Source organism: Nomascus leucogenys, chromosome 7b (genome assembly GCF_006542625.1).
Source record: "Nomascus leucogenys isolate Asia chromosome 7b, Asia_NLE_v1, whole genome shotgun sequence".
NCBI lineage: Eukaryota > Metazoa > Chordata > Mammalia > Primates > Hylobatidae > Nomascus > Nomascus leucogenys.
The window spans coordinates 21,538,235-21,610,323 of NC_044387.1; positions in this window are offsets into that span (position 1 = coordinate 21,538,235).

A 72,089-nucleotide genomic window follows, 5' to 3' on the forward strand; every position below is an offset into this window, starting at 1 on the left:
ACAGGCAAGAGCAAGGTTTCATATGAATTATTAATGAGAGTTGAGTGTCTAAATTACTGATTCTTAAAAATCAAAATCTTATAGTCTTTATTACACTCTAACATTACGTTTTGCTGAATATCTCTTTTGTGCAAAATTTTTGAGGAGAAAAAGGATGACATCTAACATAGTATATATGAAAAATGCACACCTAATAATAATAACATATATCATTAATTCTGAATGACATTTTTATTTAAACATGATTTTTCAGTATGCACATATTTCTCCACAGGGAAATGATGTATAGGCAATCCCCAAATTTTTAATGATTATTTTCAAATAATTTTAAAATCAATTACTGACAATGACAACATATTTAAGCCCTTTAGCTGTAATACAGCAACATGCCATGTAGTATCAAAGCTTTAAAATTTCAATACAAAGCAATTGAAAGCAACATTATTACATTTGGACCAATCATTAAAGTGCATTGTAAAATATCTAGTACAGGGTAAAGAAAATACCACCCCCTAGTCTTGAAAGACAAGTGCCTCCTAGAAATATCCTCCACTCCATTACAACAGATGTGTATGTTAGTCATCTTTCAACATGGGTCAAGGGTGAGCTTCACATACCATATGGCTCTAAAACATGCCGAGTCTCTTCCAAGAATAGGTTCATGTGACATCCTGATCTCATTATACTCTTTATCCCTGCTTTTATCAAGGTCCAAAAGTCCCAGGTCACTCTTCATCTTGGAGACTTAAATTGCCATAAGGTTCTGCATATTCTCTATTCTAATCCTACTTTCATGTCTCTCCAACTTCTGAAATCATCTCATTGGTCCTACAGTCCCTCATCATTAAAATCCCCTCCGTCTCTTCTCTCTTCTCTAACTTTGACCTATTGGAGGGCAATGTTTAACAAGAGAACACAGCTTCTTCTGTAGCTCTCTAAATTGGTAATATTATTTTCTCCAACAAGCTTTACATCAGTAGGCAAGGAAGTTAAGTATTTCTTTGTCTTGTTCCTCATTGTAGCTTCCAGAACTTTCTCTTTCCTTCCTTCCTAAAACTTTCAGCAATGTGTCTCATGGTATTAGTTTAAATATCTACAACACCCCTGCTGTTGTCATCTGATTCATGTGCAAGTCCCCCTTCATTTCAGTTATCCCACCAAGTATATTTTTAGTCTCTTCAAAACCTCCCTTGTCTTATTTTTGGGAATTTCAATCTATAGTTAGATGATACTTTGGAAATTCCAGTATCTCAGTGTCTTTAATTCTTCTCTTCTAACATTTTCTCTATGTACCGCAGCTTCTCTCTGCTATGGTCATTCGCTAGACGTCATCATTATCACAAACTACAGCCCCTCTTTAATTTAAATGTAATGGATCCTTTTGTCTAACCAGCATCTTCTTTCATTTCAGTTTATTTCAGTTCGTTCTCTGTAGTATCCCAAGTACATTTATTCTTCATTTTCACGAATACCTCCAATCCATGGATTCTACTAGGTTTTCATTGTCCTTCATTCCATATTTATCCTACCTTCCTTCTTTACTTGGTTTAAATTTTATTGTCAGTCATCATAATTACTCCTTTGTATACATCATCAATTTTCTTGCCCTTGTCATGTCTTTTTTATGTGTTAAAGTCAAATGTTTGTCCACTCCATGCTTCTACTTATGCCATCTAATGTATCTAGAAGAACACACTCCAAAATACTGGGTAACATTCCTTTAAATTTATGCTTACTAGTCTCATTAATGCTGCGTTAAAATGACTCAATATTTCTCTTGTCCAAATCTCTTCACTTCTCCCACTAACAACCCCTTCTTCTTCATTCCCACTTCTAGCTGATGAACTTATTTCTTGCTTAGCTGGACAAAGTCAACAAAGAATTTCTACAGACTCCCATCATCACAATATCTAACTGCTAATAACACTGCATTTAACCACTCCATAGGTCACAATTCTTGTTTCATTTTATGTGAATGGTACTCACCAGTGTAAAACTCTAAAGAATATACTCTTGCTGTTTCTAACTCCCTTCCTCCAATTCTTTCATAAATCTATGTCAGTGGGCTTTTTGCTCCCACTGCTCAACCCAAAGCTGTTCTTGTTAACCTTCATGTTGCTAAATCAAATGGTAACTTCTCAATCTTTATATTACCTTACCTATAGGTAGAACTTTACAAATATGAACTCTTACTTCCTTCTTAAAATACATTATTGACTTGGATTCCAAGTCATCATATCCTATTGATTCTCCTACTACCTTATTGATTACCTCTCTTCAGTCTCTGACTGGTTTTCCCCTTTGCTTTATTGTTTCTTAATTTTGAAAGACCTTAGGGCTCAGCTCCTGATCCACTCCTGACTTCTGTTCATATTCACTCATTTGGTTATCTTATTCAGGTTCTTGCCTTTAAATGCCATCTGCATGTATGTAAATGACTACATTTGTGCCTACAACCCAGAGTCCTACACTATGTTCAAATTATATATATAACCTCATATTCAATTTTCTGTTTCAGAAATATGTTTAAAATTTTTGTATCTGAACAAGAGCAAGAAGTCTATATTTCTCATTTTATCATACATAAAATTATAAATTACCAATTTCTGATTAAAGAAACTCTTAAAAATGTCGAATATGCTCAATTTGGTAAAAATTATTTCAAATTGACAGCTATTAGCATAGATAACATATGCTATTTTCACTACCAGGCATTTCATATTTAATGTGTCATGAACTCATGCCCAAAATGTCCTATTCCTGCAGTTTTGGCCACCTCAGGGAACTCTGTCTTTGCAGATGTTTAAGGCAATAAATGTGAAAACATACTTGATTTATCTCCTTTTCTCACAGCATACCTAGAATCTGTCAATAAATCCTGTTAACTCTACCTTCAAAATATATTCAGAAACTAATTATTTTAATTATTTCTACTCAATTCTATTCACTTTCACCTGCTCAAAGATACGATCTGTCCCCAAAATTACTGCATTAGCATCCTAACTTGTCACCCTAACTCCACATTTTCTCCTCCTACATTTTATTCTCAAGCTTACAGCCACAGTCATTATGTCACTCCTCTGCCTTAAAACCCTTCATTTGCTTTCTACATTACATAGAATAAAATTCAAAATCCTTAAAATAACTAACAGATTTATACAGGAGTTGACTTTTAGCTAGAAAATTATACAAAGCCACTCAGTTAATTTTAAAATGTATACATAAATCTTAACATAGAGCAAACAAGTAAAACAAAACATAAAATCTAGTTATAAAATTATAGGTATAAAATAATATAACAGCATTAAATTCAAGGTATGTATTATGGACACTTAAAAGCAGTAGTAACCTGGTTTAGCTGACAGTTGCAATGATCAAGTTTCAGGGTGTTCACGGAAGAACTTTATGATAAATTCTGTATTACCTCAGGTTGCCTTATAATTAGGCTGCATTACCTCAGGTTGCTTAAAATAGGAAGTTAGTATACAGATTACATTTCAATGACTAACACTTAGGGAAATCAATAACATTGATACCAGTATAACAAATTAAATGCCAACACATAAAATTCTTAATTATAAGACTGCATACTATAACAAAATAGGATTTATCCCATAATACAAAACTACTTACATATGATGCCTCCTAACTAAATATCAAATAGACGTAGACGTAGCGAAGATGTTTGCATATATGAATTACTCATTCAACTAAAACATTTGAAAAGGCAATCAAAATCTTTTTTTACAAAGTTAAAGATTATTTTTAAAAGACAGCCAATATCATACTTAATGGGAAGTTGAAAATTAAAAGTTAAGTTAAATCACTCATATCATCTACAATAACAAGAAAGATCTGTATTTATAATGTAAAATATGATATGAATTCAAACCTTCACAGAATATGAATGTATCATGTTAAGAACTGAAACAACATGGTCATTGTCATAGTCCTGATATAAAGGAATACTTGAGGTTGGGTGATTTATAGAGAAAAGAAATTTATTTGGCCCAGTTTTGCAGTCTCTACCAGAAGCATGGTGCCAGCTTCTGTTTAAGGTGAGAGTCTCAGGCTGCTTCCACTCATGGTCAAGGTGAAGGGGCACAAGAGAGAAAGGAAGAGAGATGGGAGAGGTGCCAGGCTCTTTTTACCAACCAGTTCTCATGGAAACTACCTGAGATTGAATTCTTCTCCCCTCCACCCCCAGGGAAAACATTAATCTATTTATGAGAAATCTGCTCATCACTCAAACACCTCCTATGAGGCCCCGGCTTCCAAAATTGGTATCAAATTTCAATATGAGTTATGGGGATACAACGTCCAAATTATAGTAGTCATCAAAAGAAATAAATGAATGATTGAATAAATACATACATATGTAGATAAAAGGATTGGAAAGGAGTATACTAGATTGTTATCTGTTGTTGACATTGGTTGATACAAAATTGGGTAGTTTTTAAAATACAATTTTCTGTTTCTTTCTGTTTATTAATTAAAATTATATATGCTTTATATTTACAATGATAAATACTCAAAAAATAATGGATACGTAGAAATACTATTGATCTTTGTATGTTTATTTTGTCTTGTAGCTTTACCGAAGTTGTTCATAATTTTAAAGGTTTCTTTCTAAAGTCTTCAGAGTTTTCTATATATTAGATGATGTTGACTGCAAAGAGGGACAATTAGTTTTTCTCTTTTCCAATCTGAATGCCCTTTATTTCTTTCTCTTGCCTGATTGCTCTGACTAGAACTCCCAAGACTATGTTAAATGAGAATAGTGAAAGTGGGCACCCTTGTGTTGTTTCACTTCTTAGAGAAAACGTTTTCAGCTTTTCCACATTCAGTATGATGTTAGCTAGCTGAAACATAAATTAAGAATGGAATCCCACTTACAATAGCTACAAGAATAAAATAAAATAAGATATCAATAAATAAATTTAACCTGGACAGTGAAAGACCTCTACTAGAAAAATTGCAAAACACTGATGAAATAAATTGAAGAAGGCACAAACAAATGAAAAGATGCCTCATGCTCATGGATTGGAAACATTAGTATTGTTAAAATTACCATACTACCCAAAGCAATCTACAGATTCAATGTAATCCTTATCCAAAGACCTTATTTACAGAAAGAAAAAAATTTCTAAAATTGTTGTGACTACAAAAGACCCCAAATAACCAAAGTAATACTAAGCAAAAAGAACAAAGCTAGAGGTGTTACATTACTTGACTTCAAAATATACTATAAAGCTATAGTAAACAGCGTGATATTGGTATAAAACAGACATATAGACCAAAGAAACAGAATAAAGAACCCAGAAATAAATCCATGCACTCACAACCAAGTCATTTTAAACAAACCTGCTAACAACATACACTGGGGAAAGGGCACCCTCATCAATAAATGGAACTGGGAAAACTGGGTACCTCTATGCAGAAGAATGAAACTAGACCCCTATCTCTCACCATATACAAATCTCAATTTAAAATGGATTAAAGACTTAAGTGTAAACCTGAAACTATAAAACTACTAGAAGAAAACAGGGAAATGATTAGGACATTGGTCTAGGCAGCAATTTTATGGTTAAGACCAAAAAATCACAGGTAACAAAAGCAAAAATAGACAAAAGGCACTATATTAAACTAAAAAGCTTCTTTGTTGTTGTTTTTTGTTTTCTTTTCTTTTATATATATATTTTTTTTATTATACTTTAAGTTCTATGGTACATGTGCACAACATGCAGGTTTGTTGCATATGATACATGTGCCATGTTGGTGTGCTGCAACCATTAACTTGTCATTTACATTAGGTCTAATGCTATCCCTCCCCACTCCCTCCACCCCACAACAGGCCCCGGTGTGTGATGTTCCCCTTCCTGTGTCCAAGTGTTCTCACTGTTTAATTCCCACCTATGAGTGAGAACATGCGGTGTTTGATTTTGTGTCCTTGCGATAGTTTGCTGAGAATGATGGTTTCCAGCTTCATCCATGTCCCTACAAAGGACATGAACTCATCATTTTTTATGGCTGCATAGTATTCCATGGCGTATATGTGCCAGGGTCAGGGACCCACTTGAGGAGGCAGTCTGTCTGTTCTCAGATCTCAAACTCCATGCTGGGAGAACCACTACTCTCTTCAGTGCTGTCAGACAGGAACATTTAAGTCTGCAGAGGTTTCTGCTGCCTTTTGTTTGGCTATGCCCTGCCCCCCGAGGTGGAGTCTACAGAGGCAGGCAGGACTGCTTGAGCTGCAGTGGGCTCCACCCAGTTCCAGCTTCCTGGCTGCTGTTTACCTACTCAAGCCTCAGCAATGGCGGGCCCCCCTCCCCCAGCCTCGCTGCCACCTTGCAGTTCGATCTCAGACTGCTGTGCTAGCAATGAGCGAGGCTCTGTGGGCGTGGGACCCTTTGAGCCAGGCACGGGATATAATCTGGTGTGCCGTTTGCTAAGACCATTGGAAAAATGCAGTATTAGGGTGGGAGTGACCCGATTTTCCAGGTGCCGTCTGTCACAGCTTTGCTTGGCTATGAAAGGGAATTCCCTGACCCCTTGCACTTCCTGGGTGAGGTGATGCCTCACCTGCTTTGGCTCACTCTCGGTTCTCTGCACCCACTGTCTGACAAGCCCCAGTGAGATGAACCCACTACCTCAGTTGGAAATGCAGAAATCACCCATCTTCTGCATCGCTCGCACTGGGAGCTGTAGACTGGAGCTGTTCCTATTTGGCCACCTTGGAACCGCCCCTCCAAACTAAAAAGCTTTACACAGCAAAGAAGACAATTAAAGGAGTGAAGAAACAACCAATAAGATGGTAGAAAATATTTATAACTATTCATCCAAAAAGGAACTGATTTCCAGAATACACAAGAAACTCAAACAACTCAACAGCATACACACACACACACACACACACATAAACACACATAAATGTGTTAAACACTGGGTGAAATATCTGAATAGATATGTCTTCATAAGACATACAAATACCATTTTCACATCAACAGGTATATGAAAAATGCTCAGCATCAAAATCATCAGAGGAATGCAAATTAAAACCACAGTGAGGTATTATCTTGCCCCCGTCAGAATGGCTATTATAAAAAAGACAAAAAAATAACAAACGCTGGTAAGAATACAGAGAAAAGAGAACTCATATACATTGTTGACAGGAATGTAAATTGTTACATATATTATAAAAGGTATTATAGTATGGAGGTGTTCTCCAAAAACTAAAAATAGAACTACCATCCCATCCAGAAATCCCAGTACTTGGTATTTATCCAAAGGAAAGGAAATCAGTGTATCAAAGGGATATCTGTACCCCTATGTTTACTGCAGCACTTTGCAAGAGGAAAGATAGGGAATTACCTAAGTGTCGATCAACAGAAAAATGGATAAAGAAAATGAGGTACATCTACTCCATTAAATACTATTCCATCATTTAAAATAAAATGAAATTCTGTAATTCGCAGCAACATGGGTGAACCTGGGTGACATTATGTTAAGTAAAATAAACCAGGCACATAAATACATATATTGCATGTTCTCACTCACATATGGGAGTTAAAACGTTGATCACATGGAGGTAGAGAGTGGAATAAAAGTTACTAGATGTGGAGAATGGTGGGGTGGGGAAAATGAAGAATGCAGTTAGCTAGAATAATTTCTACTGTTCAATACCATAGCAGGGTGATTGTAATTAACAACAATTAATAGTATATTTCAAAATAGCTAGCAGTGAAGATTTGAAATGTTGGCAACATAAAAATAAAATTTTCAAATGATGAATATGAAAAATACCCTGATTTGATCATTATAATTTGTATATATGTATCAAAATATCACACATAATCCATAAATATGCAATTGTTATATATCAGCTTTTTAAATTGATAATGAAACTAAAGATGTTTTCAAAGATATTTTCCCCTCAAAGTTTCTGTGATCTTTCTTTTTTCACCTAAACTAGATTTTCTTTTTCTGGACATACAGAGTTAAGAATGTATAATCCTATTTAAATACATATTTTATTGTTTCAAGTCGTGACATCATTGCACATGTCAAAGTTTTTAAATAATATCCTTTTAACAGTATGTTAAAGAAATTTAATAGACATCAAATTCTAAATTTGCTACTGATGCACAGTAGGAATACAATAGACATGACACAAACAAATTTAATTGTATCGTCCATTGTACCTTGAGTTTTGGATGTTCCATACATTTTAAGATACATTACAGGAATAAATGGTGAAAACTTATCTAAAATGAAATCCTACTCAGTTACTGAATTATATATTTTTTTCTTTTTAAAACGGAGTCTCACTCTGTCACCCAGGCTGGAGTGCTGTGTCACGATTTTCGCTCACTGCAACCTCTGCCTCCAGGGTTCAAGAGATTCTCCTGCCTCAGCCTCCTGAGTAGCTAGTACTACAGGTGCATGCCACGACACCCAGCTAATTTTTGTATTTTTAGTAGAGACAGGATTTCATCATGTTGGTCAGGCTGGTCTTGAACCCCTGACCTCATGTGATCCACTTACCTTGGCCTCCCAGAATTCTGGGATTACAGGTGTGAGTCACCACCCGCCCTGCCCTGAATTATATTCTGAAAACAAATAGATAAATTTTAATAACACATATTTATAAGGACTCAGAAGAATATCTTAAAAGGATATTTAGGTTCTTAAAAATAAGTTTCTATAAGCAAGACTTTGGATTATACATTTACTCATTACACATACAGAAAATGCTTTTATACATACAGAAAATATTTTTTTAAATTTTTATGCTACTGGCATTTTACAATAAAATATACTTCTTATTGCACTTCTGTATCCATGGTAGTATCAAACTGTTAATTCATCGTTACATGGATTTTTTTATTTTTTCTATTAATTTTAAATAACGAAAGCTATGGTAATTTCATGTCAAATAATAGGTACTTCAAGGATGATATCACTTGACAATAGCTTTTTGTTTGTTACTTTTTCCTTAAAAGGTTAAATATAATTTAAGAGGGACGCAATATTCCTGACAGGTTCATAGACCCATAACACCACAGCTATGTGTAGACTCAACTACTTTATTAGGCTTTAGAAAAATTCCCTGTCTCACTGTATATCGAATGTTCAAAGTCCTGGTAGCCTCCAGTAACCTGAATGCTGTGCCACTCAGGGCTCACAAGTTGTAATGTGGGACATTAAACAGTGAAATAAGATAGTCTGATAAAAATTCACGAAGAAAGGTGAATTTTGATGGTTAATTCTTATTATTTGATTTAGAAATTTAAAAAATAACTAGAATAAATTATAGGAATAGGAAAAATATCCTTAGGAAGTCCAGATTTATTTTTAAAGGTAAAATGATTTTAAATATAAAATATGCTATTTTTAAGTATTTTTGAAACACCCGCCTTTATCACTGTACAATACTATAAAATGTTAAAACCATTAGCAGAATAAAATGCTATGTATTTGTATTTTTTCTGTCACTCTGTTCATATTCCACTTTACCACTCTAATCTCTCATCTGTCTAATTAGTCTGCTTGTCTCAAAACTTATATCCCTTTGAATCATCTTCTCATTTTAACATTTAAGTTGGATAATGCTATTTCATTCTTTCCAACACTTCAAAAACACCTTAATGCGGAAGGTCTAAATTTCTTAACATGTCATGGAGTAGTGTGCCGGAAAAGCTTTAACACCTGGCAGTGAGGGGAAAACGTCTAATTTATAGTGTTTGTCTATTTTCAGTGTGAAACTAATCTCATCATATCCCATTTCAAGTTACCAACGGTGACATAAATGAACTAAGCTAGTGAATAGATTCTGTATAGCAGCACTTGAAACCAAATCCAGCCCACCCCTTAATGCAATACTCTGTTTCCTATCTCTGTTCTTGTCTCATATCCTACCTCGTATTGCATTGTCACTTAAAACTTACCGAAGCCATGAGACACAGAAGGCTTCAATGTGACAAATGTCGTCATGACTCTGTTGCATCTTTTTAAATTCAACTCCTTATGCCTTCAATTGCTCCTCCCTATACCAACTTCATTTACCCATACGTTCACACAACTATTCATTTACTTTCATTCATTCATTATGTAATAATTATTTATTGAAGCCATCCTAGGAAGCACTTAACTGTTTTGTGTTGGATATAGATACACTTAACAAAACTCCATAACATGAAAACAAAAACTGCCATGAGAGTAAAGAAAGCTAAAAAAAAAAAAAAAAAAAAAAGTTGATAAGACAGAAGGATTTAACTAAATTGAAAAGTCAAATGAATCATGAGAAATAATTATATTAATAACCCAATAACTATTATTAATATAAATTCTAAACTAAATGCACACTGAGTAATATGGTATCTTGAAATTTTGGCAATTATGTGTTATAATTTTAAGTTTGAAATATTTTTTCTTACTACTAAAGATACATTGACAATTTTACATAAATGACAATTTGTACAGATTTGGTTAACGTGCTTAGGCTAATAGGTAACAACTGAAGAAAACAGAATTGTGTCTACGACACAATTATAGATCACTATACAAAAAGTTGGAAGTTGTGGGTATTTCTGACACTTCCATTGACTGCTTGATGCTAAAAGCTCACGTCTTTTTATCTATAAATTGGGATTCTGTCTTGCTATAACAAAATACCTTAGACTGGGTAACTTATAAACAACAAAAATTTATTGTTAATGGTTCTGTAGGCTAGGAAGTTCAAGACTAAGATACGAGGAGATTCAGAGTCTAGTGAGGGCTGGCTTGCTTCTACAAAGATGGAGCTTTCGATGTGTTCTCACATGGCAAAAGGGACAAAAACTTCCTTGGGCTCTTTTATAAGGGAACTAATCCCATCCACAAGGGCTCCACCTTCATGACCTAGTCACCTCACAAAGGCCACTCCTCTTATACCAACACATTGGGGATTATATTTCAATAAAAGAACTTTGGAGGGACACAAACATTCAGACCATAGCAAATTAGAACATTTGTCTTTTGAAACCAATACGGGACCAGATAAAATAATAAATATAAACAAAAATACTATTGAATTTGGGGGAAAATGGCATCCAAATAGTATCAACACCTTTATACTTCAAATAAATGTGGATTTTAAAAATTTCTGATAATAAAGCATAGCACAATGCAGTGATATAATAAATAGTGTAGTCTTGGAATATGGATTGCTATTAGCTATAGCCAATAATAAATACTTAATAAAGTATGAGTTCTCTTATTATTTTTAGATGATGTAATATATTTGTTGAATTCCTTTCAGATAACATTTGCCAAAGTTAATTGTGTTCTTCAAGTCATTTAATGCTAGTTGATATTTTGCCTTGCAGTGCTGGAAAATTGAACGTACAATTAATTTTTTTTTCACAGACATGGAACTAGCAAGAAATAATTCAATGCTTTCTATAATACATTCAAAGTTTGGTATGGGATATAACTTCGCATTTTAGGATATGCTGCTGGAGGCTTTACCACTCAATTCATTGAACGCAAATCAAGGCAATTCTAGCTTAGGCTAGAAAGATATGTATATTCCAATACAGGCCAGTGCTGTGTTTATGCAAAAGAAATTGAAAATAAAATCAGCAGAAATCTGAATATTATGTCTATATGGTAGTTACGAGGGTATTTAGAAATTGCATGTTTTATGAATTGTTACATTTCCAATTAAAACCTTTTAATCATGTAGATACAATCTAAAATCTTTGTCATTTGTGCTTCTTTAAGGAGTAGTGCGAAATTGTCTGATATAGATTTTTAGAAGATAAACAGAAAATATTTGATTTTTCTCTACTTTGTTTTTATAATCATACAAAGTCAGGAGATAGAAAACATGGAATTGTGTTGGTTTGGCAAACCCTATCTGTACAATTATTAATAGTAGTTATTATCTCCCTCATTATAACCATCATTTTCAAGGCACAGTCTAAGTTCTCTGGAAAATACAAACATAAATAAAAACATTCCTTGTGTTCATGTTTCAACACAAATGCAATAAAAAGTCAACAATAGATATTTAACAACATTTAAAAAGAAGCAAAGCCAAATGATTATGGAACATAGTTTCTTAGTTGTCAAATTTTATAAATATATATCTTTATTATGTGTCTGGATGTGTATCAGAAAACAATAATGTATGTGTATCAATCTTTCAATATATTGAAATTGTTTCATACCATACAAAGGTAGTAGAAATTATATATGTACACGTAGTAAACTATTTATCTTAAATAAACTTGTTTAAGTATAATAATTGTAAATATATATAGACGTAACTGCAAGAATATTTAATGCAATGCTGTTTGAATAGTAAAATAGAATAAACCTCTTAAATGTTCAAGTTGGAAAATGAGATAATAAATTATTCATTGAGTAATTCATCAGATCTGCAGATACTAATTTTTTCCCCAAACACTGTGCTTTCTCCTTGGCATATAGGAATAATTAAGATAGACATCAGTCATTATTTTTTTCAAGCTATCTTTGAAGAAATACATTACACCAAAAATTGTGGTAAAGAAAGAGTCCACATCAAGGGAAGTACCAAAATCTGTAGATATAGAGCTAAGAAACATAAGTTATTCTATGAGTTGCCAAATGTTTCACTGAATCAATGTAGGTAAGAAAAGTCCTAAATATTAAATGTGGTAATGGAGGCAAAACGTAGGGAGGAACCATAAATCCGGCGCTTGAAAGTCAGAGAGCCACATGGGTGGAAGGCAATTAAAGACAAGCATGGCTCAAATGCAAAATTTCAAAAATTTTATTAACAGGCAATTTTGCTGAAAAGAAGTCAAGGAAATATATACCTTTGAAAGAACGATTGTAAGGTATATGAAGAAATTTGAACTTTATATTTTAAAAATAAAAAATTCATATAAGGACTGAATGAGAATGATGATTAGTCTAACTTCAGGAAAGATTGTTACTGAATAGAAATTTGGCAAAACTATAACTGAAATAAACAAAGATGGAAGGACCTGTAAGATATGGTTATAATTAGAATTGACAAAATATTAACTGATTGAAATAGAGAGTAGGGGATAAAGAGATGTTTTGTACAACTCAAACTCTAGGTATTTTAGTAAATGGTAGTATTATGTGGGGACATAGAGACCTCTGAAAGAACAATAAGTTTTCATGCAGAAATGATGCATTCAGTTTTTACAAGTTGACTCTGAGATATGTAATAGATACAGAAAACCAAAACAAGAGGTATGTATGTCAAAATGTAAATAGCATTGTTCTCTTGGTACTAAGATTTTGAGCAAATCTTATTTTCGACTGAAATTTCTAAGTTGCTCAGAAGTAACCTCTCAAGCCTTTAGTATTACACAAATAATACTTTTTTTTTGCTTTTTTTATTTCAATAGTTTTTGGGAACAGGTGGTGTTTGGTTACATGAACAATTTCTTTAGTGGTGATTTCTGAGACTTTGGTGCACCTATCACCTGAGCAGTGTACACTGCACCCAATTTACAGTCTTTTATCCCTCACCTCCCTCCCACCCTTTCCTCCGAGTCTCCAGTTCTCATTGTATCATTCTTATGCCTTTGCATCCTCATACTAAGTTTTTGCACAGCAAAAGAAAGTCAGCAGAGTAAACAGATGACTCAGAGTGGTAGAAACCGTCACAATCTATACATCCAACAAAAGACTAATATCCAGAATCTGCAAGGAACACAAACAAAACACCAAGAACAATACAAACAATCCCATCAAAAAGTGGGCTAAGGACATGAATAGACAATTCTCAAAAGATGATACACAAATGGCCAACAAACATATGAAAAAATGCTCAACATCACTAACGATCAGGGAAATGCAAATCAAAACCACAATGCAATACCACTTCACTCCTGCAAGAATGGCCATAATCAAAAAGTCAAAAAACAATAAATGTTGGCGTGGTAAAAAGGGAACACTTCTACACTATTGGTGGGAATGTAAACTAGTACAATCACTGTGAATAACAACGTGGAGATTCCTTAAAGAACTAAAAGTAAATTTACCATTTGATTCAGCAGTCTCACTCCTTGTTATCTACCCAGAGGAAAAGAGGTCATTATACGAAAAGATACCCGCACACACGTTTATAGCAGCACAGTTCACAATTGCAAAAATATGGAACCAGCCCAAATGTCCATCAATCAACAAGTGGATAAAGAAAATGTGGTATACCATGGAGTACTACTCAGCCATAAAAAGGAACAAATTAATGGCATTTGCAGCAACCTGGATGGAATTGGAGACCATTATCCTAAGTGAAGTAACTCAGGAATGAAAAATCAAACATCACATATTCTTACTCATAAGTGGAAGCTAAGGTATGAGGATGCAAAGGCATAAGAATGACACAATGGACTTTGGGGACTCAGGGAAAATGGTGGGAGAGGGGTGAGGGATAATAGACTACACATTGGGTACAGTGTACACTGCTTGGGTGATGGGTACACTAAAATCACAGAAATCACTAAAGAAGTTATTAATGAACCAAATACCACCTGTTCCCCCAAAACCTATTGAAATAAAAAATAATAATAAAATAAAATTATGTCAACACAGACTAAAATGTGTCGATGGGTTTATTCCTGCATATATGATATATTTATAACAATTTTTGATGTCTATTGCAATCTTGTAAATAAACACACCAATGATTTGGGTCAAATATTCAAAGCAATACAATAATTTTAAGCCTTTTTCATGAGTTTTAACTGTCAGATAAGTAATTGAAATCAGGCTATTTTATAATATATCCTTCATAAATTCTCCTATATGAAGCACATTCTGATATTTGTGAGAATTAAATGAATTATCAAATAAGAAAAGAATTAAATGAGTTATCACATAAGAAATAGTTGGAATTGTATTTGGCACATAGTCAGCATTCTATACGGTTAACTCGTTAAAAATGCATAACTGCATGACAAATAGCACTAAGTTTGCTGTAACTAGATACATAGTGAATATTTGGAACTGAGTACTATGTTAGGATTGGAGATTTTTCTAAAGATAATCTTTCGAAAGATAATTTTTGCTCATATTCTGGGGTAGTTTTAAGGTAGCCCTACTTTATTTCACAGTGGTTGATTATGCAAAATTTGTAGATTTTTCTATATGAAAGAAAATATAGGCAAAATTACAAAAGGATCATCCTTATACCATGTTTATGAAAACATTGTCCAAATGTGAATCTAATTGTTTTGTTTTCCCCTGGTGAATTTTTGTGGAGTTATGCTATTGTGATAGAAAGAAAGAGTGGAAATATTATATTACCTTAGTTTAACAGCTACAGCAAAATGATGCAAATAATAACTACAGAAAAACGATGAAAATAAAGTAATTTGCAATTAGGGAAGCTGAAAAAAGAAAAGAAATGTTGAAGCCTTAAAGGAAACAAAATATGGCTTAATGTTTCTATCCAAAATTATTTAATGTGCTGTAAATATGTATAACCACACAATCTAAGTCTTACAAATAAGTTTCATTCAAAACCTTGGAGGAGAACAGTAGAAGGAAGACTATTTTATACTGAAAACATTTCTACTCAGCAGAACCTATATCTTAGTAACATTCTGCTGATAAAAACTTAGACTTAACATTCAAATTCTCTTTGCACACCTTCATTTGAATAAGGACCATCCTTAATGTAGTGAGTGACAGTAAAACTTTCTGACATAATGCCATTTATTTAAGCTGCGCAATACCAGATCTGTTATGTAAAACAACTCTTTCTGTCTTGGTCTCAAGAATTTCTTGACTTGTAGAACTCTGTAGAGATTCAAGTACAGATAACTCACAATTTTCTTTCCTAAGAACTTCATACAATAGTCATCAAAACTGTTAGGGGTTCAGTTGTGTTCCCTCCAGTAAAGATATGTTGAAATTCTAACCCCTAGTATCTCAATTAGAATGTGACGTTGAAAATAGTGTCCTAGTAGTAGATTTAATTTGTAAACATGAGCTAATTAATAGGGTGTGTCCCTAACCCAATTTGACTGGTGTCTTTAAATGAAGACTTCCCTATGAAGATATGAAAACACACAGGGAGAATGCCATGTGGCAACAAAAGCAAAGATTGGAGTCATGTAGCTTCAGGTCAAGGAATGCTAAAGATTGCTTGCAGATCACTGGAAGTTAGGAAGAGACAAGGAAGGATTTCCCCTATAGCTTTCAGAGGGTGTGTAGCCCTGAGAAAACTTTGATTTTGTTCTTCTAGCCTCCAGAACTGTAAGCTAATAAATTTCTGCTTTGTAAAGCCACCCTATTTGTATCTACTTTATTACAACAGCCCTAGGAAGATCATACAAAGACCTAAAGGATTTCTCAGCTAGAGTCTCTGTATGTGTAGACGTATCTTTCTACATATGTGGTGCAAGTTATTTGCTCTTTGCATCTCTCCTTAATTTATTGTTTAGGGAACTACTTCCTAGTCTGATATAAAGTTACTTAGTTTGATTTTAGATTCCATTCCACTTTATTATAAATGTGACCTTAATTAACCTTCTTAAAATACATTGGCTTTCAAGGACAGCTTCCTTGAAAATAATGCTACAGTGCTAGCCAATTGCTAAAGTAATATCATTTCATAAAGCTATTCATAGAAATGGCCCTTGAATGTTAAAAACTTCCATCACTTGGAACTTATGTAAACATTGTAATATAAATGTAGCTTATCTTGGCTTCCAAAATGACAGTCTGAAAGTTAGAATAGAAAAATGTCTTTTAAACACTGCTCATAGATAATGTGATAAAACTATAACATAACAAGCACATAATTAAGAATAGCATTCAAAGAAGCTTAAATGTAGATAATTCTAAATATATTTACTTGAAATTAGCAGATTATCTTTACAATTGATTATAAAATACATAGAGAATGTATGTAGAAATGTTTATTTTGTATTCATATAATGTTCTCAATATCAATTTCCTCTATGTTGAAAATTTGACACACTATAATTCAGAAAGTCTTAATTTTTTAACACAAATTTTATTAAAAAGTCATTTACAGCACTGCTAAGAAGAAAGGTTTAAAGTATTTGAGATTAAATTGTTTTGTTAGCTCACAGTCTACAAAGGTACAGTTTGTAGCCCTAATAATAGGCTTTTATTAAACAAATATATGTCAACTTTCAGTTAGAAGGGCTCCATATAAAGCTATAATTACTACTCATAACTTGGATATCACTGATTGGTTTTACATGTTTACCTTTTACTGTGCTTTGTACTTGAAATATCTCTGTTTTTCTGAGCAATAGTCAGTGGTACATGGAAACTGCGTGGTACAAACAAATGCAATTTAAAATACAGGACTTATTATGAAATACTCATCTACTTTGGTGCTGCTACTTCAGCCAAATTTTATGCTTCACGATCCACTGAACATTTCTTGTGACTGCCTGTGTTGGGTTGGACCATTTTCAGCCTCAGAGCAAATTGTCTGTTTATCTAAGTCTTCCTTCTACTGAATAGGTCATGTCAAATGTCACTGTTCACAAGGGCTTCCTTTATAAAAATTGTTTGCTTGCATCTGAGATTCTATAAGCTTTTGTACTACTCACCACTCACTATCATGTGATAATTTTCCAGTGTTAAATCAGGCCTACTAAATGTTAACTCTCATTTGTGCCCATTTTCTACCAACCTACTGTATTTATTTAATAACAAGATCATTTCAAATTAGCCATTAATGCTTCAAAATCTCTCCATACTGCTTAAATACCCACTTTCCACCTTATCTCCTACTTCACAGAAAAAATGAAAATGATCAAAATGTAACTCCCTGTAGATCTACAAATCTACCTGCATCCACGCTCATTCTCCATCCATCCTTCCTCTAAAAGTTCCTCAAATGCTTTTAATACTTTAAAATGTTTTTTAAAATTTCATAGACATCATGTTACCTTTTTATGCTACTATACTCTCCTAAATTTTATTTGTTTGCAAGTGATATTTGATTATTTATTTGTACCTTTGTTATATTGCAGACAAAATTAGAATATATAAATGAAGCACAAATAAGAAAAGCAAAATGAACTACAGACAGCTAAGAATTCTGAACACGTGTTATCTTTCTAGCCCATTTTCTACAGCAATAAACAGACTTTTTTATATTCAACTATTAATATATCATGAAAACTTTCTACATATGTATGTATGTTTTTATGGCACTAATTGTATTTCACAATCTGTTTTTCACCATCTAATTGTTCCTTCTCTTTTTTGAGAATCTTTCTTGGTTAATTATTTTATTTTATTTTATTTTGGGTTCTTGACCTCCTTTATTGATTTCTCTCCCAATATCCCAAATGTTTTTCAACCTAAAACTAAGAAAATACATATTATCCCCCATTTATCTTTCTCTTGTATCTCTGTCTGTGCTTTCATTATTAAATTTATTCTGAGAGCTCTCCATATGTCTTGAATTCTCTTCTTCAGATCTTGCTAGTTTCTCAGTAGACTTAAATATAGTTTCTATTACCAAAATTCCTGTGAAAGTGTTCTTTTAAATGTCAACAATGACTCTTCATGTGAAACTATAATTTATTTTTCATCCATTTACATGTTTTATCCTCATCTAGAATAGTCTATGCACTAGCCATTATTTTCTCCTTGAAACTACACTATTGACCACTGTTTTAGGGTATTCCACAGAAACACAATTAATAGTTATATAGATATAGATGATGGCATATAAATATAGTAGGAGGACATGTCGTTAGGTAGCATTGGCTGACCCAGCTCTCTCATTATAGTTCTAAGAACAACTGTGGAATATACCAAGAATGTAATGTCCTGAGATATGGAGGAACTGTCCAAAAACAATCCACACTGTGCCATTATCCCTTATAGAACAGGATATTCTGCAAAGCTTGAGCTCAGCAATTCAAGTTGTGCTCATGTTATAAAAACTCGGGGCAGAGTACACTCAGGGTTCATCCACTGTGGTATGATGAAGGATCTGCACAGACCCAATTCCGGGTACCCTGGGCAGCTTTCCTGATCCCTGAGGGACTGGCTCACCATGAACCCAAGTCTTCTGTTTATTCTTGCTGCCTATCTGTGAGTAATAAATCTGCTTTGCCTGGCTTTTACAAATGTTCTCTCTCACCAAACTCATACAAATGATAGAGGTACTGGGGCTCTTTTTGTCCCCTCACAGCTCTCCTTATAGTGTTGGGACTGTCGCAGTAGCTGGGTTTACTCTAAGCCCCTGCCAGACCTACAAGCCAAACTTTGCTGAGTGAGAGAGAGGGGTTAAGATAGATACATAATGGAGATCTCTCTCTCTCTATATATATATCTCTAAACCTTCCCTCCCCGCCATAAAATTTTTGTGTAGGTGTATGGACACACACATAGAGAGGTTTATTTTAAGAAATTGGCTCAAGTGATTTTGGAGGTTTGCTTTGTAGGGCCAACCCACTGGCTGAAAAGTCAAGTGACAATTGATGTTGAAGTTTTGAGACTGAAATTCACAGACAAGTCAGGCAGGATAGAAACATTGGCACAGTTGGACATTTGCAGTGTTGTGACAGAATTTCTTCAGAAAACCTCAGTCTTTGCTCTTGAGGCTTTTAACTGATTGGATGAGGTCTGTACACACTGTTAAGAGTAATCTGCTATGCCTAAAGTCTACTGATTGTAAATGTTAGTCATATCTAAAAAAATACCTTTACAGTATTATCTAAACGGGTGCTTCACCAAACAACTGGGTATCATAGCCTAGCCAAGTTAACACATAAAATTAATCATTACAGCCAGTAATAGATTTTCTCTTCTACCTCTATAGCTCTCTATAAAGCTCTCTTTTCGTTGGTTCTGTTTCCTAAGTTTTTCTCTTTAACACACATTTGATGCTATTTCTTCTGCTTTTAACTGCAATTATTATCTCTAGAAATCTCTTCTATTCACATGTGTCAAGTATAACCATGCCAAAAAGCTCACACATCTGTTTCTTCAACTATGATTAGTTCTTTATACTCTACATAAACATATGTTTAACTGAGTATTGGAAATATCAATGTTTATGTCCCACAGATTATTATGAGTTAAATAGTTCTAAGTGAGGTACTATTTTATTATTATTCAGCAATATCCTACTGTTTTTTCCTGGTTCTACTAACTCAAAAGATAGGCTTAAAAATCCAATATTTTACATAAAATATTTCAATGTTTTCTAGATTTCTATCCTATATGAACCCCTAGTTTAATAATCGAAGAGCAATTAGAGACTTTACTACTTGTCTTCAGTCTACCTTCAGTTACATCTCCGGCCTATCCTGTAGGAAACCTCACTCGATGACTTGCTCTGTAAAGTTAGGTCTTGTTTCTTTATATGAGCTATTTGTATGTTTTTCATTCCAAAATAATTGTTGAGCAAATACCAAGTGCCAGTCACTTTTTGGTTCCCCCACCATCAGTGGACTTTGGTTCCTCCACCGTCAGTGGACTTAGTCACATAGTTTAGTAGTTCAAGGCCAGTTCTAAAAAGAAACAAAGACCACCTCGGAATCATTAAATACTGAAATGTATAATATTTAGATATCGTTAGAGATTTTTAAAATAATATAATATTAGGAATAAGAAGTCAGCAATAGTGAAAAAAGTTGTGACTAAAGTCTGCTTTTTTTTCTTTTTCAGTATAAAATATTACTGTGAGAAATGTTAATTTGAAATATAGTAAGGTGGACAATAGCAAAATGTTTAGTTTATATGTCACACAAATTGATGGTTTTATGTCCCATTCTGAGCTTGAATAAAATTATATTTCAAGTTAATCTACATGGTATCCCACTCACTGAGTTAACTAGGATTTACCAATTCTCATAGATCAAGGGGCCACAAGTCAGAAGAGTAAAACAGGTTTTAAATATTAATAATGTGTCAGAAAATCTTCACTAAACCAGTTAAATTATGATTTTTAAGTTAATTGGGTAAATAAGTATTGCAGAGTAGAAAACTGAAAACAAGTGGGCAAGCTAATATAAACAAAGTTTAAAGAAGATGTCCATGAATATAAAGTTACAAAATGTAAGATACGCAGGCATTAACTGGATGAAGATAAAATGCCTTATGATACTTCTTGCTCAACTTCTATGTCCCCAGATTCACCTCGACTGTTGGTGTTTAGTTCTGAATAGTGACATTTGTAATTCCTGTCAATTTTTTAAATGTTAAAATTGATTTAAATATTTTTAATTTAATAATAATTCACTGATAAGGATAAAAGGAGAGTGCTTTTTACAAATTCAGTTTAATTGGTATTTCAATAGATTTTTGTCTGATAGGAAGTTTTTGATACATTTTATGTTACTGACATATTTACTCTTTTTCTTCATTAGTAGCAACCTGTATTTGATAAGCAGAAAAAAAGATAGGGTGAAGACTACTCAAATTCTAGTTTAAATAAGGAATTAGAATTACATGATACAAAATTGTAACTTCAATTATGAAAGTAAGCAGATAACCAGTGATTCTGGTAAACACTGGTGTAAACACTGGTATCACAAATGAGAAAATACAGAAAACCTTCACCAATAGTAAATGTATCACATTGCTTTTAATAATTTCATGGGAAATCATTCTATTTAAGTGAATTCAATTGATATTGGAATAATAGTTATAGCATTGCTGAGACTTTTTTTTTATTTTAGCCACACTAAAGTAATTTACCACAGTAAGATAATTTGAAAACCTATTGCACTAACTTACTGGAGTTTGTGATTTATGGTTTTTTGTAACATGTTTAGAATTTGTATGTCCAATTCTGTATTGCTTAAAGATCACCCTGCCATCATTACATATCAATTTTAGGCCCTGCAAAACCTAGATCCTTCCATGCTTTTAGGATATGTCAAGCTCTTCAGTTTTTTGTTATTGTTGTTGCTACACCCCTAACACCTTTATCCCACCTCAAAGAAACAGGTAGGATAATATGAATGTGTTTATGAAATCTTATTTATTATTGGTCATCACTGGAAGGAACATAGTCACTGGGCTGGGATTTTTTCCCACTTCTCCTCTTTGTTTGGCTCCATTAGGATTCTTCATATGTAATCTCATCTTATCTCACAACTATATGTAAGTCAAGCCCAGGTCTTTCCCCTTGCATTAAGGAAGCCATATGTGCATAGGACACAGCAGAACGAAGTGATACACAGTTATCTACACCAGGCAAAAAAAAAAAAAAACCTTAAAACCATGTGGCAATGGTCAGTAGAACTAGAATTTGCATAAAGTTTAAAGCAAAATAATTTAGCAACATGTGTGTAATCATTCTTTCTTGTGTATGTAATTTATTGAATGGCCAATATAGTATCCCAATTCTAGATAATTAAGTAGGTTAATGAAATACTGTACTTTTTTCAAAACATAGCAAAATTACTCGTTTTGCCATATGAAATTATATTTAATTTTAGTCACGAAGTTATTAATATTATACTTGTAAATTTGTATGTCCTCATGGCAACTGAGTTTGTTTTGTTATTTACCTGCTTGATGTTGGAAAAAATTGTTCTAAAACATTCTAATTTCAAGTATTTAGCCAAATAATTTAAATTTGTGAAGGGATAGCAATTGAGATTTGAACGTACTGGGCAGAGTTGCGTTATTGTTTATTTCCTCCTTGTTTAATATCTAATCCAAACTTGGATACAAAACTATTCAGTGACTAATTTAAACTGATATAAACATTTACAGGATCCACATTATTAAGTGTGCATCACCCTCTTTATAAATACAATGAAATAACTCTCAAGGATATACCCAGTCTGTAATTGATTGGTGCAAAAAGGATATTCTGATTGTCTTGTTAAAAAAAAATAAGGATTTTTATAGTACCTACCAATAAATGATATAATATAATAACTGAGAATTACTTGCAGCATAAGAAATATTATTTCTTTTAAAACATGATTTTATGCCTTTTTTTGCCAAAAGGGTTTAAGATTTAAAAAAAAAAAAAAAGAAGGAAGAGTTTAGATAGATTTAATTGGATTATGGTTGAGCTGACTCCGTGAATTAGCAATGATACTGGACAGTGAATAAGGAATTTAGATACTTTATTTCGAAGCATTCTGATTTTCTCCTGGGAATATTTGCAAATGAACACTGTGTGTGTGTGTGTGTGTGTGTGTGTGTGTGTGTGTTTGTGTATGTATACATATATATATATATATATATATATATATATATATATATATATATATACAAGGACTTGGTCTCCTCTTTAACAGAATCTACTTGACATGTAAATATATTTTTGTATGGAGGTAGTTAATAATCTAACTGTTGAATTTCTTTTATTAAAACATTAAAATTGTAGAAACTAGAGTCAATGCTGAGAATTCTTTTAAAATCTTCTTGTGTTTTCTCACCCTTTTACATAATGAATAACATGTTGGCATGTTCTACCAGACAGAAAAATGACTTTTTAAAAAAAGTTCCCTTTAGACTTGGTACAGAAAAGCCAAAGATACTTTCCTTTAGTAATTCTGTAACAAAATATTACGTTTTAACACCGTGTTATATCCTGAGAAACATCTCTTATCCTTGTCTGATCTTATAAGAACCTCTCAGGGCAAACACGATGTGTGATTCTTCTTTATATTCCACTCTGAGCCTAGAAACACCTTTTATGCTTCTTCAATATCTGTTCGCCTGTTATTCCTTTCTGCCTCCTTCAAATAAATCATTTCATCAGTCATCCTGCCTACCACGCATCACCTCTCATTCCTTACTTTATATCTGTAGTGTCTAATTTTCTACCAACTTTACTTTTGCCCTAAAATATTTTGTTTTTATTCTTGACACTATTTTTTTGTCCATGTGCACCTCAAGTTATATTCTTATTCAAATGTATTGTTTTCTCTGATTGACAAAATTCTTTAAAGATGGTCACCCACATTATTTTTACCCATTCTCTCACATCCATTTTAATCATACCGCAATTCTTTGCCATTTGCTTTTCAACCCACTGTATTAATACAACTGTACTTTTTTAGGTCACACGCATCTCATACATTAATCATTTTCTTTTATTTTTGCATTGTGTTTAATATTGCAAAAAAGTCAATTACATCTCTAATTTATTTCGATGTTGACATCCATAAAAAATAGACATTCTAGGTAACCCACAGTCATTACCTGTTTTCATTCGTCTCTCTCTCTCTCTTCCCTCATGTTTTCCTTTCATTCTTTCTCTTTTCATTTTAACGCTGTAGTCTCTTCTAAAATCCCATTCTTTTTATAGTTTATCACTTTATAAGGGTAACTCTCACATCTACATCTTTAGAAATTACTTGTTTTATCATCTCTATTCCCATTCTTCCTATTTACTTTCCTCTATTCTCAGTTATTTCCGTTTACCTGCTTATGGCATCATGATTATTTCTTATTGTCCGGATTCAAATTATTGGAGTTGTTATATTTTTCTTTTGTAAATCAATAGGCATTGAATATTAAAATTAACATTTAATTCCAATGAAGCAGATATTTGTCATTCCTCACTGTAGAACATAAAGAAATCAAAACTCTGAGAGTATTTGCTCATAATTTTTTTCAAAGTCATAATTTTTTTTCATGTAATGTCATGGCTGAAAAAACATTCATTTCTTTCTCTGTGATTATAAAATGAAGTCCAGCCTTATTCTGCTATTGAATGCTTTTCATTATTAGGCGCATAGTAATTCTCTCTTTCAGTTTCCTTGGAAGTGTCATCACAAAAACTTAGCACCCGCCTATAACATCCAAAGGAACTTTCATTTTTATCCAAGTCCTTGTCAACAAATTGAAAACAGCAATGTCATCATCAAGAACAACAAAACAACAAAGAAACGATCTTTCCGCCTTTACTCAAATTGTTCCATTTTTTCTCTCTCTCTCTTTTCTTTTTGTTGTTGTTGTTGTTGTTGAGATAGGATCTTGCTTTGTTGCACAGTCTTGAGTACAGTAGTGGGAACAGAATTCACTGCAGCCTCCACCTCCTAGGCTCAAGTGATCCTCCTGCTTCAGCCTCCTGAGTAGCTAGGACTACAGGTACACAGCACCACATCTGACTATTTTTTTGTAGAGATGAGGTTTCTCCATGTTACCCATGCTGGTCTCAAACTCCTAAGCTCAAACAATCCACCCACACTGGCCTCCCAACGTGCTGGAATTACATGTGTGAGCCATCGTGCCAGGCGTGTTCTACCTTTCTATAATGAATTATCCCTTTTACTTAATGAAGCCAGATCCTTTTGGTAAGACTCAGGCCATAGCCTCTCTTTATCCAGCAGATCTGCCTCAACAACCAGTCAGTCACGCAGAAATATGTAGAAAACTGCCAGAGAAAGCGTTATTTATATTTTGTATGTGTTAGAACTTGGAAGGATGTAATATTCTTTTGTAGATGAGTTGCAAGCTGTTAGTTATGCTGCTCTTGGATACTTATCAATATTTGGACCCACTAACTATCTTCTTTTTTTCCCCCTATCTCCACTATACTTCCTAGCCTCTAGTAAACATCATTCATTCTCTATCTGCATGAGCTAAATACATTTTTTATCTCCAACATATTAGGGATAACATGCAATATTTGTCAGTAAGATAGAATGAATAAAATCTAGTGTTTGGTAGCATGATAGGGCTTGACTGCTCTTTTTTTTGAGCTCTATAGAGTACTCCATTGTCGGGATGTGCCACAGTTTATCTATTCGCATACTGAAGGATATTTTGGTTACTTCAGGTTTTGATAATTATAAGTGAAACTGCTATAAACCTTTATGTTCAAATTTTTGTCTAAACATAAGTTTTCAACTCATTTGAGAAAATACCAAGGAATACAATCCCTAGATTGTATGGTAAGGATACACTTAGTTTTGTAAGAAACTGCCATCTTACCTTCTAAAGTGCCTACACTATTTTGCATTCTCACCAGCAATGAGTGATATTTCCTTTCCTTTTCAGCTTTTGGTGTTTTAGTGTTTTTGATTTTAGCCATTCTAGTAGGGGGATAGTGGTGTCTCACTGTTTAAATTTGCAATTCCCTAATGACGTATGATGAGTATCTTTTCATATGCTTATTTGCCGTCTGTATCTTTTTGGTGAGGTATCTATTCAGACCTTTTGCCCATTTATAATTGTGCTGTTCATTTTCTTATGATTGAGTTTGAAGAGTTCCTTGTGTATTTTGAATAATAGTCCTTTATCACATATGTATCTTACAAATATTTTCTCCAAGCCTGGGGTTTGTCTTCTAATTTTCCTGACAGTGTTTCCTAGGTCAGAAGAGTTTAATTTTAATGAAATCCAGCTTATCAATAATTTCTTTCATAAATTGTGTCATTAGTGTTGTCTCTAAAATGCCATTGCTAAATCCAAGGTTGTATGGGTTTTCTCCTATGTTAACTTCTAGGAGTTTTATAGTTTGGCATTTTACATTTAGGTCGTGATCTATTTTGAGTAAGTTTTGGGGAGCAGTGTAAGATTTCTTTCTGCATTTTCTTTTACAAGTGGATGTCAAGTTGTTTTAGCACCATGTGTTGAAGACTTTTTCTGTGTTACTGCCTTTTCTCCTATGTCAAAGATCAGTTGCATGTACTTGTGTGGGTCTATTTCTGGGTTCTCTACTCCGTTTCACTGGCCTATTTGTCTGTTCTTTCACCAATACAACGCTGTCTTGATTACTATTGCTTTATTGTTAAATCTTGACATGGGGTAGTGTTGGTACTCTGACTTTGTTTTTCCTCAATATTGTATTGATTATGCTGTACCCTTTACCTCTCCATGTGCACTTTAATATCATTTTATCAATTTCTACAAAATATTTTTTGATATTTTGATTGAAATTGCATTAAATCTACAGATCAAGTTGGGAAGAAGTGACATTTTGACAAAATTGAGTCTTCCTATCCATTGACATGAAATTAGTCCCAGGCAACTAGAACTTATTTTTAAATTTCTTTCATTAGTTTTATAGTTTTCCCTATATAAATCTTATAAGTATTTTTGTTATAATTATACTTAAGTATTTTATTTCTGGGGTTTGGAATTCTGCATTTCTTATTTTTAGAATTTCCATATGACTTCTTTATTTTATAGTTAACAGTGGCATAAGAATTTTAAAGGTATCTGAAAACTTCTTTATCTAAAGCTCTTTCAATTGTTTTTTTTTTATTATTACACTTTAAGTTTTAGGGTACGTGTGCACAACGTGCAGGTTTGTTACATATGTGTACATGTGCCATATTGGTGTGCTGCACCCATTAACTCGTCATTTAACGTTAGGTGTATCTCCTAATGCTATCCCTCCCCCCTCCCCCAACCCCACAACAGGCCCGGGTGTGTGATGTTCCCCTTCCTGTGTCCATGTGTTCTCACTGTTCACTTCCCACCTATGAGTGAGAACATGCAGTGTTTGGTTTTTTGTCCTTGTGATAGTTTGCTGAGAATGATGGTTTCCAGCTTCATCCATGTCCCTACAAAGGACATGAACTCATCATTTTTTATGGCTGCATAGTATTCCATGGTGTATATGTGCCACATTTTATTAATCCAGTCTATCATTGTTGGACATTTGGGTTGGTTCCAAGTCTTTGCTATTGTGAATAGTGCTGTAATAAACATACGTGTGCATGTGTCTTTATAGCAGCATGTTTTATAATCCTTTGGGTATATACCCAGTAATGGGATGGCTGGGTCAAATGGTATTTCCAGTTCTAGATCCCTGAGGAATCACCACACTGACATCCACAATGGTTGAACCAGTTTACAGTCCCACCAACAGTGTAAAAATGTTCCTATATCTCCACATCCTCTCCAGCACCTGTTGTTTCCCAACTTTTTAATGATTGCCATTCTAACTGGTGTGAGATGGTATCTCATTGTGGCTTTGATTTGCATTTCTCTGATGGCAGTGATGATGAGCATTTTTTCATGGGTCTTTTGGCTGCATAAATATCTTCTTTTGAGAAGTGTTTGTTCGTATCCTTTCCCACTTGTTGATGGGGTTGTTTACTTTTTTCTTGTAAATTTGTTTGAGTTCATTGTGGATCCTGGATATTAGCCCTTTGTCAGATGAGTAGATTGCAAAAATTTTCTCCCATTCTGTAGGTTGCCTGTTTTTATAACATATTGAGTCCTGAGGATTTTTAGTCAAATGATCTTGATTTCGCTCATCCTTGATTATTTTTTAGAGTTGTACATTTGTATTTTAAGAATTTGAAATTTTGAGGCAAAGAATAATAGTAACTTTTTACAGATAGTTCAATTGTCTCTCACAGGTTATTAGAGGTGGTAGCAATCTAAGAACATCTCATATCTGTTTTGATAATGATGATAATTTTAAGATGTGCCTCAGTTTCTATTAAAGTTAGACTACCCTTGCTTTACCCTTATTTCAAAAGAGTCATCTGATCATGCCCAAATATAAACTCTAATTTTGATTTAGTTGTCAATTTTTCTCCTTAGTTTGTCAGCCTCTCAGAAACTTCATGAAAAATCATGTGAAACTCCAAGAAGAAAAGGTTCTTAAATGCTTTAGAATTCTTCCTGGATTTTTTTTTATCTCTTGAATTTGTTTATGTAGATTCATGTTTTAAAAGATTTTGTTTACTTTTATGGCTGTCTTTTATCAGAAGATGAGTATAAATTTCCTAAAATGCCATTACTGCCAGTAGGAATTTTAATTATTTCTTAATTTTTTAGTCCTTTAGCTTGTGATGTGTCAAGGCTGTATCCATTATATGATAACCATCTTCTTTTTTGTTTGTTTTCTGACATGGTCCTGCTATGTCACCTTGGCTGGAGTGCAGTGCTACAATCTTGGTTCACTGAAACCTCTGCCTCCTGAGTTCAAGTGATTCTCCTGCCTCAGCCTCCCAAGTAGCTGGGACTAGAGGGGTGCACCACCAAACCCAGCTAATTTTCATATTTTTTGGTAGAGACGGGGTTTCACCATGTTGGCCAGGTTGATCTTGAACTACTGACCTTAAGTGATCTGCCTACCTTGTCCTCCCAAAGTGCGGGGATTAAAGGCGTGAGCGACCGTGCCTAGCCGATAATCATCTTAATATATCTTTATAGTGTAATCTTTGTATCATTCTCTTAGTACTGTGACCTCAGATAATGAGTTTTTAGCAAATACTGATTGAAAGAACTAAAAGTTTCAAATACACACATATATAAATACATAATTTCAGCTGGGCACGGTGGCTCATGCCTGCAATCCTAGCATTTTGTGTGATGTTCCCCTCCCTGTGTCCATGTGTTCTCATTGTTCAACTCCCACTTATGAGTGAGAACATGTGGTGTTTGGTTTTCTGTCCTTGTGATGTTTTGCTGAGAACAATCGTTTCCAGCTTCATCCGTGTCTCTGCAAAGGACATGAACTCATCTTTTTTATGGCTGCATAGTATTCCATTGTGTATATGTGCCACATTTTCTTTATCCAGTCTATTATTGATGGATATTTCTGTTGGTTCCAAGTCTTTGCTATTGTGAATAGTGCTGCAATAAACATACGTGTGCATGTGTCTTTATAATAGAATTATTTATAATCCTTTGGGTATGTACCCAGTAATGGGGTTGCTGGGTCAAATGGTATTTCTGATTCTAGATCCTTGAGGAATCACCACACTGTCTTCCACAATGGTTGAACTAATTTACACTCCCAACAGTGTAAAAGCATTCCTATTTCTCCACATCCTCTACAGCATCTGTTATTTTATGGCTTTTTAATGATTGCCATTCTAACTGGCATGAGATGGTATCTCATTTTGGTTTTCATTTGCATTTCTCTGATGACCGGTGATGATGGGCATTTTCTCATATATTTGTTGGCTTCATAAATGTCTTCTTTTGAGAAGTGTCTGTTCATATCCTTTGCTTACTTTTTGATGGGGTTGTCTGTTTTTTTCTTGTAAATTTGTTTAAGTTCTTTGTAGATTCTGGATATTATCCCTTTGTCAGATGGATAAATTGCAAAAATGTTCTCCCATTCTGTAGGTTGCCTATTCACTCTGATGATAGGTTATTTTGCTGGGCAGAGGCTCTTTATTTTAATTGCATCCCATTTGTCTATTTTGGCTTTTGTTTCCATTGCTTTTGGTGTTTTAGACATGAAGTCTTTGCCCATGCCTGTGTCCTAAATGGTATTGCCTAGGTTTTCTTCTAGGGTTTTTATGGTTTTAGGTCTTACATTTAGGTCTTTAAACCATCTTGAGTTAATTTTTGTATAAGGTGTAAGGCAGGGATCCAGTTTCAGCTTTTTACATATGGCTAGTGAGTTTTTGCAGTACCACTTATTAAATATGGAATCCTTTCCCCATTGATTGTTTTTATCAGGTTTGTCAGAGATCAGATGGTTGTAGATGTGTGGTGTTATTTCTGAGGCCTCTGTTCTGTTCCATTGGCCTATATATCTGTTTTGGTCCCCATACCATGCTGTTTTGGTTACTGTAGCCTTGTAGTATACTTTGAAGTCAGGTAGCGAGATGCTTCCAGCTTTGTTCTTTTTGCTTAGGATTGTCTTGGTTATGTGGACTCTTTTTTGTTCCATATGAAATTTAAAGTAGTTTTTTCCAATTCTTTGAAGAAAGTCAGTGGTAGCTTGATGGGGATAGCATTGAATCTATAAATTACCTTGGGCAGTATGGCCATTTTCATGATATTGATTCTTCCTATCCATGAGCATAGAATGTTCTTCCATTTGTTTGTGTCCTCTCTTATTTCATTGAGCAATGGTTTGTAGTTCTCCTTGAAGAGGTCCTTCACATCCCTTGTAAGTTGGATTCCTAGGTATTTTATTCTCTTTTTAGTAATTGTGAATGGGAGTTTACTCATGATTTGACTCTCTGTTTGTCTATTCTTGGTGTATAGGAATGCCTGTGCTTTTTGCGCATTGATTTGTATCCTGAGACTTTGCTGAAGTGGCTTATCAGCTTAAGGAGATTTTGGGCTGAAAAGTTGGGGTTTTCTAAATATACAATCATGTCATCTGCAAACAGAGACAATTTGACTTCCTCTTTTCCTAAATGAATATATTTACTTATTTCTCTTTTCTGAATACCCTGGCCAGAACTTCCAATACTATGTTGAATAGGAGTGGTGAGAGAGGGCATCCTTGTCTTGTGCCAGTTTTCAGAGGGAAGGCTTCCCATTTTTTCCCATTCAGTATGATATTGGCTGTGGGTTTGTCATAAATAGCTCTTATTATTTTGAGATATGTTCCATCAATACCTAGTTTATTGAGAGTTTTTGCACAAAATGCTGTTGAATTTTGTCCAAGGCCTTTTCTGCATCTATTGAGATAATCATGTCGTTGGTTCTGTTTATGTGATCGATTACATTTATTGATTTGCTTATATTGAATGAGCCTTACATCCCAGAGATGAAGCCAATTTGATCATGGTGGATAAGCTTTTTGATGTGCTGCTGGATTTGATTTGCCAGTATTTTATTGAGGATTTTTCACATAGATATTCTTCAAGGATATTGAACAAAAATTCTCTTTTTTCTTGTGTTTCTGCCAGGCTTTGGTATCAGGATAATGTTGGCCCCATAAAATGAGTTAGCGAGGAGTCCCTCGTTTTCTATTGATTGGGATAGTTTCAGAAGGAATGGTTCCAGCTCCTCTTTGTACCTCTGGTAGAATTTGGCTGTGAATCCATCTGGTCCTGGACTTTTTTTTACTTGGTAGGCTATTAACTACTGTCTCCATTTCAGAACCTGTTTATGGTCTATTCGGAGATTCAACTGCTCCTTGTTTAGTCTTGGGAGAATGTATGTGTACAGGAATTTATCCATTTCTTCTAGATTTTCTAGTTTATTTGCATAGAGGTATTTATAGTATTCTCTGGTGGTAGTTTGCATTTCTGTGGGATCAGTGGTGCTATCCCGTTTATCATTTTTTATTGTGTCTATTTGATTCTTCTCTCTTTTATTCTTTATTAATCTTGCTAACAGTCTATTTATTTTGTTGGTCTTTTCAAAAAACCAGCTCTTGGATTCATTGATGTTTTGAAAGGTTTTCTTTGTTTTTATCTCCTTCAATTCTGCTCTGATCTTAGTTGTTTCTTGTCTTCTGCTAGCTTTTGAATGTGTTTGCTCTTGCTTCTCTAGTTATTTTAATTGTGATGTTAAGGTGTTGATTTTAAATCTTCCCTGCTTTCTCTGGTGGGCATTTAGTGCTATAAATTTCCCTATACACACTGCTTTAAATGTGTCCCAGAATTCTGGTACATTGCGTCTTTGTTCTCATTGTTTTCAAAGAACATCTTTATTTCTGCCATATTTTTGTTATTTACCCAGTAGTCATTCAGGAGAAGGTTGTTCAGTTTCCATGTAGTTGGGCAGTTTTTTTTTTTCTTTTTTTCGATATGGAGTTTCGCTCTTGTTGTCCAAACTGGAGGACAATAGCACGATCTCAGCTCACTGCAACCTCTGCCTCTTGGGTACAAGTGTTTCTCTTGCCTCAGCCTCCCGAGTAGCTGGGATTATAGGCACGTGCCACCATGCCAAGGTAATTTTTGTATTTTTAATAGAGATGGGGTTTCTCCATGTTAGTCAGGCTGGTCTTGAACTCCTGACCTCAGGTGATCTGTCCACCTCGGCCTCCCAAAGTGCTGGGATTACAGGAGTGAGCCACTGCACCCGGCCAGTTGTGCAGTTTTGAGAGAGTTTCTTAATTGTGAGTTCTAATTTGATTGCACTGTGGTCTGAGAGACTGTTGTGATTTCTTTTCTTTTACATTTGCTGAGGAGTGTTTTACTTCCAATTATGTGGTCAATTTTAGAATAAGTGAGATGCGGTGATGTGAATAATGTATATTCCATTGATTTGGGGTGGAGAGCTCTGTAGATGTCTATTAGGTCCACTTGGTCCAGAGCTGAGTTCAAGTCCTGGATATCCTTGTTAATTTTATGTCTCCTTGATCTGTCTCATATTGACAGTGGGGTGTTAAAGTCTCCCATCATTATTGCGTGGGAGTCTAAGTCTCTTTGTAGGTATCTAAGAACTTGCTTTATGAATCTGGGTGCTCTTGTATTGGGTATTGGCATATATATTTAGGATAATTAGCTCTTCTTGTTGAATTGATCCCTTTACCATTATGTAATGGCCTTCTTTTTCTCTTTTGATCTTTGTTGGTTTAAAGTCTGTTTTATCAGAGATCAGGATTACAATGACTGCTTTTTTTGTTGTTGTTGTTTCCATTTGCTGGGTAGATCTTCCTCTATCCCTTTATTTTGAGCCTTCGTGTGTCTTTGCACATGAGATGGGGTCTCCTGAATACAGCACACTGATGTGTCTTGACTCTTTATCCAATTTGCCAGTCTGTGTCTTTTAACTGGGGGCATTTAGCCCATTTACACTTAAGGTTAATATTGTTATGTTTGAATTTGATCCTGTCATAATGATGCTAGCTGGTTATTTTGCCCATTAATTGATGCAGTTTCTTCATAGCGTTGATGGTCTTTACACTTTGGCATGTTTGTGCAGTGGCTGGTACTGGTTGTTTCTTTCCATGTTTAGTGCTTCCTTCAGGAGCTCTTGTAAGGCAGACCTGGTGGTGACAAAATCCCTCAGCATTTGCTTGTCTGTAAAGGATTTTATTTCTCCTTCACTTATGAAGCTTAGTTTGGCAGGATATGAAATTCTGGATTGAAAATTCTTTTGTTTAAGAATGTTGAATATTGGCCCCCACTCTCTTCTGGCTTATAGGGTTTCTGCAGAGAGATCCACTGTTAGTCTGATGGGCTTCACTTTGTGGGTAACCCAACCTTTCTCTCTGGCCGCCCTTAACATTTTTTCCTTCATTTCAATCTTGGTGAGTCTGATGATTACGTGTCTTGGGGTTTCCCTTCTCAAGGAGTATCTTTGTGGTGTTCTCTGTATTTCCTGAATTTTAATATTGGCCTGTCTTGCTAGGTTGGGGAAGTTCTCCTGGATAAAATCCTGAAGAGTGTTTTCCAACTTGGTTCCATTCTCCCCATCACTTTCCGGCTCATCAGTAAAACATATATTTGGTCTTTTCACGTAGTCCCATTTTTCTTGGAGGCTTCATTCATTTCTTTTGACTCTTTTTTCTCTAATCTTCTCTTCTCTCTTTATTTCATTAATTTGGTTTTCAGTCATTGATCTCTTTCTTCTGCTTGATTGAGTTGTCTATTGAAGCTTTTGTATGCTTCCCCAAGTGCTCATACTGTGGTTTTCAGCTCCATCAGATCATTTAAGCTCTTCTCTACACTGGTTATTCTAGTTAGCCATTCATCTAATCCTTTTTCAAGGTTTTTTGCTTCCTCATGATGGGTTAGAACATGTTCCTTTAGCTCAGAGAAGTTTGTTATTACCCACCTTCTGAAGCCTACTTCTTTCAACTCGCCAAATTCAATCTCGGTCCAGTTTTGTTCCCTTGCTGGCGAGGAGTTGTGTTCCTTTGGAGGAGAAGAAGCGTTCTGGTTTTTGGAATTTTCAGCCTTTCTGCTCTGGTTTCTCCCCATCTTTGTGGTTTTATCTACCTTTGGTCTTTGATGTTGGTGACCTGTGGATGGGGTTTTGGTGTGGATGTCCTTTCTGTTGATGTTGATGCTATTCCTTTCTGTTTGTTAATTTTCCTTCTACCAGATAGGCCGTTTAGCTGCAGGTGTGTTGGAGTTTGCTGGAGGTCCACTCCAGACCCTGTTTGCCTGGGTATCACCAGTGGAGGCTGCAGAACAGCAAATATTGCTGCCTGATCCTTCCTCTGGAAGCTTCGTCCCAGAGGGGCACCTGCCTGTATGAGGTTTCTTTTGGCCCCCTACTAGGAGGTGTCTCCCAGTCAGGCTACAAGCGGGTCAGGGACCTACTTGAAGAGGCAGTCTGTCCATTATCAGAGCTCGAACGCCATGCTGGGAGAACCATTGCTCTCTTCAGAGCTGTCAGGCAGGGATGTTTAAGTCTGCAGAAGCTGTCTCCTGCCTTTTGTTCAGATATGCCCTGCCCCCAGTGGTGGAATTTAGGGAGGCAGTAGGCCTTGCTGAGCTGTGGTGGGCTTCACCTAGTTTGAGGTTCCCTGCTGTTTTGTTTGCACTGTGAGCATAGAACCACCTACTTAAGCCTCAGCAATGGCAGATGCCAATCTCCCCACCAAGCTCCAGCATCCCAGGTCAATCTCAAATTGCTGCACTAGCAGTGAGCAAGGCTCCATGGACATGGGACCCGCTGAGCACGGCATGGGAGGGTATCTCCTGGTCTGCCATTTGCAAAGACCATGGAAAAAGCACACTATTCAGGCAGGAGTGTACTGTTCCTCCAGGTACAATCACTCATGACTTCCCTTGACTAGGAAAGGGAAATCCCCCAACCCCTTGTGCTTCCTGGATGAGGCAACACCCCACCCTGCTTCAGCTCACCCTCCCTGGGCTGCACCAACTGTCCAACCAGTCCCAGTGAGATGAACCAATTACCTCAGTTGGAAATGCAGAAATCGCCCATCTTCTGCATCAATCTCACTGGGAGCTGTAGGTTGGAGTTGTTCCTATTTGTCCATCTTGGAAGTGACCTATTCAGAAGTTTTAATCTAAATAAAATACAAAGTATATCAGATTAAGGTGGTATATTAGATTTCACATTTTTAATAACTTGTCTTTTTGAAAGAGATGCCATGTTTGACCCAAATTTCAAAAAGATTACCCACAGCACACCCCCTTCCCCCATGACATGGCCATGGTCCTCAGAGTGTTGGCAATAAGAAGCCTGAAGGCCTCACCCCCACCAAGACCCTACCTTCGCACCAACACTGCTGCCAGAGTGAAACTAGGCATGGAAAACAACTTATCTGCCCCATCCCTGAGCAGCCACTGCTGCCAGTGTGAATGTACACAGAGGGTGCACAGAGTCCTGCACCTACCAGATCCTGCCACATGCTAACATCACCATTGGTGGGAACAGGAGTAGTCCCAGTGTGGTGGAGGGGCACCCCCAGCCATATTGCCCCCACTGCTGCTGTGAATGCTTGCATAGAGTCTGCTAGCACCCTGCCACAGTTAATAAGTGTGTTCCCCCACTGCACTCTCACTGTAACTAATAACGGCATGTATGAATGAGGACAGATCATGTCATTACCCTATGAAGTGCTTTGGCTGGCAACATCTTTTTGAGTGTTGTGACAAGCAGTCTTGGAATACTTTGGCTCCTCCAGTGCAGCAAGGTCCTAACCTTGAGGCTCAAGAGAAAAAAGCCAAGCCAATAAAAGTCCTCCAGAATTAGAGCATGCAGTTCAGAAGTCCTGAACCAAGCCTTGGCCCCCTAAAATCTTTCAGTAACAATGCCAGTCGACTGAACCCACCTTATACCACAATCAAATCCCCAAGGTCATCAAGGAAAATTTCTTACTTACTAGCAACTGGAGTTCCAGAGACAGAGGATAGGGATAATGAGGAAAAAATGATACTATGTGTGTTATTAGCTGAGAATTTCCCAAAATTATAAGCCATCAATCGTCAGACTGAAGAAGCCCTGTAAATCCCAAACAGGAAAATATACATAAGAAAGCACAAAAGCTTATTATAGTCAAAATGATGCAAACTGAATATGAAATATGAAAATTTCTCTTCAGATATAAAGAGAAAATATTACAAGAAAACAGAGAGAAAAACTTGTTTTTTTCAGAAAGCAACCAAAAAACCTGACAGTCAACGTCACACAAATGGAAGCCAGAAGACAATTGACTGCCATAGTGCTGGAAGAAAATCACTGCTAACGTAAAATTACATTCCAGAGAAAATACGATATACAAAATTCATAAAATAAATATTCAGAGAATCTATTACGGCATGCTTGCACTGAACATTTTTATAGAAAAATCTAGGTGTTGATATTCTTCAGACAAATAAAATGATAACACAAAGAAATATAGAAATCCTGGAAGGAATGAAAATCAATCAAAAGGGTAAATAAATAGCCCATTACATTGGCTGTGAAAAGTTAAGAGTAATTTCTTAAGGACATTAAATATATGAAGAATTAAAATGCATAAGACCAATAATATGTCTTTTAAGATTCTAGTATTTTCAGGGATACAGCAAAGTAAATATTTGTATTACTATAGTGTGGCAACAATGCATATAATCTTTAGTGTAGCCACCAAAATAACAGTACAAATGTATAATTAGGATAGAATTAATTAAAGATGAAATAACCAAAATAAGTGTAATTACGTATCAGGAACTGTGAAAGAGAAAAGATCTGGCATAACTGAATTATAGGAAAATATATTCAATTATAAATGCCCTAAATAACTTTAACGTCTATTGGAATAAAAATAAAACCCAATTAAGAGCACAAATCTTGTAAAGAATATAGTAAAAGAAAGAATTTTTGAAATGGAACATACATCCAAAAACACTTCACTTTGAAATAATTATTAAATAAGTAAAAGAGATGCTAAAAATTACTTGATTAAGCACATAGCAGCTGCAAAATACTAAAATAAAGGAATTGGAAAACACTAATACTTGATAATTAATATTTAACACTTGATAATATTTTCAATATTATTTGAATTATTCAAAAGTGAAAAAGTATATGACCTTAGATGTAATAATATATACCACGTGTGTGCTTATAGATATGTATATATGTGTGTGTGTATATAAATGTATATATGTTTGTGAGTGTATGTGCATATACACACACCTATCATATGTGTGTATATATATCTGTGTGTGTACATAAAATGAAACTTCAGCATATGAATTATAAAGCAAAATAAAATGTAACATCTATTAGAAAAAAAGACAAATTACCTAAAATGAATGACATAAACTGAGAGGAAGTTTCTTATAAGGATCAACAAAAACCAATAAAAATAAAATAATAGAGTATATTCAACATGATGCATAAACTTCATACAACATTATGAATATACCTCACAAAATAACATATTCATATTACTTATTACAATAAAATAAAACATCATGCTATTTTAAGATGCCATTGAATCTAATTTTACAAATATTAAATGTAGAAGAGTATATTAGAATGAGTTCAATGCAGTATTCAAAGTGCATATACTCTGTGTATAGTTAACAATTCTACTTTTACACAAATAAAATAATTGTATAAGAGCATGCACAAGAATGGTGTCTGTCAGGCTGGAGGCTTGGTTACTTTTAATAGATGGAAAAAAGAAACTTGAAATGTGTCAGAGAGACACATTAGACAGAAGTATTCAACTCTGTCTTCGGTTTTTGTTGCTGTTTATGTTAGATGCAATTAAAAAAAATACTGTACTTGATGTTATGTTATTTTCTGGCCTTATCTGTATCCTATAAACAGTTCATAATGTAAAAAGTTAATACAAATATTTAATGAATATTTCCATAGAAGCTAGATTTTTATTATTTATTGTGAAGTACATCATTTTTATAATACTAAATTGAACATTCTATATAAAATATGCACAATATATGTTGTGCTGTTATAATTTCAAAAAGACTAAAATATGAATATTTAATATAAAAAATAAATGCTTTAGAATCTAAGAAATGTAGTTTATTTACTTGACTGCATTTACACCAGTCTCAATGGATGAAGGTTTCTTTGCTTAATAAGAATTAAGGAATAATCTGTCTCATTTCATATGAAGGTGATTTCAGTTGTCTTCACCCTGAAAACTATTTGTATCACTGTTATGGCAACCGTCTCTATTGAAAAATTTCTATCTTATCTCCCAATAATAGCTTGTATTTGCAAAGGGACATCAACATCCTACTTTCTCATTTTGCTGTATGAATCAAAAAGCTTAGCATTCTTAATTTAACTCCAGAATCTGTTTATCTTAGCAAAGAAAAAATATCAATTACTAAGCAATATCCTTGGAGTCACCTGTGGTTTTAGACGTAAACGTTATTAACTTAGAAGTGATTCCACAAATGAACCAACAGGCAGGGGGAGTCCTTGACCTATTAAACATAGCTATAGGATTCCTCAGATAATGTATTCCACCGGTAGCAGCCCCAGGTAAATTCAAGAGACTAATTTTGTTCCTCTTCAAATTGCATTCAATCAATGGCTCAGTCCATTTGGAAAATCAATATCCACAACTATCATCTTTGAAGAACCACATTATTCAGCAAAACCTAATTATCATAAATACTTGCTCTATTACAACAGCTCTCCACTATTGTGTTAAAATTATGAAATAAGATTGTCCTGACATTTTTAGTGAGTGAATCTGTAACAGCAACAGGAAATTAGCTTTCTGCACTATAATAGGCTATTACATTTTTGTATTGTGATTCTTTTTCTAGTTTGGAGATTTGACTGTTCAAAATTAATCTGGAGCTGTACTAATCATCACCTCTTTCAACTTTCTGAATTCATAAAAATAATGATGCAAAGAAGGGCTGAAAATCTTATGCATCTCCAAAAATACTGAGAAACATCTACAAATTAAAAACTAATTTAAAGCAAAACTACATATACAGCTATTTAGAAGATAAATACTTGCAACTTCAAATGGAGTAAGTCTGCATCAAAGAACTGAATACACTAGAAAACAAAACATGCATAAAATAAAAATAATTAATTACTATAGTTACTCTAAATATCCTCTAAATATACTTTCCAGCTGTGAATACTTCAACAGACTCCATTAGCTATGATATTGCTGACTCCATTAACCATGCCCAGAGTGGATCAAAGAAGCTCTAGGTGCTATGAAGCACATAGGAGTTATATTCTAACAATGACTTGGCTTCAAAACAATCAGTGTGAGAGATTGATTCAGAATTGAGGAAACATTCTATCAGTATCCTAGAGATTGCTAATGATATAGTTCTCCCTGACTGGACACTTCATACAGAAATTACTTGGCTAAATAGTGAGATAAATTGAGGTGTTGAATTGCAAGCTTAATTTAAAATTGCTGAGGACAAGTTAAATCCATGTCAAACAATGAGTGTTAAAGTATTATAATGACCCTTACCAATAAATTCAGTAGTTGCAATAAAGTAAAAAAAAAAAAGCAGTGAAACTTTCATAGGTTTAATTTACATTAAATCAATTTATGCCTAATTGTTTATTGTACTGTCTCCTTAGCCACCATTGCCAGAAACCTTCACTTAAATATTTAAATACAGAGTCCACAATAGTGCAACAGTTTTGTGATGGTGAGATTGGTGGAGAGCTCCATAAAGAAAATCAACCCAGAAAACAATTTCATCCATAACTGACAAAATACAGATTTGGTATCAGAGATGTGTAAGTAATAACTTACTGAGAAGCCTTTTGAATATTAAGAACAATGGGTTTCTCTTTAACATTTAGAAACTTAACATTTCTCTTTAACGTTTAGAAACTCATCTTAAAGAATAAACAATCACTGTCAAACTTGAAGTTGTGAAAATCCAACAATAAAATTCTGAGCTGATATAAACAATAGTAAAATAAATATATTCTCAAAGTGCACACACACACACACACACACACACCCTTTTTTTTGAAGAACCCAGACGAATATAGATTTAGGTACTGAGAATGGTTCTAGAGGAAGATAAATTTAAGGATGAGTCTTAATTGTAAGATTTCTGGAATTCTCTCTCCAAACTGATTGGATTTGAAGACACTAGTGACTCTATTTTCAGTGTTAAAGAGAGCACTGATAGTCTATAGGGTGATCTGGCAATAAAGATTTGCAAATATTTTCTTTGAGTATTCCTAATTAGGCACTTATAAGAAGAAAGGAGCTGGGTTACTGTGCATATGATACTTGGCTGGTTACTTGTAATGCCACTGGAAAAAGTGATAAAAATGCATTAAACTCAGAGATTTAAATTCCTAGGTCAAGTGCCCCATGAAGGACTGATTGCTCCTACTTATGCCCTGATGGAAACCCTTATCTCCTGTAGCCACAAGGCTGGGACTACTGAAGAGCAAATGCAAAATCTAACTGAAACTGGTTGATTTACAAGTTGAACTTTCAGCTTAGAAGGGTACCTGTTCTTAAAGCGAGGGCAATTGATTGGGAAAGAGTGGTATCTTGTAAGTTGAAATGGGGAAGCTGGAGGCATTGATTATCTAAATTATGATGAGCCATCTTTGCCAGTAGAAGATGTCTCCCCACCCTAGTGGTGGTGGCCTCTCCACTTCCCTCTGAGATTAGCTCTGCATTGCCTCTGGAGACTGTAATGACCCCCACTAAGTAAGTTGCTATGCAAGACAGTGCTGATTCTCCTTGGAAGCAATCCTACCACCCCTCTTTGCTTCTAAACCTATAAGTAGACTCAAGTCCCAGCAAGCCCCTAAAGGTACAGCACAAACTGTGACCCATGAGGATGTGCACTAAACTCTAAAAGAACTACTTGAGTTTTCTAACTTGAACTGATGGAAATCTGAAGAACATGTGTGGAAATGATTATTATTAGTGTGTGGGATAACGGTGGAAGAAACGTTAAGTTGGATCAGGCTGAAGTTGTAGGTAAGTGGTCAATAAACTGAGATGCTGCTCGTTAAATCTCAATAAACAGAGATTCTGCAATTAATGTTGTAGCACAGGGAGTTAGAAAGAGCCCCATTGTCATGGATCTTTGGGGTGTCACTTTGCCAGCTGGAAACCCTGTGGCCAGTGGTGCCTCCTGAATGCATATTGCTCATGCCTACTGGGCTTGTTCAGCCCACTCAGCCAGGGAGGCTGTGCTCTGCTCTTGCTACTGACCTGGATCCCTCACCTGCCAAGAGTGAGCCAGGTGCAGAGTGGCAAGGGATGTGTGGGCAAGTGAGCACAGGGTCCAGTCACTATGCACAGCTGGGCATGCCAGTTGCTGCAGTGGGGCAGGCAGCTCCAGGCACTGGCACAGGTGCTGGCTCCATGTGAGGCTGCAGCTAAACCAGATGTACCACATGTGGCTTCTGCTGCAGACATTTGTGCCTGGATGACAGCAACGCTATGGTGCCCAGGAGCTTGGAGACACCAGGAACCACAGACCCCAAAGAAGGTGTCACAGCCGTGGCTTGGGAAGCCCCTAGGTCTGAGCTCCCCAAAGGCCCACAGCTCTTCTCTCCTTCTCATTGCCCTCAATGTGGCAAGTGGGAGGGGCATGTTTCAGCCCTGTTTTTGTTACAGCTCTTTCAGTCCCACCATTCCGATGGTACTGAATTCTTGTCCTACATCTAGGAAGAATGAGGTACTCCAACAACTGGAGGTTGAGCAAGATGGAAAGGAGCTTCATTGAGTGACAGAACAGCTCTCAGGAGAACTGAACTGGGTAGCTCCTTTCTGCAGGCAGGTTATCCTGACAAGTGTGCAGCTCTAAGTGGAGAGGAGACCCACCATGAGTAGCTCCTTTCCACAGGGAGGTCATCCCGAGAGTGTTGGAGTCTGGTTGAGTCCAGGGTTCTTATGGGCTAAGAAGGGAAGAAATGTGTGCTGATTGTTCAATGTGTGGCCATGGTTGAGGCTGGAAAAATAACCATAAGTTCTCACTCCAGTCCACAGATTCCACCTGGAACTGACAGCTTGGTCCTGATGCTTCAGGCCATCCATGGTGTGAAGGTGGAGCTTAACCAGGGACCTGCCCATTTCTGCCTGTATTAGTCCATTTTTGGGCTGCTGATAAAGACATACCTGAGACCGGGTGACCTATAAAGAAAAAGAAGTTTAATGGACTCACAGTTCCAGATAGCTTGGGAAGCCTCACAATCATGGCAGAAGACAAAGGAAGAGCAAAGGGACTTCTTACATGGCAGTGGGCAAGAGAGAGGACTTGTGCAGGGGAATTCCTTCTTATAAAATCACCAGATCTCCATGAGACTCATTCACTATCATGAGAACAACACAGGAAAGACCCACCCCCATGATCCAATTACCTCCCATCAAGTCCCTCCTGTGACATATGGGAATTGTGGGAGCTACAATTCAAGATGAGATTTTGGTGGGGACAGCCAAACCACATCACTGCCCTGGAGCCTGTCTGCCTTCTGCCACCATCAATCATGTCATCCACAGAGCCCAGGGTGTTCATGCAAAGTGGTGCCAACAGGACTGCGTGCGCCAAGCTACACTGAGCTCCACCTTGGACTCCCTCCCTGAGCTTGTCAGTGCCCAAACCCTGGGAGGACGGGGCGAGGCAGTACGGGGCCGGCAGTGCTACGCTGAGTGTGTGCACAACTGGCTGGATCATGACAGCACCTGTTCATGGCCACAATTTTCCTCCACCCCAGAGTGGGCACCAGGAGCAGGGAGAGTTCAGGCAGTGGGAGCAGCACCCCCCTGTAGGGAATGGTGGGCTTCCCAGCCCCCAAATTCTCAGGGATGCCTAGGTCCATAGCTATAGCTTGTTGACTGCAGGTGTACCCGGGAGTATAGGGCCCTGCCAACTTGGAAGGGGGCAGGGCTCCCACCTGTGTCTGGCTCCTGCCAGCTCCATGGAGTGCACAGCACTGGCCATGCCTTCCCCTCCTGCAGCCAGCATCTTCACAGCAGCCAGGCCAGACAGGCCACAGTTGCTATCACCATCAGTTTATTTGGGTGGCTGAAACATAGACCAAAAGGTAGCCCACCATTTGTACATTGGACATGCTAAACCTATCATATTTAATGTAGAGGAAGGGATTCAAAGGTTTAGAAAGATTGGAATGTTAGAGTGGTTTGTCATTTAAGACATATTCACCCACATTGTAGTGGTGATAGGGTAGGCTATCCAAAAGACAAATCTCTCACCACTACTGCAAGAAATAAATTTTTGCGGGAAGAAAACCTAGCATCCTTCAGGAGCTTTGTGATTGCTCTTCTCTGTAACTCAGACCTTATAGTGGGAACTACAGTCACTGAATTGGGAAACCTAAATGCAATATGAGTAGTTGAATCATTAAGTGAGAGGAGCCCAGTGGCAGACCTCAACTGCCAAACACAAGGTGGGTATTGACAACACGATGGAAAGCAGAGTCACAGCAGCAATCAGAACAGCCTGACTCCTGCAAACGTATAGTGTTGGCTAGTTGATCATGGTGAAGTAGATAAGAAATGAAATAGAAAGTTTACTAAGCTTTTATTTGATCTGTTTATTAGTCTGTTTTCATACTACTGTAAAGACTACTTGAGACTGGGTAATTTATGAAGACATGAGGTTTAATTGACTCACAGTTCTGCAGGCAGAGCAAAGGGGGAAGTGCCACACACTTTCAAACAACCAGATCTCATGGAAACTCACTCACTATCAAGAGAACAGCAAGGGGGACGTCCCCTTGATTCAATCAACTCCCACCTGGCCCCTCACCCAACAAATGGGGATTACAATTCAAGATGAGATTTGGGTGGGTATACAGAGCCAAATTATGTCAATCTGTATAAACTGAAAATTTCTAGATCGAGTGAACAAAAGTCTAACCTGAATCAACCAGAGATTCATGGCCCCTCAATCAATTTTCAGACTTGAAACAGTTTACTTAACCAAAACCCATTGAATTAAGGCAAGGCCAGGTCTCCACACGGAAGGACCTAGTACATTATCAAAAATTTATACTGTTAATCTTTCTGAAAGCCTTCCTCCAAAGAGATCAATGGCTTTTTACCAGGTTAACTGTACATTGGGAAAAGGGAAATAATACAACTTTCAGAGACTACTAGACACTGGTTCTAAACTGATACTAATTCCAGGAGACCCAAACTGTTACTTTAGTCTACAAATCAAAGCAGGGACCTGTGAAGGTCATGTGATTTATGAAGTTTTGTCTCATGTCCATTTCACAGTGAGCCCAATGAGCCCCAGAACCTATTTTGTGGCTGTTTCCTAATTTCTAAAATGCTTAATTGAAATAGATATATGCAGCTACTGGTAGAATATCTACAATGGTTTTCTGACTTGTAGAGTGAGGGATAGTATGGTGAAAAAGGCAAAGTGTAAGCCAATAAAACTACCTCTACTTTGGAAAATAGTAAAGCAAAAACAATATAGCAATTATGGAGGAATTGAGGAGATTAGTGCTACCATCAAAACTCAGAAGACATAAGGTGGATTTCCCACTACATACTCATTCAAGTTGCCTACCTGGCATGTGTGGAAGACAGAGGGACCATGGAGAACGACAGTGTATTATCATAAGCTTAGCCAGGTGGTGACTCCAATTGCAGCTGCTGTATGTGGTTTCATTGCTTAAAATTAACACATCCCTTGGTCCCTGGTATGCAGCTATTAAGCTGGAAAATTTTTTTTTCTTTATACCTTTTAGTAAAGACCACCATAAGCAGTTTTCTTTCAGCTGACAAGGCCAGCTATATACCTTCACTGTCCCACCTCAGGGATATATAAGCTCTCTGGCCCTATATAATAATGTAGTTTACACAGATCTTGATTTAATTTCCCTTCAGCAAGATATTATACTGGTCCATCACATTGATGAAATTATGATGATCTGATGTAGTGAACAAGAGGTAGCAACTACTGTAGACAGATTGATAAGATCTACACACATCAGAGGGTGAGAAATAAATCTAACAAAAAACTATGGCCCTTCTACCTCAGTGAAATTTCTCGGGCTTCAGTGGTATGCAGCATGTCAAGATATCTCTTCTAAGGTGAAGGATCAGTGGTTGGGTCTGGCCCCACACAACCGAAAAAAAGGCATGATGTTTAGTGTGTCCCTGGATTTTGGAGAAAAAAATGTTTTTCATTTGGGTGTATTACTTTGGCTTATATACTGAGTGGCCCAAAAAGCTGCCAGTTTTAAGTGGATTCCAGAATAAGAGAAGGATTTCCAACTCACACAGGTTGCTGTGCAAGCTGCTCTGCTGCTTGGACCATATGATCCAGCAGACTCAGTGATGGATAAAGTATCAGTGTCACATAGGGATGCTGTTTGGAGTGACTGGCAGTTCTTTATAAGAGAATCACAGTGCAATCCTTAGGATATTGGAGCATAGTGTCCTGTCACCCATCCAAAAAAAAACTTCTCTTCTTTTTTGGAAGCAGCTTTTGGCCTGCTACTGGGCCTCAGTAAATACTGAACACTTAACTATGAACCATCACGTTACCGTGTGACCTGAGCTACACATTTTGAAATGAGTATTATCTGATTCACCAAGCCACAAAATTGGGCATGCACAGTAGTACTACTTCAAATAGGTATAGTATATATATGGCTGGGCTTAAGCAGACCTGAAGTCAGTTTCCTGAAGAAGTGGCCCAAATGTCCATGCTCTTGTCTCCTGCTACACTGTTGTCTCTCTCGCATCCTACCTATAGCGTCACAGAGAATTACTTATAATCAATTGACAGACGAACAGAAGACTGTGGCCTTGTTTCCAGATTGTTATGTATGATACGCAGAAACTATTCAAAAGCAGACAGCTATATCCCTTTTCATGGGCATTCTTAAAGGACGTTGGTGAAGGGAAATCCTCCTAGTGGGTTTCTGAGCAATGTACCTGGTTGTATACTTTGATTAGAAGGAAAAATGGCCAGATGTGGAATTATGTACTAATTCATGGGATTTGGCCTGTTGCTTGACTGAATAGTCAGACATTTGGAAGGAATATAATTGGAAAATTGATGACAAGGAAATTTGGGGAATAGATCTGTGGATAGACCTCTCTTAATGGACAATAGACACGAAGATTTTTGTGTCTCACACGAATACTCAAAAAGGATGACCTTAGCAGAATATTTTAATAATGAATTGGGCAGGATGAGTCAGTCTATGGATACCAATCAGCCTCTTTCTCTAGCCACCCGTGTCATCACCTAATGGGTTCATGAACAAAGTGGTTATGATGGCAGTGATGGAAGTTATGCATGAGCTCAGCATCATGGACTTCCACTCACGGATACTGGCCTGGTTATGATCACTGCTTAGGTTTCCTCAATCTGCCGGCAGTAGAGACTAACACTGAGTCCTCAATATGGCACCATTTCTTAGAGTGATTAGCCAGCTACCTGGCAGCACGTTGATTACATTGGACTGTTTTCAAACTACAAAGTAAAGCAATTTTTTTTCGTACTGAAATGGACACTTACTTTGAATATGAATTAGCCTTAGTTTCATACAATGCTTCCGCCAAAACTACTGTTTGTGTACTTGTGGGATGCTTTACCCAACATCATGGTATTTCACCCAGCACTATTTCTCATCAAGTAACATGCTTTAGAGCAAATTTAATAGGGCTACGGGTCAGTCAATGTTCATGAAATTCTCAGATATTACCATGTTCCCCACCATCCTGAAACAACTAGTTTGGTAAAACGGTGGTGTCCTTTTGAGGACTCAGTTACAGCACCAGATAGATGAAAATATGTTTCAGGGCTAGAATAACATTCTGCAGGAGGTTGTATACACTCTTAATTAGCATCTAATATATGATGTTATTTCTCCAACAGCCAAGATTCATGGGTACAGGGATCAAGGGGTGAAAATGAGACTAGCATCACTCACTATTACTCCTATTGACCCACTAGCTAATTTTTTTTTTCCTGTTCCCACAACCTTATTCACTACTGGCCTAGAGGTATTTGTTCCAAAGAGAAACATGTTTCCACCATGAGATATAACAACGATCATACTATCCTGAAAATTAAGACTGCCACCTAGCCACTTTAAACTCCTCATGCCTCTGAATCAACAAGCAAAGTGGGAAGTTTTGGTGTCAGCTGGGGTAATTGATTCTTACTACCAAGAAGAAATTGGACTGCTACTCCTTAATGGAGGAAGAGCATGTCTGGAATAAGGAGATTCCTTAAGTTATATCTTAGTATTGCCATGACCTGTGATTAATGTCAATAAAATATTACAACCACCCATTCCAGGCAGGACCATTAATGGCCCTTCAATTGTAAAGATTTGGGTCACTCCATCAGATAAAGAACCATGAAAACCTGAGATGCTTTCAAAGGTAAAAGGTAATAGAGAATGGGTAGACGAAGAAGGTAGTTGTAGATTCCAGTTATGATCATGTATCCAGTTACAGAAACATAGACTATAATTGTCATAAATATTCCTCCTTATTTTGTTATGAATACGTTTGTGTGTATAGTCATACAGATAATCTATTTTTTTCTTACCTGTCTTATCCCTTTATCACTTAGTATAAGCTGTATTGATTCAATGATTTTATATCATTATACTTAAGTATTATTAATTTTATATCACAGCATTTAAGATAGAGAACAGTACACATCACTCAAACACTTTACTTGTCTTGAGAAAGAGATTAATGCTTTTCTAATTGTTCTCAGAATGGTTGTATCATGTTAGGACAAATTATGGCCTTGCTGTTTTCTTTATTTGGAGGTTAAATATGGCTTGAGGAGATGAGTATGGGTGCCAGGTTCACAAAAGGTGGACTTGACATGGCTAATTTTATATGTCAATTTGACTGGGCCATGAGGTGCACAGATTTTAGCTTATAGTAATTCTGGGTATGTTTTTGAGGATATTCCTGAATGAGATTAAAATTTGAATCAGTAGACTGTGTAGATTGCTCTTTCCAATGTGGGTGGACCTCATCCAATGCATTAAAAATCTCAATAGAATAAAAATCTGAGTGAGAAAGAATTATCTCCCTATATATAAAACTGTCTTTGAGCTAAAATGTCAGTCTTTTGCTTTAGGACCCAGCCTCAGACTGGAAATTGTACCATTCATTCTCCCGGATGTCAGGTCCTTGGACTCAGACTGGAGCTATAATTCTATCAGCTCCCCAGGTCTCGGCTTGACAAATGCAGACCTTAGATCTTCTCAGGTTCCATAATTTCTTCTGGTAAGTCTCTCTTATGTTTATATTCATATTGTCTATGTCTATATCATATTGGTTCTCTTTCTCTGGAGAACCCATGCTAATACCATAGTCAAAAAACGTTTTTCCTCATGAATTCTAAGTTTTTAATCTTCCTTGAAGAGACATTCTACACTTTAGGATTATAAATAATTTCCTCATATTTTAATATATTAGAGTATTTTGTTTTTTACTATTTAAAATCCTCACATATTATGCATTATGATGAGGTAAGATATGACTCTGAGAGTTCTACTTTTCTAAGGTATAACGAATTGTCCCAACAACATTTAATAGATGGTACATAACTCATTTCATTGTGTTAAAATGCCAGATTTGTAATTTGACATATTCTCCTATGTATAATATACATGTTTTTGGGCTCTCTCATCTCATCCATTAATCTACTGACTATTACTCAGTATTTTTCATTATATTTTTACACTTTATAATGCCCCATCACTTATCATTGTTGAAAGTGACCATGGTTTAACTACAATGTCAACTACAAACCATTATTTTTCTCAATACAAATTCATTAAATAAATATTATGGAATTTAAATATCATAGGTGTTGGAGACTCAGGAAATAAACAAGATATAAAAGTCCCTGCCTTCAAAGATTTTCATGCTAGTAGAAGAAAATGATTATAATTCTATTAACAAATAATGACATAATTTAAATAATCTTAATTATAAGAAAAAATAGTTTACATCACTTATGTGCTCAGAGAGTCTTTGAGAAGATTATATTAGAGTTAAGATTTGAATGATTAGAAGAAGGCAACATGAAAATATGTTAACAGAAATACTTTCCAAGAACTCAAAAATATAAAAAAAATCTGAGTCAAAAATAAGCTTAGTGTGCTCAAGGGAAAAACAGAAAACAAGTTTAACTAAAGTATAGCAAAAGAACCAATGAGTCATAAGAGATGGAATCAGAGAGTTAGACCTCTGATATCATATGAAGATATATCTTGCAGACCTTGTAGACCTTGGTAGAAAGTGTGGATGCTCTTTGATTTACAATGGGAAGCTAGTTCAAGAGTGTTTGCAGTGAAATGGTGTGATGATTTTTACCCCTTGGGAAGATTACTTACACTTTTTATCAGATTAATTCCATGTGACTAGAAAAGAGAATGCAGGGAGAACAATCAGATGGTTAATATAATTATCAATGGAGGCATAGATGGTGTCTTGGACCAATATTGCAGCAGTGGAGATGAGAAAGGGTGAGGATTGGAACATATTTTGGAAAAACAGCAAATAGGTAATAACGGTGCATGGGAAATAGAAAAAAAAAGTAAAGAGAAAATTCAAAAGACTCATTCATCCAATAATTTATTGAGTAACTATTACGTGTCTGATAGTCCTCTAGACACGGAAAATAATGTATGTTTTCCAGACAGGATTTGTATCTTACTCAAAGAAGCTAGAGAATAAGTAAGTAAGCAAATAAATAACTTAAAAATGATAATAAGTGCTATGATGAATGAGAATTGTTATGTAGTGACATTTTGGGGGTTTCTGTTTTATGTAGCACACACTTTTTTTTCACTAAAAAATAGCACTTGAACAGATAATTGAGGAAAATGTGAGAAAAGCCATGTGGAAACCTGAAGAATGTTTTAAATAGAATACAGCAAGTGCAAGTTACCAAGGTGTGATCAAGAGAAGGAAGTAGGCCAGTATGCTTTGAATGATATATATGACATAAGAATGCTGGATGAAGTCAGATGTAGCTAATAAGCTTATATAGATTATATGTGAACCTGGGCTATTGCTCAAGTGTGATGGGAGGTTATGGAAGGGACTTTTTAAGAAAAAGAGAAATATAATTTTGGCAGAATAACTCTGCTTATGTTTTGAGAATATTCTGAAAGGAAAATAAAATTATCATAGAAAGGGTGTCAGTTAAGAAGAAATTGCTATTATCCAGGTCATAGCAAGTGATGCTTGAACAAAGACTAAAGAGATGAACATGGTATGAAGGGATCAAATTTTTAATATAGAATAAACTTCTTATATGTTTTCTAATAAACTGAATGTGGGATTTAAAAGAAAGTAAAAATGAAGTGAGTCTTAAAATTTTGTGGATGGAGCAATGTAGAAGATAAAATTTCCATTTACTATAATGAACAGAAGCAAATTTGGAGAAAAAGCAAAGCTCAAATTCAAATACATGAGTGGACCAATTTGAATTTTGAGTCCAAAGCTAAGGGCCAACCTAGAAATATCAATCGGGAAGTAATCAATATATGAACTGTATTTTAACTCTGTAGCCTGGGTGTGTTACTCTTCTAATGACAATATGTAGAAAAGAGAAAATCTTTCAGACTGGGCCTTGGAATCTTGCAATATTTAGAATGTAGAAAGTCAAGAAAGAGTCAGCCAGTAATTCTTAGAAGGTATTAACAATAAGTAAAGAATGTATACAAGAAATAATGGTATTATAAGATTCTTATAACATTATCTTAAGGAAAAGAGACCGAATAAGTTTGCAAACATTGAAGTGGGGAAAATAAATAAAGCAGAATTGTTGACCATTTTACTTATTAATGTGAAAGTTATTAGTGGCTGTGTCATAATATATAATATTAGAATGGTGAGAACTGGTATGATTGAAATTGATTTAGGAGAGAATACAAAGAGAATAATTGGAAGCAAAAGGCAAGAAGAACTCATTGAAAAAAAAAATACTCTGTAAGCAGGAGCAGTGGCATAGGTATTAGCAGTAGGAATATGTAAAGGTGATGAGAAAGTTTGATTTTGTTTTGCGTTATTTTGTTTTAAAGATGGGAGTTAATCCAATATGTTTGTATGCAGATAGAAATAATCCAGTAGGGAGAAGGTATTCATGATGCAGGAGAGAATGAGAAAAACTACTTATAATTCTTGAATAGGTGACCATATATAATAGTTTGCAATATTCATCTGAAATATCTGAATACAATTTAGATAATAGGGACACAGTGCAGGCACACTGACAAATGTGGCAGTAGTTGTGATTGTGGGGGAGGTTTGTGGAAGTTCTCTTCTGATTGTTTTTATTCTCAGTCAATTGGGAAGTATGTTCATTAGCTTAGGTTGAGAAAGAAGAAAGAAGTCTTTGAGGTTAAATGAAATAATCAAAGGTACCAAAAGTATCTTTTAGAATAGTAGTAAAGTGGATAAAATAATATTGTAGAATTATAGAGCAGTATTAAGAACTGATTTCAAATGAGAAGCCATAAATTTAAAGTGAGATTCATCAGAACAGTAATGTTATATAATTTTCTCTACCAGCTACATTCAACTGCTCAGATGAGGTTGTGAAGTGGACAAAGAATGGACTTAATTAGATTTTTACCGTTTAATTATGATGAAGGGAGATGTGAGCCAGGATGTTAAGGATAAAAAATTATTACAATGATAAGTAAGGAAACTGTAACATGAGCTAAAGTGTAAAGGTGTTAGGGTCAATGAGATTTATGGTTTGGGGAATTAATAAGACACGTGGAAAGAAGAGAGTTGGGCTCGATACTGAAAATGTAGAAATGCATCATGTTTTGTAATAATGAAATCTAGTATGTGCCTATGGGTGTAAATAGCAGAGCTTTTGTAAAAAATATGACCGTAGAGGAAAGGGGGAGTCATGATTATTGCAAAGAGTCCTTATAGAAACATGGAAATTATTAAGACTTATTAGAGGTATAGTCTTGAAGAGTGAGTGAGTGCCTAATGTAAGAGGAAGTAATCTAGGAATCTCTAAATAATTAAGAGGAGCATTTGCAGTGGGTGGTATCGTCTGATGATAGCTTCAGTGATAGGTGATGGTGGGTAATACTTAGGAAGACACATTGCTCTGGAAGTGAAGAAGGTAGGTAAAATAAAATGCATAACTGAAAATAAATAGAGAACATGGAAGGCATTATTAATCTCAAGGAGAAAATTGCAATGTATAGCCAAGAGGCAAGACTCTTTGAAATGATGAATCATAGTTGATGAAAGTTTATTCATAATACAGTTTAAGCAACGTAATACTTATTATGCAAAAAATATAATTCATAAAAATATGAGAATTATGAAACTAAATTTTCTGTTGGATTTATCGTATGTGTTTTATTTTGTATTCATTCCAGTGTAAATCCTGTAAAAAAGAATTCTGTTACAGTGAGTATATACAGTTCAAAAGTTTTCTGAATACTGTTGGATAATCCAAAGATTAGCTCAACAGTCAAAATACATGAGAATAACATTATTGAGGTAATCTCCTTTACTTAGAGCCAACTGATTGCAAATATTAACTGCATATATAAAATATAATCACAACAACACCTAGATTAGTAATTGGTTAAATAACTGGGTACTGCAGCCTAGCCAGGTTGACAGGTAAAATGAGCCATTGTCACAAATTGCTAGTGAGATCAAGGGAAAATGCAGTTAGAAATTATTTTCAAATATAGAAATTACCAAATAATGTTTACAACTTTCATATAATAAGAACAGAATTTGCCATTGCTTTTTACAATTTTGGTCAACAATATATTAGCTACGAGATCAGCTCAGTTATTTTAACAATCACCCTAAAATATTAGTAACTGAAAGCAAGATAGAAGCATATTGCCCATTGTCGTGGTTAATTTAGTATGTCAGCTTGACTGGGTTAAGGGAAACCCAAACAGCTGGTGAGACATTATTTCTGGGTGTGTCTGTGAGGTGTTTCCAGAATAGATTAGCATTGATTCAGTAGACTGTAAAGAAGATCCACTCTCACCAATATAGGTGGGTATCATCCAATCCATTGAAGGCCAAGAAAGAGCAAAAAGTGGGAGGAAGGGTGAATTTCCTTTTGCTTCTTGAGCTGGGACATCCATCTTTTCCATCCTGTTGACATTGGAGTTCTTGGATGCTGGACCTTCAGACTTACATCAATAGCTTCCTGCCTTCCCCCACTGTTGTCAGACCTTCTGCCTTGCACTGTGAGTTATGCCATTGACTGATCCTCAGAGTTTCAGACTCAGACTGAGTTACACCACCAGCTTTCAGATGACATACTGGGGAACTTCTTGGCCTCCACAATTGTGTGAGACAATTCCTATACTAAATCTCTTCTTTCATATCTATCTATGTGTTTATCTTATTGGCTCTGTTTCTCTGAAGAATCCTCACTAACAGACCCTCTTATGTAACAAAATCAGGGCTGATAATATAATCCCTGTGAAATGTGTTAACAAGGCTCTGTTTACCTTATTCCTCTGAAAAACCCAACACAAAGCTTCTAACTTCTGTTCTAAAATAGCTGTCTAGTTTCCTGTGTCAGATCCACGTTCCAGCTAGTAAGAATTAGAGCAAGAATTGGAAAAAGTGTAAAACATGCTACTTTTATGGAAATTGTGTGGGAATTATACTCATCCAATTTTTAAATACCTAATTACCTAGAATAGTTACAAGACTACGTTTACTTGTGAGGATAAATAATATAATCTCCAACTGAACAGAGATAGGCATAGGTAAAATTTGAGTGCTCTGTTTGTATGGTAGAAGAAGAGAATAGATTTTGCGAGACAACTAGAATTACTGCTATAATTGGTTGGTTAAAATTAGAATGCAATTGAAATGGTTAGATAAGACAAGGAGAGAAGGGGGAATCGAGATAGAGAGTTTGGATATTTTCCATAAAGGGCATAGCAGAGAAATCAGATGGTAGCTGAAGAAAGACACTGGGTCAAAAGGAAATGTTCATTGTTATTGTTTTTGTTGCTTTTTAATTTGATATTTGTATATATTATTTGACATATTAGTATGCTGATGGGAATGATTCCAAGGCACAGAAGAAATTAATGCTCCAGGAGACAAAGGCAGTACGCAATAAAGAATTAACCTTAACCAAAGAAAGTTTTGGTCCCTTCCTCCCAGTTTCTGGAAGGCAACCTTGTAGTCCTAGGGATGTCTTGCCTGAGAGGATTGTCTTTGATTATCTGAGAACCTTGGGCTATGCCAGATAGTTTATGTTAACAATGTGATTTATGATGGGGGGATTAGGTTACGTGATATTAATGTGGCCTCTGGAGGCACTGGAGAGTAAGGTCAGCCTTCTGGGTAGTCGTCTATGCCTATGTGACCAACTCCCAATAAGAATTCTGAGTGCCAGACTTAGGTGTGATTTGCTGGTTGACAATACTCCACATGTTACTTCATGCATCAGAAAGAAATAAGCATTGTCCACACAAACCCACTGAGATATAGCTGGAAACATTACACCAGTCTCTCCTTATCCTGCCTCTTCCCTTAGCTGACTTGCATTTGTATCTTTTCACTGTAATAAACCATAACCATGGAGATAATAGTTTTTTTGAGTTCTGTGAATTCTTCTAGAAAATTATTGAGCTTGGAAGTGGTCTTGGGGACCTCCCAAGTGTGCAGTTCAGCTCCTGGCCAAATATTTTTCCATGATTTTTTTAGTTTGTACCAGGGGCAATACTAAGGCTTTATGTGGCAGACTTCATGGGGAAAAACTGCCCTTTTTCACCAGACCTGATGTATAGCCAGGGCATTGCAGTCTCTGAGGGAGTTGTCAAGGATTTAGGGGTCTTTGGGCAGCCATAGTCTTATTTATATCTGCACTCCTGGCCTTGCTGCCTGAACCCTGAAGACACTTCTCAGCACTCTGACTCATCACCTAGTGTTTTCACACTCTTAGCCCTCCCACTTTTTTCTTCTCCTAGACCCCAGGTTTATAAAACTGCAAGAGCCTTCTAAGCTAACCAATTCCAATCTCTTTATTCTTCACAGAAAGGAAAACATCGTGTAAGAAAAACATATAGCCCTGTGACACAGAAGCATGGAAGACATAGTTTTTTATGTATTTGTTTGTTTCTTTTTAATTTTTTTGAGACAGAGTCTCACTATGTCACCCAGGCTAGAGTTCAGGGTCGCCATCTTGGCTCACTGCAGCCTCTGCTTCCTAGGCTCAAGCGATCCGCCCACCTCAGCCATCACCAAGGGCTAATTTTTTGTATTTTTGGTAAAGCCAGGGTTTCGCTATGTTGCCCAAAGTGATCTTGAGCTGCTGAACTCAAGCCATCCACCCTCCTTGGCCTTCCAAAGTGCTGGGATTACAAGTGAGCCACCACGCCAGCGTTTTTTCTTTTCTCTTTTTTTTAAATCCTGTCTGCTTCTGTATAAACTGCGTGTCTTAGAATGAGTCATGCAATATTGCAATATTTCAGTGTCTAGCTTGCCTACTTTGGAAATTTAGACCACTAATACTTAATTCACAATGTAAGAAGGATCATGAACCCAGTTAGGCGACACCAACCTATTATTCATGTCATAAATGCTTTGAGTGCCTATTGTATGTTCTTTATCTTCGCAGTAAACGGTGCATATTCTCTGATACTACAGACCATACATTGTACTCAGAAGATGTATTAAATAAGCCATATTTTAGAAGGTATATAAAGCTGCAATAAGTGTTTTTAAAAGGCTTCATTAATGACTGGATTAAAAGTAATTTATTATTTTAATGACCACCCAATAGTCCTACAAATTGATATTCCTGAATTCATTTTAACGATTTTCCTATAATTAAAAACTACTTTAATTTTTAGTATCATAAGTGATTCTTTGATAAACTTTATATACATAAAGGTTTCAAAGTGTTCATTATTTCTTTAAGAAAAAGGCACAAGTGTGGACTTGCCAACACAGAAATGTGAATGTTTGCTTTTTCATATTGCGAGGTTGCTTTCCAATTTTTGTTCGAACCAGCATTACATCACAGTGTCAATTTCTTTACACATTCTTTATCATTATAAAAAAGAAGATAATTTGCTTGTTCAAAAGTTAATTTGTTAATCATCTTGAAGCCTTTTGTATTTTGTGATGGAAAATTTAAATATACTAGTGTATTACTAATGTATATTCTTTGATATTTACTTGTTAGGTGTTTTCTTATTTGTAGAAGTTATTTAAATTAATAATATTTAATATGCTTGTCATATTTGTAATTTGTCTTTTATTTTTCCTTTAGTATTTTTAATTCATACAATTTTTTTAATAGCAATAGCCTAGATATTAAAATATTGAAACAAAGTCCATGGAAGGTACTGCTATTGACATAATGTCAATTTGCTGACAGAAGCTAGCTGTAGACATGAACAGTGAAGGATGCAAGAAGCATTCCTTGAGTGATTTAAGCAGAAGAAAACTAATAGAACATTTAAACAGAGCCTTTAGAAATATATAGGTTCTGAACAAGTGGAAGAAATAAAGGAATAAAAGAACAAATGTCAGTCAGAATAACAACACATAAAAAGTTGTAGATGAATATAACATGCAAAGAAGATAAAAGTATGAATAGAGTCAACTCCAGGGAATAAATTGAAGCAGGGAAAAGGCCGTATTATAGAGGCCTTATAAGAAAATTCAAAAGAGGTAATAATTATTAGGTTCTAATAAAATTTAAAAATTCATGGAAATTTTTGCAGATAAATTATTAGAAAAATAAGTTGCTATTGAGAAGAATTGAAATCTTGAGAACTAGAGGCAGATAAAAAGATTAATAGTCAGACATAGCTGATATTTACGCAGCTATAATTCGCTATTATATACTCCAATGTTGAGTAACAGTTACGTAGTTGTCCTTGCTGGACTATCTAAGATTTCCAAATATGCCTTTAAGTATGAAATAGTCATTTGTGGCATGTTCTTTTCATACATGTTTTTATTCATATTTTAAGACATGTGGAGAAGAAGATATTTTAACCAATTAGTAAACCTACCTCTTAGTTTTTACTCTTACATACAGATGGGAGGACAGGAACACAATGTTGCTCTGAAGTTGTTGGATGAGTTTATCTAAATACATAATTCAGAAAGGAAGACATTCTGCTAGACACAACTAACAGACCATTTTAATGTCAACCAAGAATGCACAGAATACAATTATGCTTTCACAATATGATTCAAGAGTTAGCAGGATGGGTTGCCTGCTTTTGGAAAAGTGCACAATTAATGCCTTGACGTAATAGCATTCACAAAAAGCCCACAGAAAGAATTTTCATGTTAAAGATATTTTCAATGCATTATTAATATCAAAAGAAACAGAAAATATTAATATCGTATTCTGCTCCCTTGTATCAGAAATCAAAGGCATTTAATTTTACAGCAAGTAGTTAAAGCTATAAGAAAACACATTTACCTTTTGGGGAAAAAAGGAAGGAGGTCTTTTCCTTTTCAATTATTATTTAATTTATATGAGTAACATGTTTGCTTGAAGTTTCTCAATGATATTCAGTTAATACAGTGTTACACATATAGTTTCTGCATGTATCTACAATTATAAAAATCTCTTTATACAACATTTTTCCTTGAAATTTCTCATTATTAATATTCCACTATTATGTATGTGCAAACATAGTATCTATATATGCATGCAATTAAAAATTGGATGAATTAAGAACAATGTAATGAAACCACAAAGAATCTAGAGAAATAGAGGTATTTTATGATCATGAACACTAAAAAAATCTTGTAGATTTTGATGACTTCTAAATTTGTTTGCTAATCCAGCAGTAAGATGGTTGCCCATTTAAGCCACTGAATGGACTAGCAATTACTTTTCCTATGTCTATTAGAAAATTTCAGTTAAGGCTTTCAAAATGTTTGGAATCAGGGAAGTCTTTATTATATAGTCTTCATTAAATAAGGTGGCTTCTCTCATTTCTAATCTCTTCCTTCCTCTCCTGCACACGGCCACTCGATTTTCTTCTAAATATTGTCTCTGACAAAATACATATCATTTGTACTTTCTTAATAAAACATGTCTTTATTTTACTGTTATTTTATATATAATATTGTTTTTATATGCAATTTTTGGAATTATTAAAAACTCCTTAATACATACCCGTAATTCCAAAAACATAAACATTTTGAAGTAGAATTTTATTGTCATTTTCTCCTAGAGTTAACAGTCGGCAATTAAGAAAAAACGATTTGGCCGGGCGCGGTGGCTCACGCTTGTAATCCCAGCACTTTGGGAGGCCGAGGCGGGCGGATCACGAGGTCAGGAGATCGAGACCACGGTGAAACCCCGTCTCTACTAAAAATACAAAAAAAATTAGCCGGGCGTGGTGGCGGACGCCTGTAGTCCCAGCTACTTGGAGAGGCTGAGGCAGGAGAATGGCGCGAACCCGGGAGGTGGAGCTTGCAGTGAGCCGAGATCGCGCCACTGCACTCCAGCCTGGGTGACAGAGCGAGACTCTGTCTCAAAAAAAAAAAAAAAAAAAAAAAAAGAAAAAACGATTTCTTCCACACTGACAGATTTAAACTTGTTGCTCAAGGGCAATGCTTCAAGAGCAGTGGCCATTTTTTTCACATGCACATTATGGATTGTCTCTCTTTAAACTAGATGCCCGAAGTAATAAGTTACTTTCCATGTGTAGTGCTGCCATATTGTCAAATAGGATCTGACTTTGTAAAAACTAAATTGAAAAAAATTCTTTTCGACTTGTCACATAGAGTCAAGATCAGAAAATGTTACTCAGGCTTCTGATGCTTTATGTTGAAGAGCATCCCCTTGAGTTTGCCACGTCACATTCGAGATACTGCTCCTTTAAGGCATTTTGACTTGAAGAAAATAAGCAGTGTGTTTTTTCACCTAAAAGCATAATATTTATATTAGCCTGAAATGGTTTTATTCTTCAAGCGTCAGAAACAATCTGTATTTCAGATTACTGCATGTGTCTTTTCCTTATATTTGTTTTTGAATTATTATTTGTTATTTTTGCTTTTAAAGTGTTTTGTTGGTGCTTTTTATATTTTTTACATATCAACCAGACAGGGATAAGTTACCTTTGGTTATCCCTTGATTTGTAAAACAGTGCTTATGATGCTCACATACTATAGCCAAGAGGTGGTAAACCATTTGATATCTATATTTATATCTATATATGTATAAGAAATATCTGTATCTGTGTTTGTATAAGGAATGTACGTGTGTGAATATATATACTTATATAATCTTTTATATATATGCTATAAAAATAATAATTTCCTTGTCAATAATGTATACAAATAGGGATCAGAAATATGTATGTGTGTATATATATGTATATTGTATTATATATATAAAATACACCTACATAAGAAATACATGTGTGTGTATATAGATGTATATGGAACATATGTGTGTGTATATATATGTATAAGGAATATATGTGTGTGTGTATATATGTGTGTGTGTATATATATGTGTATTGTATTATATATACTATTGTGTTGTATATACTTATATATATACACACATATATATACACACACATATATATAAGTATATATATATACACATATATTCCTTATATACATATATAAGGAGTGTGTGTATTACATATATACTTATATATACACACACACATACATATTTCCGATCTCTATACATTATTGACAAGGAAATTATTATTTTTATAGCAGTCAATTCACATCACATTTGGGGCCTTCTATAAAAAAATTGTTTGTTGACAGAGATTCAAATACAGGAACTAGAAATAACTGAACATAATATGACTATATTGCCATTATGCAGATTGTTCCAGAGCACATCATAATGCTTCATTTGTAACATGCTGTAATTGGCACTTGTGCATTCCTTTCTCTGAGAGCCCATTAGAAATACAATTATGCCAAAACATGATGATATATTTCAGCACCATGGAATTGAACCTCTGCCTTTTGCAATAGTCCCATGAGGTAAACGCAAGCTCTGTGAGCATAATATTTAACAAAGAAAATGTAAAAGCTCACTCTACTATTGTAGTGTACAGCATCTGCTTCTCACCTTTGGATCAGTTTCTTTTCTAAAAGGCCCAAGTGCTGATACTTCCCCCTAGAAAGTGATCAGTCTGTTACTGATAAGATCATATTAGCAGCAGGGGCAGGCTTGTGATATTAACTGGCTTGTGATCTTATCTGCTCCAGATAATTATTTTGCAATGGAAAGCTAGCAGTAAGCAATAACATCAACTACTGCTTATGCTAGGAAGAGGCTGTGTATTTTGTTCTCATTATGATGAGCCATTCTCCTTGTGTTGTTTTAGTGTCAGAGATGATCCTGACGCCAGCCATTTTGAAACTCTCCATAATACTAGCTGATTCACTTGACTAATAAGGATTAAGCACAACCAAAATGATTACAAATATGAAAAATAGGTATCTAAGGAAAGATTTGGTGACTTCAGTTTCTATAATCAGATGCTGATAAAAGTCAATCACATATTTGTGAGATTATTCTAGAATTGCTTATGCCTGCCTAATAGGATTCTTATTGTAATAATTCATTAAACTTAAAATATGCAGAAAAATATAAATTGGCTTACTTTACATATTTAGGAAAAAAACACAGGTTGTATTCTTTAAATGTGAGAAGATTCTTAGCAGTGATACAAATGAAGACTTGTTTTATGGTAAATACAGAGGAGTTTTTCATCATTTCCTATTGAGAACCTGAAAATTTGGCAGTAACGATTTAAGTAAGATGTAGAGAAGGGCTTTCTGACTACAGCTTATATCTTCACATAGTAGATATTCAGAGGAGGTAAGTAACACTTCAAAGAATCTCTTAATGCACTTATCTCTGGTTAGTGTGGATTACGTTATGTAAAGCACTAAATCAAAAATATAAACAGTATAAATAGATTTCAAATGTTCCTGTTGGCCATGTGGTAAACAGGTTAAAAGCAAACCCTATGTTGATAGAAAAATAAAATAAAATTTATAAATTTGGAGTGATCTTTTTATAGCTGATTTATAATGAATTAATATAAAAGAAAATTGATATTTTAAAACAATGAATTCCTTTTCATTAAGACAATACATAATTTTAAGTGTAGTTTATAGAAAATTCTGTTACACTAAGTATAATTCTCCCTCAAGATTACCCCTCTTTTCTTTCTTAAATAGAAACAGGCGATTTGCATTAATTTTAATGGTTCAGCTGCTTGATTTATCCCTGCATGAAATTGCATGCTTCAGTACCTAATACCTGCTGAAATAATAATTCATATAATCTCAAGATGTGTCAAGAAGTGACTTAAAGTAGAAGTAAAAACATATGAACTGAAATTAATGATGATCTCCCACCACTTCCTGATGAATAGGGGAACAAGGTCATGTATTTCAACACAGAGGGTCTGACTTTTCTCTCAGTGGTCTCAGGTGCCACTAGCCACAGTGGTATTATTACGAGTTCCTTTGGCACTGCTGGGTAGCACTGAATAGAACAACACTAAATCTGTCCATTAAGAAATAACAAGGACATACTATAGAATAAAATAACTTATTGCATTGCAGTAAACAATGGTGCCCAAATATGCTAAAGTAATTCATGTTGCATTTAGAAATGTAGTTTAAAGAAAAAAAAAATTGATTTGAGCATATTAGAAAAATGACTATAAATATTCAAAAAGACATATTCATTCATATAGAGCTAAAATTTTAGCATATTTTAAGTATTCAGGGATGTAACAAAGTTTATATTGTTTCAGTTTTCTCCTCACTGTACTCTTCACATCAAAATTACTAACCTAACAATGTGTATAGATGGGTAGAGTGAGCTTTTCTCATAATTTTAGAACCAACAGTATCTTTAACTGTCACAAGAAGGGTTCTGCCGGAGTGTTTTAGTTGCTTCTTATCCTCTATGGAGATAGAAAGAATGCCAAGTAACATCTCCCAAATTGGTTGTTGCATTCAATTTCCCTAGGAGAAAGTGCATAGAAACAAGATCCATCATCACATTGCCATTACTGCTCCGATTTTGGGTCATCTCAACCAAAAGGAGACTGTAGACTAGCAACTATTAAATTGCATCCACTGGTAGTTTGTGATATTTAAAAATAAAAAGCATGTGCTATATTTCTTGTACTTATTTTCAGAGTATTTTAATTTTTGACATGGTTAGTTGTCAAATTTGTGAGCATTAAAATCACTTTAAAAGTTAAAAAGCAAGAAAAGTCATTATTCAAGCCCCAGAGAAATACCTCAACTGACTAAGGATTGGGCATTTTGCCATCATGCCAGATGGGTAAGAGTGTCAGCCACCAAGAGACATGTACCTGTCAAGTGTGAATATTGATGTCAGCATCTAAGAAGACTACTTCACTAGTGCCCTGTTATGAGATGATACCCATACGGAACCCCCACATGCCAAAAACTATTATCAACCTATCAAATTGACTTCCTTCGAAAAATTAAGCAGACTTTGAGATGATGTAAATGAAAGGATAATCACATCACTTGGATTAGTTGACATACAAATAACATGAAATTGTATATTAAAAGTCTGTACCTCTCTTTTCATTTTAAATGAAACTCCGATTTTGACAGATTCTCCATCCTCAGTTATTTTTTAAGTTAAGCACTTATTAGATATTGCAAATGTCACACTGGTAAAATATTTAAACAAAAAAAAAGTCTACTTGTCAGCTTTCTCATTAAATGGACTCAGTGTGCGATTAAGGATATTATTTTTCACTTTTGATATGAGCACAATTCAATTGGTTATATCATTGCAATTCACATTATTCTTTTCCTTATCACATGTAAATGTATTCAGAATGTATTTGGTGGTGTGAAAAAGAAAAAAAAGGATAAAATGACATATAATTGTCAGCATAATAAAATGGATCTCCTTCACCAATTAATATTTTCTTTTGTTTCACATTTCAAATATAATTTTAGTTGGCATCTTATGTCTAAGCATATATATCTCACTACTAAATCATGAATAGGTCCACAATTAAACTAACTCTAAAATCTATCATAAGTCCTTATCAAGTCAATTCCTATGTGTTCATTTTTCATGGTTGTAATTTCTTAGACTCTCATAGGCCTAGAAAATTTTCAAAGCCAGTAGACAGCAACTAAATTTTGTATCAAGCTCAAGTGTAGGGATAGTTTTAAATTAGTAAGTCAGCATTTATTTTCACCCAGGGATCTATTCATATGAACTCCAAAATTCAACATGCTCATCAACCAAGTAAAGTTTGATTGCACCAGCTTTCCACACTTTTATGTCCTACCCAATATCAGTGCAACTGTCTGATCACATCTGTTTATGGAAAACAGAAGCACCAACATTAATGTATTCATTAAGAAAACCAGGCAATTGTTAAACCTCTACAATCCAAGCATTTCTTTACTTCTATTTTTTTATTTTCTTTTGGTCTTTAATATCATCTTTCAAAACACCAAAATTTTTTTTAATATTTATTTTAATTTGGTAATTACCTTTCACAATAAAATTAACTGATATAAATTATATTAGTCTGATTAATTTCTCTCCTTATTTCCCTATATTTATGCATTCCTTAATTCAACATACAGTTATTTAATTCACAGAAGGTTAGGCACACTCATGGATACTAGAAATGCATCTGCAAGCAAAAGAAAGATCTTTGCCCTTATAAAGCTTATATCCTAACAGTAAGAGAAGGTAATAAAGTCATATGTTAAATTTTTAAATGTGGAATTAGATGGAGTGTGGCCATCAATGAGAAAAGCATTTTAGCAAATAATGATTTCTTCTTATTTTTTCATCCCTTTATGCCCCTCTGATACAGTTTTGGATCATTTAGCAACTAATTATTTGCCTACATAAATCGTGCCATCTCTCTCTCTCTCTCTCTCTCCCTCATTACCATTAAATTTTCATTTTTTTCACAATGTCTTATTCCCATTGCATGCATACTATATATGCAAATGCTTATTTCCTTCTATTTAACAGCCATGTGCACTTCATTTCTTATGAAATATGTTTTGCCCATCTTTTTAATTAGTTGTTGGTCTTTTATTTGTTACTACCACTTTTTTTAATCATAATATTAGCCCCCTGTTGTACGCCTTGCAAACTTTTTCCAGTTTGTTTTTAAAATTTCTTTTCTTTCCAGTAGTGTCATTGCTATGCATATAATTTTACTTTTTATGTTGTCATGTATATCAATCTGTTTCAATTGAATGTTTGTAAATGTATCTCTTGCTAAATGTAGCCCTCCAAAGGCTGATAGATTGTTCTAATAATTTAGCGATTTCATTTTTATGTTTGTCTGATGCAGCTGAAATTTTTTTACCACACAGAGGAAGGTGAGGACCACGTTATTGACGTGGTGAATATACTCACCAGGTTGTCAAGCATTTTTTCAGCAACAATATTTTGCAATTTTCTCCTAAATGTTTTGAAATTCTACCTTTGTTTAACAATACATTTCCATTATGTATGTAGTTACCATTCTAAACTCGTCACTCTTTTTCCGCACTTTCTTGCCTGCAACCTATGTGCATAGTAACATACAGTTTTAATTACTGTTGTTCTACAATGTTTCTTAATATGCATGCAGGAGAAAATCTCTGCTTGGGGATATTTTTAATGAAAATTTGCTGGAACTTCTTGTACATTAACATGATATGAACTTTCTTCAGGTGTAATTTTCACACAATAAAGTGCACATCTTTGGCGTAGGGCTTGATGAGTTTTAGCTGATTTGTACAGCCCTGTAACAACCATCAAAATCAAGATATAGAACACTGAAGTTACCACCAGAGTTTCTTTAAGTTTCTTCTCTGTCATCCTGCCAACGCCAGGAGCACCACTCATCACCATTGTCACTGTAAACTAAATTTGTTTCCTCTAGAATTTCATATGATTGAAATTATACAGTTTACACTGTTTTGTTTCTGGCTACTTATATTCCACATAATGTTATATATATATAATCACCAATCCACATGGTTGTGTGTATCTATAGTTTAATCCTTTTTTGATTAAGTAGTATTATATTACATGACTACATCAAAATTACATAAACTTTCAGTGTTGATGAAAAATTACTGGGATGTACTGTAATTATATGTTTAATTTGGTAATAAACTATCAAACAATTCTCCAGCAGTGCAGTTTCACATTCACATCAACCATGGATGGGTGTTTCAGTTACTCTATATCATTGCCAGAGATTTTCAGTTTGTTGATATCAGCCATTTCTGTGAATATGTAGTGGTAGTTTATTGTTTTAATTTGCATTTCCCTGGTAATTAAAAATGTTTCACAGATTTATGTCAATATTACCCATTTTGGAGATTTTCTTTTGTGAGATGTCTTTTCAAATTGTTTTCCTATCTTGATTTGGTAATCATAAGCATTCTTCTTTTATTTTTGATATTAATAAGAATATTAGTAACACCCTAAATTTAATATTGGGGCATGAGGTCTGTAGATCATAATCTTCTTCAACTGTCAGTATTTTGTCTATCTGAGCTTATTTTTTTGGTGTCTGTATTTTATGTATTTGAACTTCACTATCATTTTATCATTTTGTTTTATTAGTAAGTAAGCTTTTTATTGTATTTTTGGTGGTGGTGATGTTTATTTTTTAATTCTGAAAAGTACTTTTTATTACTATACAAATTTCATTGTAAAATTCACAAGTGTAAAAAATGGTTCTAAAGACAGTAAACTTTAATGACCACAGCATGTACTAGTCATATAATTTCGAGCAAATTATGTCACCTGTTCTTAGTTTCTTAGCTTTTTCTTCAATTAAATAAGATGGAAAACACTGCTTACATCATGGGATTGTTGCCAAGATTGAATAAGTATTTTTGCAAAGGATTTGAAAGACTATAATAGTATCAAGGAGTCATTTATTGTTTTAGGATTTGTCATGGATTGTTTGGTAGGAATAGCTCAAACTACAATTGTTGAGTTTTATTTTGTTTGCACCGCTCTTGTATTGCTTTGCCCATTATCTTTTTAAAATTTTTTCTGATTCACTATTCTTTATATTTTTAATATAAGATGTTATTAGATTTTCCTTTGTGATAAAATCTTTTGTATCAATATATCAGTTTATTATTACATTTACATTTATTGCTTCATCAGGTATACTTTTCTCAATTCTTCCTTAACTTAGTTTACATCCTGCTTTTCTTTAAAATACTTAAAAAAAATTTATTTGATCTATGACCTTTATTTTTCTTGTTATAGGTTATCATGTTATTTCTGATCTACCAGAAGTTTTATAGCCAGACTTTAATATATTTTCTTGTATATGCAATTTTAACTTTATACAATATACTGAATATACTGTAGAACATTTCTGTTTCCTCCTTTCTTTTGGTTATAATGACTTTGCATATATGTAACTTTTCATACCTCCAACATTTTTTTCTTCTTAACTAATCAAATTTGTCTTTTTATATCATGTTCTTGGATATTTTCATGGCTATTTTTACATTTTAAATGTTTTTATGCATCTATCTGTTGATTTATCAAATTTAAGTAATATCATTTTCTTCTCACTATAAAAGAAATAGAAATCAATATATTTAAAATACTTTCAATATTTTTACACTTCTTAATTTTCTAAATCTGCAGTATTGTTCCATTTCTATGTAGTCACAGTTTATAATACATTTAATTGAACTCAGTGTGCACTGTTGATTGTCTAGATATGGAATCATATTATTTGAGAAGAGAAATAGCTTGACTTTCTCCCTTCTTATTTGGAAACTTTTTATTTCTCTCTCTTACTTGATCATTCCAACTAAGACTTCCAGTACTGAACCAACCCAAATGTCCAACAATGATAGACTGGATTAAGAAAATGTGGCACATATACACCATGGAATACTATGCAGCCATAAAAAATGATGAGTTCATGTCCTTTGTAGGGTCATGGATGAAGCTGGAAACCATCATTCTCAGCAAACTATCGCAAGGACAAAAAACCAAACACCGCGTGTTCTCACTCATAGGTGGGAATTGAACAGTGAGAACACATGGACACAGGAAGGGGAACATCACACACCAGGGACTGTTGTGGGGTGGGGGGAGGGGGGAGGGATAGCATTAGGAGATATACCTAATGCTAAATGACAACGACGAGTTAATGGGTGCAGCACACCAACATGGCACATGTATTCATATGTAACAAACCTGCACGTTGTGCACTTGTACCCTAAAACTTAAAAAAATAATAATAATAATAAATAAAATAAAATAAAATAAAAAAGAAAAGGAGTGGTAGGAGTGGACATTCTTGTCTTGTTCCAATTCTCAAGGTAAATGCTTCCAGCTTTTGCCCATTCAGTATGATGTTGGCAGTGGGTTTTTCATAGATGGCTCTTGTTACTTTGGTGTATATTCCTTCAATGCCTAATTTGTTAAGTTTTTAATATAAAGGGTGTTGAATTTTACTAATGGCCTTTTCTGCAGCTATTGAGATGGTTGTGTAGTTTTTGTTGTTGATTTTGCTTATATGGTAAATCGCATTTATTTATTCACATATGTTGAAACAGCCTTGCATCCCAGGTATAATGCCTAATTGATTGTGGTGAAGTAGCTTTTTGATGTGCTGCTGGATTCAGTTTGCTAATATTTTGTTGAGGATTTTTGTGTCTATGTTCATCAGAGATATTCTCCTGAAATTTTCTTTCTTTGTTTTGTCTCTGCCAGGCTTTGGTGTCAGAATGATTATGGCTTTGTAAAATGAGTTACAGAGGAGTCCCTCTTCCTCAATATTTTGAAATAATTTGAGTAGGATTAATACTAGTTCCTCTTTGTATGTCTGGTTGAATTCAGCTGTGAATCCATCTGGCTTAAGGCATTTTTTGGTTGGTAGGCTTTTTATTACTAATTCAATTTGGGGACTTGTTAGTGATCTGTTAAGTATTTTAATTTCTTCTTGTTTCAGTGTTAGGAGGCGTGTGTTTCCAGGAATTTATCCATTTTTTTCTAGGTTTTCCAGTTTATATAAGTAGAGGAGTTCATAACAGTCTCTGAGGTTTTTTTGTAATTCTGCGGGATTGGTTGTAATGTCAACTTTGTCATTTCTGATTGTGTTTATTTGGATCTTCTCTCATTTTTTCTTTTTCAATCTAGCGAGTAGTCCATTAATCTTGTTTAATTTTTTGAGGAACCAACTTTCAGTTTCACCAATCTCTTATATGGGTTTTTATTTCTAAATATTCAGTTCAGCTCTGATTTTGGTTATTCATTTATTCTGCTACTTTTAGGGTTAGCTTGCTCTTGTTTTTCTAGTTCCTTAAGGTGCTACATTAGGTCGTTAACTGAGATCTCTCTAACGTGTTGATGTAGGCATTTATTGCTGTAAACCTTCCTATTAACACTGCTTTAGCTGTGCCCCAAAGATTCTGTTACTTGCCTTTCTGTTTTCATTAGTTTCAAATAATTTTTTGATTTCTGCCTCAATTTCATTCTTTACACAAAGTCATTTGGGAGAAGATTATTTAACTTTAATGTAATTGTATGATTTTATAGATCTCCTTGTTATTGATTCCTATTTTTATTGCACTGTGATCTGACAGTATGGTTGGTATGACTTTGATTTTTTTAAAATTCACTTAGTGTTGCTTCATGGCTGAGCATGTGTTGAACTTCAGAATATGTGCCATGTGACAATGAGAAGAATGTATACTCTGTTGTTGTTGGGTGAATTTTTCTGTGGTTATCTATTAGGTCCAGTTGGTCAAGTGTGGAGTTTAAGTCCAGAATACCTTTGTTAGTTTTCTGCCTCAGTATAGAGTGTTGAAGTCCCCAGGTATTACTGTGTGGTTATCTAAGTCTCTTCATAGATCTATAAAACTTGATCATTGTTGGTGTAAAGTGTTTCATCTGATATAATAATCATTGCTCATTTTTGTTTTCTGTTTTTTGATAGATCTTTTTCCATCTCTTTATTTTGAGCCTATGGGTGTCATTACTTGTGAGATGGATCTCTTGGAAATAGCAGACAATGGGAGTTGGTTCTTTATCCAACTTGTCACTCTATGACTTTCTAGTGAGGCATTTAGACTATTTACATTTGTGGTCAATATTGATATGCAGGGGTCCGTCCCACAGACCGTGACCCAAAAACGAATGGATAACATACACTGACACAGATATTCTGCCTGTCAGTCTGGCTAAGTGTCTGGGCCCCTCACAGACACCAAGGAAGGTGCTGTAAAGAGTAGCAGCCAATGCCCATTCAGCCATCAAAGCTCACATTTATTCAGTATAGATTAAATGACAAACGTCTTGAGTCAACACCACTACAGGGTAATTGACCTGGCTGCAGACCACCACCCCCGTCATCCCACCCCCACTTCTCCCACCCCCACTCACCACCCAGTAGAGAGCAAATATGCACCCACAGTTGATCAAAGGTTGATCTTAGCTTGAGTAAACAAGTTATTTAGGTAAACTACTCTACATTCCTTTGTACCTACTTTAAGCTATTTACTCAAGGTAAAGATTAGGTTGCTTTCAGCCATAACCCTATCCTGAGACTTTTGCAAAACCTTCTGGCCTTCCAAAAAGATTTGTGTCTATATCCTATAACTTCATCTTAAAATTTTTCCCATTCTTGAAGTCAGTGAGACCAAGAACCCACCGATTCCGGGCACGGGGTACGCTATCTCTGGAGGGGTGGAGCCAAGATGGCCGAATAGGAACAGCTCCGGTCTCCAGCTCCCAGCCCCAGCGACACAGAAGACGGGTGATTTCTGCATTTCTGCTTGAGGTACCGGTTTCATCTCACTAGGGAGTGCCTAACAGTGGGTGCAGGACAGTCAGTGAAGCGCACTGTGCGCGAGCCGAAGCAGGGCGAGGCATTGCCTCACTCGGGAAGCGCAAGGGGTCAGGGAGTTCCCTTTCCTAGTCAAAGAAAGGGGAAGCAGACGGCACCTGGAACATTGGGTCAGTCCCATCCTAATACTGTGCTTTTCCAACGGGCCTGGAAAACGGCACACTAGGAGATTGTGTCCCGCACCTGGCTCGGAGGGTCCTATGCCCACGGAGTCTCGCTAATTGCTAGCACAGCAGTCTGAGATCAAGCTGCGAGGTGGCAGCGACCCTGGGGGAGGGGCGCCCGCCATTGCCCAGGCTTGCTTAGGTAAACAAAGCAGCCAGGAAGCTCGAACTGGGTGGAGCCCACCACAGCTCAAGGAGGCCTGCCTGCCTCTGTAGGCTCCACCTCTGGGGGCAGGGCACAGACAAACAAAAACTCTGCAAGAACTTCCACAGACTTAAATGTCCCTGTCTGACTGACAGCTTTGAAGAGAGTAGTGGTTCTCCCAGCACGCAGCTGGAGATCTGAGAACGGTCAGACTGCCTCCTAAAGTGGGTCCCTCACCCCTGAGCAGCCTAACTGGGAGGCACCCCCCCAGTAGGGACAGACTGACACCTCATTCAACCCGGTACTTCTCTGAGACAAAACTTTCAGAGGAACTATCAGACAGCTGAATTTGTGGTCTCACGAAAATCCGCTGTTCTGCAGCCACCGCTGCTGACACCCAGCCAAACAGGGTCTGGAGTGCACCTCTAGTAAACTCCAACAGACCTGCAGCTGAGGGTCCTGTCTGGTAGAAGGAAAACTAACAAACAGAAAGGACATCCACACCAAAAACCCATCTGTACATCACCATCATCAAAGACAAAAAGTAGATAAAACCACAAAGATGGGGAAAAAACAGACCAAAAAAACTGGAAACTCTAAAAAACAGAGCACCTCTCCTCCTCCAAAGGAACGCAGTTCCTCACCAGCAACGGAACAAAGCTGGATGGAGGATGACTTTGATGAGTTGAGAGAAGAAGGCTTCAGACGATCAAACTACTCTGAGCTACGAGAGGAAATTCAAAACAACAGCAAAGAAGTTAAAAACTTTGAAAAAAAATTAGAAGAATGGATAACTAGAATAACCAATGGAGAGAAGGGCTTCAAGGAGCCGATGGAGCTGAAAGCCAAGTTTCGAGAACTACGCGAAGATTGCAGAAGCCTCAGTAGCAGATGCGATCAACTGGAAGAAAGGGTATCGCTGATGGAAGATGAAATGAATGAAATGAAGAGAGAAGGGAAGTTTAGAGAAAAAAGGATAAAAAGAAATGAACAAAGCCTCCAAGAAATTTGGGACTATGTGAAAAGACCAAACCTACGTCTGATTGGTGTACCTGAAAATGATGGGGAGAATGGAACCAAGTTGGAAAACACTCTGCAAGACATTATCCAGGAGAACTTCCCCAATCTAGCAAGGCAGGCCAGCATTCAGATTCAGGAAATACAGAGAACGCCACAAAGATACTCCTCGAGAAGGGCAACTCCAAGACACATTATTGTCAGATTCACCAAAGTTGAAATGAAAGAAAAAATGTTAAGGGCAGCCAGAGAGAAAGGTCGGGTTATCCACAAAGGGAAGCCCATCAGACTAACAGCTGATCTCTCAGCAGAAACTCTACAAGCCAGAAGAGAGTGGGGGCCGATATTCAACATTCTTAAAGAAAAGAATT